The sequence below is a fragment of the Carcharhinus amblyrhynchos genome, unplaced genomic scaffold, assembly GCF_965287045.1.
Source record: "Carcharhinus amblyrhynchos unplaced genomic scaffold, sCarAmb.v2.hapA scaffold_69, whole genome shotgun sequence".
NCBI classification, from domain to species: Eukaryota; Metazoa; Chordata; class Chondrichthyes; order Carcharhiniformes; family Carcharhinidae; genus Carcharhinus; species Carcharhinus amblyrhynchos.
In genome coordinates, this window is record NW_027649809.1 from 196,871 (window position 1) to 268,959 (window position 72,089).

The 72,089-nt window shown below is 49.0% G+C and overlaps 1 protein-coding gene across 2 annotated transcripts; it reads right to left on the minus strand.

The window, feature by feature from the left end:
• Positions 1 to 2,336: 2,336 nt before the first annotated feature.
• ap1s1 (adaptor related protein complex 1 subunit sigma 1) lies at positions 2,337 to 50,979 on the minus strand. 2 transcript variants are annotated; one of them, XM_080182573.1, is made up of 5 exons: positions 50,875 to 50,979; positions 15,183 to 15,361; positions 7,334 to 7,442; positions 3,705 to 3,842; positions 2,337 to 2,437 (listed from the first exon to the last, which is right to left on the minus strand). In XM_080182573.1, exons 1-5 carry the CDS (start codon positions 50,875 to 50,877, stop codon positions 2,390 to 2,392), a joined length of 477 nt encoding a protein of 158 aa, XP_080038699.1. In that variant the 5' UTR covers positions 50,878 to 50,979; the 3' UTR covers positions 2,337 to 2,389. The 2 variants fall into 2 exon arrangements, with proteins under 2 accessions (XP_080038699.1, XP_080038700.1); XM_080182574.1 differs by lacking the exon at positions 50,875 to 50,979 and adding an exon at positions 40,442 to 40,525.
• Positions 50,980 to 72,089: the final 21,110 nt, after the last annotated feature.

Consider the following 72,089-nt stretch of genomic DNA (forward strand, 5'->3'; position numbering starts at 1 on the left):
GGAGGAAACCGTGCACCCCGAGAAAACCCACGCGGACACGGTGGGGGGGGGGTAAAAATGTGCAGACTCCACAGAGACAGTGACCCAGGCCAGCATTCGAACCCGGGACCCTGGTGCTGTGAAGCAGCAGTGCTAACCACTGTGCTACCCTTCCATGGGTGGCGGGGGCGGGGGCAGGGTGGGGGGAGGTACGATCACACTCACCTTCTCAAGAGAATGAGACTGAACGCCTTTCGAAAAGGGGTGCAAGTTCACTGTTGCGGTCACCATGACAAATCATTGCAGTGAATTGCCAGGGGAAGGGGTAAAAAGAGGGGAAGGGGGCAATGCAGAGCCCCACAGCGAAGGCTCTTCCATTCCAGACTCCGGTGTCCCATAAAACCATGAGATACAGGAGCAGAATTAGGCCGTTCGGCCCATCAATCATGGCTGATACGTTTCTCAACCCCCATTCTCCCTCGCCTTTTCCCCCCCGTAACCTTTGATCTAAAAACTGCGCGCGTACGGCTCTTTCCCAAGCAGACCGGGAGGCCCAAGATTCAACGGCTCCTGGGAGAACCCAGCCACAGAGCTGCAGTTAGTTTTAGTTTCAAATTAGGTGAATTTCGAACCGTTTTCACGGCGAGCCATTACAGGGTGCAGCGGCACTCGGGGTAGGAACCACCGGCATGAACCGAACAGAGACCGCTCCCACTCTTGCCCCCTTTCTTCGAACCCCAACTTGGTCGGACAGCAGCGGGGAAGGGAACCGGGTGAAGAGCACAGGGCCGTGACGGAATGGGGGCCGGGAGTGGCGGGGAAACGTGGAAAGGGCCAGTGGGGTGCTTTCGAGAAATAAAACAACCACGTCAAACCTTGGACCCCTCCTCACCCATCAAGGAGCTATCTACCTCTGTCTTAAAGACACGCAGCCTCCTCTGTGGCAATGAATTCCACAGATTCCCCACTCTCTGGCTGAAGAAATCCCTCCTCATCTCGGTTCTAAAGGGCTGTCCCTTTGCTCTGAGTCTGCGCCCTCAGATCCTGGTCTCTCCCACTGATGGAATCATCCTCCTGGTCGGACACTAACGAAAAAAAAAGTGCATCTCCCTCCCGATTTACTTGCCGAACACACGCCCTCGTTAAGATCCCCGGTTACAAAAGAAAGTTATGTCGCGGGGCATACGGTTCTCGTCGCCACAATTTTGGCAGTGGGAGCGGGGATGGGGGGGGTGGGGGGGGAGGGTCGCACGTTTTTTTTGGCTGAGTGGCCAATCGCAGTGGCGGGCTCCGCTCGCTAGGTGGCAGCGGCTGCAGGAGGTTGGGGCGATGGGAGGGGTGGGGGGGGGGGTGGTATCCCCTCCAACAGCCTCCCAATCTTGCCCACCACCAACTCGAAACGCTGCTTTGACCACGGCTCCCGAAACGTAAAATAGCTAAAGGATACTCCCCTCCCACCCCTATCCGTCCCGGTGTGGCTGAGGGACCAAAGAACACCGCACCCCCCCCAACCAACCCCCACACCTCCCCCACCCCCACATTCCGCCCCCCCCCCCCCCCCCCAACCCCCACATCTCCCCCACCCCCACACCCCCCGGAGGCAGGGAGGGAGTAGGCGGTTGGGGAGGAGCGCACAAATCCTGGGAGGGTGAAGGAGCAAGCCAACTGCAGCGAGACCAGGGGGAACCTTCCCGTCTTACGAAATGTAGTCTCCTCCAAATGCACGCACACACACGCACCAAACAGACACACATACGCGCACACACACACACACACACACACACACGGGAACAGATTCAGGTGTAGAAAGTATTTCTGCACAGGCCCCTTCGTTCAAACGGGGAGCCCTAGACAAAAAAGGAGTATCTCGCCCGTCTGTCTGGAATAAAGACTCCATTCCTCCCTTCCTCCCCCCACCCCACGCACCCCTCTCCACCTAGTTTTAAAGTCAGTCCCCACTCTCGCCTCCCGACATCTATCCCAGTCCCGCTCCCCACCACCCCCCAGTTAATTCATCAGCACGTTTCCCGCTAGGCATTGCCTGAGGCTTGGAACTCAAACCGCTCTCTGTTCCCTTAAACCCATTGGGTGAAAGGGGTGGGAGTGGAGGGGAAGGCGAGTGGGTGGGGTGGGGGTGGGGGTGGGGGAGTGGGGGGGGGAAAATTTGGTTCTTCACTTCAGACAGACCAGCGACTCCACGGGATCCATATAAAAACGCACGGTAGTGTCTTTATTAACGCCCACCAACCCCACACACCCACCGCCACCCCGCTCCCTCCCCCACCCCACCCCCCAACCTCCCGCCCCGCCACACCCCCTCTCCACCAACCCTTTCCCAAGTCGACCAAGACCTCCCTTTTTAAAAATCGGCCGCATGTTGGGTTTGTGGCAGGTAAGGGGGGGGGTGTGGTTAAGCCAGTCCCATCTCCTCCAGGACACTGCGGGGAGATTCGTCATCCTGCAAAAAAAAAAGGAGGAAGGAGAAAGAGAAAGAGAAAAAGAAAAAAATCAAATTAAATCCACAGGCGCTTCGGTCCGCCTTGTTGTCCAACAAGGGGCACTCCACATTGGAAACCAGATTGAGGGGAGACTAATTGAGGGACAATTTGTTACACCAATCAGCCTAAGAGCACATCTTTGGAGGAGTGTGGGAGGAAACCGGAGCACCCGGAGAAAACCCACGCAAGCACGGGGAGAATGCGCAAACTCCCACAGACACCGGCCCAAACCCATGTGTCCACACAGCAAACAGCGATAGTCACTGAGCTGTCATGTTGCCCATCAGCTGGTCCAGTTTAAGCGCACACTAACAACATGAAGCACTAGGCGACTCTTGAAACATCCAAGAGCAGCCCTCGCGCGACCCACCGCGTGTATGCCCCTCGTTGGGCAATTTAGCATCACCAGTCCACCTGACTCGCACATCTTTGGATTGTGGGAAGGAAGCCAGGGCACCCCGAGGAAACCCACCCAGACACGGTGGCGGGGGGGGGGGGGGGGGGGGAAGAACGTGCAGACTCCGCACAGGCAGTCTGGAGGGAGGCTGGAAGTGAACCAGGCTCCCTTGGTGCCGTCAGGCGGCAACGCTAACCACTGTGCCACCTTGAAGATAATAAGGATGGTGGGCAGGTTAAATGGACAAAAAAACAAAATGTGTGACAAAGCAAGCTAAGAACAAAGAACAAAATCAGCCCGGGAAACAGGCCCTTCGGCCCAACGAGCCCGCGCCGCCATCTCAACACCACCAGTCCCCCTCTCCACCCGCGAGCTTGGTCGTTCAAAGAGCTAGTACGGGCAGGGCGGGTTGAACGGCCTCCCTCCGTCTGCGACCCAGCTTTCTGGCACTCTGGAAAAAAAACTTCCCAGGGATATTGAGCCTGTTCTCCGTCTGGCCTCTCCCGGCTACGGGCGAGCCTAGACATCGGGGCGCGCAAGGCACCTTGGCTGCAAGGGGCCGAGGGCATCTTCTTTCCCGGGTTTGCCCCAGCTCCGGTGTTCGCCACACGTCGGCGGACGCCACCCGGGCAGGCCAGCTGCCGAGCAGCGCTGCCTCCGTTAGGCCAGAAAAAAAAAAGGTTGACGCAAATCCCTGCGCGCGGCCTTCACCTCCCCCCCCCGACCGCCGTCTCCGCTTGCCCGGCCTTTTGGGGCCTCCCCGCTTCAGCTGGCACTGGCACGGAGGGGGGCCCCGGTCGTTAAAAAAAGGTGCCCGACCGCACACCTACCTCCTGCATGAGGTCCGCCTGTTCGATAGCCTTCAACACGTTCTTCTTCGAGGTATCTTGGATCTCGCCCCCCATGATAAACTCATCCAGGATGAAGTAGGCCTTCTCAAAGTTGAAGATTATATCCAGTTCACATACCTGCAAGCAATTACGAGCAGTTAATATGACGAATAATACTGGCAGTGGGGGAAGGAGGAGGAGGAGGAGGTCATTCCCGCACCCCATCCAGGTTTCCCCAACCCGTATTTTGTTTTACTAACTCGTGGGACTTGGGTATCATTTGCCGGGCCAGCATTTGTTGCCCATCCCCAGTTGGCCCGGACTGCCCCAGGTAGGAGTAGAGGCGGACACAATTTTGTCTTTTAGACAGCTACATGGCTTTAGAGGGATATGGGCCAAACATGGGCAATTGAGACAAGCTTAGTGGTTAGAAAAAGAAAAGGCAGCGCAGACAAGTTGGGCCAAAGGGTGTATTCCCATGCTGTAAACCTCGATGACTATGCAGAGTTTACACGTTCTCCCCATGTGTCTGTGTGCGGGTTTCCTTCAGCTGCTCTGGTATCCTCCCACAGTCCAAAGTTGACCCGAGGACAGCCGACCCGAAGAGGATTGAGAGCCAACCACGACCGTACCCTCTGGCACAGCATCTTTACCCGGGCCCCACCCCCGCACTATCCCTGTGCGTTTACACCACAAATCCCTCTAACCTACACATCTTGGGACAGTGGGAGGAAACCAGAGCAGCCGGAGGAAACCCACGCAGACACGGGGAGAACGTGCAGACTCTGCATAGACAGTCATGGAGCTTTACAGCATGGAATCAGGCCCTTCGGCCCAACTTGTCCATGCTGCCTTTTTGTTTAAGCCCCGAAGCTAGTCCCAATTGCCCGCATTTGACTCATATCCCTCTATACCCATCTTACCCATGTAACTGTCTAAAAGCTTTTCAAAAGACAAAATTGTACCTGTCTACTACTACTACCTCTGGCAGCTTGTTCCAGACACTCACCACCCTGAGACGCAGAGACGCGTGTGGAAAAAGTTGCCCCTCTGGACCCTTTTGTATCTCTCCCCCTCTCACCTTAAACCTATGCCCTCTAGTTTTAGACTCCTCTACCTTTGGGAAAAGATATTGACTATCTAGCTGATCTGTGCCCCTCATTATTTTACAGACCTCCAGAAGATCACCCCTCAGCTTTCTACGCAGCAAGGAAAAAAGTCCAAAATCCCTAAGCTAGTCCTGATTGCCCGCATTTGGCCCATATCCCTCTACACCCGTCTGACCCATGTAACTGTTTAAAAGCTTTTCAAAAGACAAAGTTGTACCTGCCTCTACTACTGCCTCTGGCAGCTCGTTCCAGACACTCACCATCCTCTGTGTGAAAAAATTGCCCCTCTGGACACTTTTGTATCTCTCCCCTCTCACCTTAAAACGATGCCCTCTAGTTTTAGGCTCCCCTACCTTTGAGAAAAGATATTGACCATCTAGCTGACATGTGCCCCTCATTATTTTACAGACCTCTATAAGATCACCCCTAAAGCTTTCTACGCTCTAGAGAAAAAAGTCCCAGTCTATCCAACCTCTCCTTATAACTCAAACCATCAAGTCCTGGCAGCATCCTAGTAAATCACCCCGAGGCCCGGAACTGTGAGATGGCAATGCTAACCACTGTGCCGTCCCATACAAATAGTGTCTTTCAAAAAGGGGAATTAGATATGGCCCCGAATACCAAAAAACTGCAGAAAAAGGGTAGTGGGACTTAGCTTCTAATTCATTGTTGCAAGGGATGTGGGCATCGCTGACAAGGCTAGCTTCTGTTGCCCATCCCTACTTGCCCAACAACTATGATGGTTTTTAAGCCTTTTCAAAGTATGGGTACATTGCTGTGGCTCTGGAGTCACACGTAGGGCAGACTAGGTAAGGACAGCAGAATTCCTTCTCTGAAGGTCATCAGGTTTCTATGATAATCAACAATGGTTTCACGGTCTTCATTAGACTTTTCATTCAGATTTTTGTTTTATTTGAATTTCAATGACTGGCCAGCATTTATTACCCATTGACTCTCAACTTCCTTTAGCCAATCACATTGCCGTGGCTCTGGAGTCACGTGTAGGCCAGACCGGGTAAGGGTGGCAGATTTCCTTCCCTAAAGAACATCAGTGAACCAGATGGGTCTTCCCAACGATTGACAACGGTTTCATGGTCATCAGTAGATTCTTAATTCCAGATTTCTGGGGTTGCGCAGTGGTACTATGGCCAGACTATTAATCCAGAAGCTCTGCTAATGTTCTGGGGGACCTGTGTTCGAATCCCACCACGGCAGACGGTGGGATCTGAATCCAATAAGAAAAAAAGAAATCTGGAATTAAGAATCTACTGGTGACCCATTGTCGGAAAATCCCATCTGGTTCCATTAGGGAATGAAATCTGCCGTCCTTACCTTGTCTGGTCTACACGTGACGATATGGAGATGCCGGCGTTGGACTGGGGTTAACACAGTAAGAAGTCTCACAACACTAGGTTAAAGTCCAACAAGTTTATTTGATAGTAAAACCCACAAGCTTTCGGAAACACTGTTCCTTCGTTCCCACTCACCTGACGAAGGGATAGCGTTTCCGAAAGCTTGTGGGTTGACTGTCAAATAAACTCGTTGGACTTTAACCTGGTGTTGTGAGACTTCTGACTGCATGTGACTCCAGAGCCACAGCGATGTGGTTGGCTCTCAACTGCCCTCCAAGGGACAACTAGGAGTGGGCAATAAATGCTGGCCCAGCTGGCGACGCCTATGGCCCACAAATGAATTTTTAAGAAATTAGTAACAAGTCCAAGAATAGCTCCCCAAAATTAGCCAATGCTCCAAAGCGTAGAGCACCGTGGCACTCAGCCACGTGGGCCCAAGATCTGTACTTGCACTTTAAATCGATGTTCAGTTGACATAGTTCTCAGAATACTTTCACGGAATTTCCAGTGTCATTCCCATATCCTGCACCTCCCTGTACTCAAATTGGTAGCTGCGGTTAACAGGGTCAAAGCAATGCTGGTGAAGCAGAAACCAAGCCACAGAGTTCTTCTTTGTTGAGGGAGCTTATTTTAAACTTGCACCTCCCACACAATCCAGGGTCCCAGCTAACCCCAACCTAGATGTATTCCAAGACAATATCCGTCGCTGGTTTCTCAGAACCAGTAACTACACAATTCATCGAATCCCTATAATGCAGAAGGAGGCGGCCATTCGGCCCATCAAGCCTGCATGCACTACAACAATCCCACCCAGACCATATCCCCGCAACCGCATGTATTTACCCTAGCTAGTCCCCCTGACACTAAGGGGCAATTTAGCATGGCCAATCCAGCTAACTTACGCACCTTTAGACACAAAGGGGCAATTTAGCATGGGCAACCCACATAACCTGCAGCTCTTTGGACACTAAAGGGGTAATTTACTATGGCTAATCCACCTAACCTGCACATTTTTGGACACCAAGGGGTAATTTAGCATGGCCAAATCAACCTAACTTACACATCGTTGGACACTAAGGGGCAATTTGGCATGACCAATCCACCTAACCAGCACACCTTTTGGAGTGTGGGAGGAAACCCACGCAGACGCAGGGTGGTGATCACTTACGCTTCCAAAGTATTTGTCCAGCAGCTCCACGTAGCGATGGATCAGCTCCAGGGTCAGGAGTTCGTTGTCTTGGTCCTCAATTGCACAACAGAAATACAGACTGGCGTACCTGTCAGGGCAAGTCAAGGGCAACCTTTAGTATCCAACAGCGACAAAGTCATTTACAAAGAAAAGTTATTTTCAGCCCTACGCAAGTCCTCCACGGAAATTTGGCATGTCCGCTACGACTCTCACCAACTTTTACAGATGCGCCATAGAAAGCATCCATCGAGTCTGCACCAAACACAGTCCCACCCAGGCCCTACCCCCATATCCCTACATATTATACCCACTAATCCCTCTAACCTACACATCCCTAGACACTAAGGGGCAATTTCTTAGCATGGCCAATCAACCTAACCCGCACGTCTTTGGACTGTGGGAGGAAACCGGAGCACCCGGGGGAAACCCACGCAGACACGAGGAGAATGTACAAACTCCACACAGACAGTGACCCGAGCCGGGAATCGAACCCAGGAGCCTGGAGCTGTGAAGCAGCAGTGCCAACCCACTGTGCTACCGTGCCGCCCCACTAGTTTGAGAATCGGGAGTGTAGTCCCCCTGAGATAGGGGCTGGTACATAGTTCCTTGAAAGTGGCGTCACAGGTAAACAGGGCAGCAAAGAAGGGTTTTGGCATACTTGTCTTCGATGATCAGAGGACTGAGTACAGGAGTGTGGATGTTATGTTACACTGTACAAGACATTGGTAAGGCCACATTTGGAGCACTGCATACAATTCTGGTCCCCCTGCTATGGGAAGGATGTCATTAAACTGGAATGGGTAAAAAAAACGATGTTACTGGGTCTGGAAGGTTTTAATTATAAGGAGAGGCTGGATAGGCTGATTTTTTTCCCCCTGGAGCGCAGGAGGATGAGGGACTGACCTTGAAGAGGTTTATAAAATCATGAGTGACAGAGATAAAGTGAATAGCCGAGGTCTTTTCCCCTGGGTAGGGGGGGAATCCAAAACCAGAGGGTGTAGGTTTAAGGTGAGAGGATAAAGGGACCCGAGGGGCAACTTTTTCAAGCGTGGTGCATGCATGGAATGAGCTGCCAGAGGGGGTGGTAGAGGTACAATTACAAAATTGAAAAGACACTCAGACAGGGACATGGATAGGGAAGGTTTAGAGGGATATGGGCCCCGCACAGGCAAAATGGGACTGGTTCAGTTTGGGAAACCTGGTCAGCATGGACATATTGGGCCGAAGGGCCTGTTTCCCTGTTGTATATACTCAAACTCAGAATCATAGAACCCTACAGTGCAGAAGGAGGCCCTTTGGCCCATTGACAAAGTCCCTCATGGTAGGCTGGTAGAAAAGGTTAAGGTGCATGGGATACAAGGTCAGGTAGATTGAGAACTAGCTGGGTAATAGGAGACAGAGGGTAGTAGTGGAGGGGACTTTGTCCGGCTGGAGGCCAGTGACCAGTGGTGTGCCGCAGGGCTCAGTACTGGGACCTCTCCTCTTTGTAGTCTACATAAATGACTTGGAAGAGAGCGTAGGTGGTGTGATCAGCAAGTTTGCTGACAACACCAAGATGGCAGGGTTGGCGGGTACCGAAGCGGATTGTGAGGTGATACAACAGGATATAGATAGGTTGGTGCATTGGGCAGATAGGTGGCAGATGGAATTTAATCCTGACAAATGCGAGGTGATGCATTTTGGAAGGAATAATGTAGAGAGGAGCTATGTGATTAAAGGTAGACAAATTAGGAGTATAGAAACACAGAGGGACCTGGGGGTGCAGGTTCACAAATCCATGAAGGTTGCGACACAAGTGAAGAATGTTGTCAGGAAGGCTTATGGAATGCTAGCCTTTATAGGAAGGGGTATAGAGTTTAAAAGCTGCCGTCTAATGCTTCAGTTGTATAGAACGTTGGTTAGACCGCATTTGGAGTACTGCGTCCAGTTCTGGTCACCTTACTACCGGAAGGACGTGGAGGATCTGGAAAGGGTGCAGAGGAGGTTTACCAGGATGTTGCCTGGCATGGAGGGGCTGGGGTACAAGGAAAGGTTGGAGAAACTGGGACTGTTCTCCTTGGAAAGACGGAGATTGAGGGGGGGACATGATAGAGGTATATAAGATACTGAAGGGAATAGACAGAGTCAATAGTGAGAGACTGCTCCCTAGATTGATTACAAATACAAGAGGACATGATTTAAGGGTGAGGGGGGAGAGATATAATTTGGATATGAGAGGAAGGTTCTTTACGCAGAGGGTTGTAGGGGTATGGAACGCGCTACCGAGTAGGGTGGTGGAGGCGGGAACGTTGGACTCGTTTAAGGTTCAGTTAGATAGGCACATGAGTGAAACGAGGATGGAAGGTTATGGTAGGGAATATTAAATAATGGTTAGAACCTCGGGAGACACCGGGAAGGCAGGCTTGTGATTAACGTTGTTGTCTTTTATTCTGCAGGTGGAGGTTCACCTCGTTGTCAAACGAGGGGCATGCACACGGTGGGTCGTGCGTGGGCTACTCTTGGAGGTTCCGGGAGTGGCCTAGTACTTCGTGTCGGTGTGTGTGCTTGATCCTGGACCGGTAGAAGGGCGCCGCAACAGCTCGGTGACTAGCACTGCTAGCTGTGCAGATACATGGATTTGGGCCTGTGTCTGTGGGAGTTTGCGCATTCTCCCTGTGGTTGCGTGGGTTTCCTCCCGGCGCTCTGGTTTCCTCCCACACCCCAAAGATGTGCTCTTAGGCTGATTGGTTTTACCAAATTGACACTATTCTCCCCTGAATCTGGCTAAGTGGGGGGTTTTATTCGTAGACACGCAGGGTAGAATAGGTGTAGGGTGATGCAGCGGTGCGGGCTTGTTGGGCCGAAGGGCCTGTTTCCCGTGCTGGTTTGTTCTTTGTTCTTTGTTGAATCTGCACCAAACACAATCCCACCCAGGCCCTACCCCCATATCCCTACATACTGTACCCACTAATCCCTCTAACCTACGCATCCCTGGATGCTAAATGGGCAATTTCTTAGCACGGCCAATCAACCTAACCCGCACATCTTTGGACTGTGGGAGGAAACCGGAGTACCCGGAGGAAACCCACGCAGACACGAGGAGAATGTGCAAACTTCCACACAGACAGTGACCCGAGCCGGGAATCGAACCCAGGACCCTGGAGCTGTGAAGCAGCAGTGCTAACGTGCGCCATATCTCTGTGATTGTAATGAGGATAAAAACCAAACAGGTCATTCTGTAAGACATTGGAGCGGAAGTAGGCCATTCAGCCCATCGATACTGCTCTGCCAACAATGAGATTGTTACTGATCTGATCATCCTCAACTCCACTTTCCCGCCTTATCCCCGCAAACCTTGATTCCCTTACTGAATATAAATCTATCTCAGCCTTGAACATACTTAACCACCCAGCCTCTACAACCCTCTGTGGTAAAAGAATTCCACAGGTTCACCTCCCCCTCAGAGAAGAAATTCCTCCTCATCTCCATCTTCAATGGGTTACCCCCTTTACTCTGAGGTGATGGGTGGCATCGTGGCACAGAGATTAGCACTGCTGCCTCACAGCACTGGGGTCCTGGATTCGATTCCTCGCTCGAGTTACTGCCTGTGTAGAGTTTGCATGTTCTCCCCGTGTCTGCGTGGGTTTCCTCTGGACGCTCTGGTTTCGTCCAGCAGTCCGAAAGATGTCAGATTAGATGGATTGGCCATGGTAAACTGCCTCTTTGAGTTAGTGGGGACTTGGCAGGGCAAATGCATGGGGTTATGAGGCTAGGACCTGGGTGAGAATTGACGTTAGTGCAAACTGGATGGGCCCAATGGCCTCCTTCCACACTGTAAGACTCTATGATGGCCTGTTATCCCAGACTCTCCCACAAGAGGTAACAACTTCTAGTCTCTACCCTGTCAAGCCCCCACAAGAGTCCGATATATCTAAAGAAGGTTGTCTCTCATTCTTCTAAACTCCAATGAGTACAGGGCCCCAACCTGTTTTATAATAAACTTTTGCTGGTCGTGTTTTGCAATCAGAGTCAGATCTCACACCCAAGGGATGGCAACCTTGACAAAATAATATGGAGTGGCTAGTGCCTGTGGAATCTCCTCACTCTCCCCCAACCCTCAAAAGGAGGGAAGAGGCTTCAGGAGGCGAGGAAGAGAAGGAGCTGCATTGTTACAGCACCACTTGAGAAATCCCAAAGCGATTTACCGCCAATTTCTGAAGTGCTGTTGCAACATGGCAACCAATTTGCTAACAGTAAGATCCCGCAAAAGCAATGTGATGTTTACCGGATAATTTTTAAGCAATGCCGGTTGCGTGATATACATTGCTCGGAAGACCATGCAGAATTGCCACAGCATAGAAATTCTACAGAAGAGTGCAGAAGAGGCCATTCGACTCATCGTACCTGCACCAATTCTCAAAACAGCATCCCATCCAGGTCCTCCCCTCCGCTCTATCCTTCTAACCTCACATATTTACCATGGTCAATCCACCACCAACACATCCTTGAACATTAAGGGGTAATTTAGCATGGCCAATCCACCTAACCTGCACATCTTTGGATACTAAGGGGCAATTTAGCATGGCCAATCCACCTAACCTGCACATCTTTGGATACTGAGGGGCAATTTAGCATGGCCAATCCACCTAACCCACACATCTTTGGATACTAAGGGGCAATTTAGCATGGCCAATCCACCTAACCTGCAAGTCTTTCAGACTGTGGGAGGAAACCATAGCACCCGAAGGAAACCCAAGCAGGCACCGGGAGAATGTGCAAACTTCACATGGACAGTCACCCCAGCCCAGAACTGAACTGAACCCACATCCCTGGTGCTGTGAGGTAGCACCAACCGCCATGCCTCTAATTCTTTGGAATAGCTTCACCGGGTTCATTCACGCCCACACCCGGAGGTAGCAAGTGGTCCTGGGCCTCCTCCGAAAGATGGCACCTCTGACAGTGCAGCGCTCCACCACTGCAGGCGGCCTGGGAGGGTCGCCCTGGGTTCTGGGCTCGGGCCTCTGGAGCGGGACTTGAACCTTTTGAGGTTGGGCGCAGATAAATAATAATCAGAAGGTTTAAAAAAGAAAGCACATGACGGGGCAAGAGTGGGGTGTGACCGTGAAACACGTCAACTGTGCCCACCCCGCAGAGCATACACAGTGTACCCTCTCACGACCTAAAAATAGAACAGCGGACCAAATTATGCACAGAACAATTGATCGGAGAACAATTAAGAGAACTCTTCCCGGCTCTACGTCTCATTTCCCAGTTCCTTTCAAATTCCCGGCTAGGATTTTAAGTGCCGTACGCAGAGAGAGGGAGTAATAGATTGCAATCTGAGCCTTAATCGCTCGAAAGATGTGCTAGCAGTTTCCTAAGTGTTCCACAGTCAGTAAAACCACTTAAAAGGCTTCTCTCCTCGCAGCTGTCTTGCTGGTTGAGTTCCAGAACAACACCATGAGTCACAGGAGCAGAATTAGGCCATTCGGCCCATCTGATCTGCTCTGCCATCCAATCGTGGCTGATGAGTTTCTCAACCCTATTCCACCCCCCCCGCTCACTTATCCCCCTTAAGGGAAAAGTACGGTAGCACAGTGGTGGGTGGCACGGTAGCACAGTGGTCAGCACTGCTGCTTCACAGCTCCAGGAGCCCGGGTTCGATTCCCGGCTCGGGTCGCTGTCTGTGTGGAGTTTGCACATTCTCCTCGTGTCTGCGTGGGTTTCCTCCGTGTGCTCCGGTTTCCTCCCACAGTCCAAAGATGTGTGGGTTAGGTTGATTGGCCATGCTAAGAAATTGCCCCTTAGTGTCCACTAATCCCTCAGAGCACTGAGAATCTGTGGAACTTGCTACCCTAAAGTGCGATGGACGCTGGGACAGTGAGTAAATTTAAGGAGGAGTTAGACAGATTTTTAATTGGTAAATGGGTTGAAGAGTAGGAGAGAGGGCAGGAAAAAGTGGGTATGAGGGACATATCAGCCATGATTGAATGGCGGAGCGGACTCGATGGGCCAAATGGCCTAATTCAGCTCCTATATCTTATAAACATTCTACATTTCTATGATGGACTCCCAAGAGCAAAAGCCCATGAAAACTACACATCTGATGTGGGGCAGCAGGGTGGCACAGTGGTTGGCACTGCTGTCTCACAGTGCTAGGGACTTGGGTTCGATTTCAGCCTTGGGTGACCGTGTGTGTGGGGTTTGTACTTTCATAGGATCTTGCAGTGCAGAAGGAGGCTAATTGGCCCATCGAGCCTGCACTGACTACAACCCCACCCAGGCCCTATCCCCATACCTTTTATCCTAGCTGGTCCCCCGACACTAAAGGGAAATTTAACATGGCCAGTCCACCTAACCTGTACATCATTGGACTGCGGGAGGAAACCGGAACACCCGTGGAAACCCACGCAGACACGGGGAGACCGTGCAAACTCCGCACGGTCAAGCTGGGAATCGAACCCGGGTCTCTGGCACTGTGAGGTAGCAGTGCTAACCACTGTGCCACCCCATTCTCCCTGGGTCTGTGTGCGCTGCCTCCAAGTGCTCTGGTTTCCTCCCAGGGTCCAAAGATTTGATTTAATATTGTCACATGTATTAACATACACAGTGAAAAGTATTGTTCCTTGCAAGCTATGCAAAGTATACCATTCATAGAGAAGGAAACGAGAGTGCAGTATGTAGTGTTACAGTCATAGCTAGGGTGTCGAGAAAGATCAGTTTAATGCAAGGAAAGTTGTGCAAGTTAGATGGATTGGCCATGTTAAATTGTCCCCTTCGTGTCCAAAGGAGCAGCACAGGAGCACAGTGGGTTAGCACTGCTGCTTCACAGCTCCAGGGACCTGGGTTCGATTCCCAGCTTGGCTCACTGTCTGTGTGAGGAGTCTGCACATTCTCCTCGTGTCTGCGTGGCTTTCCTCCGGGTGCTCCGGTTTCCTCCCACAGTCCAAAGATGTGCGGGTTAGGTTGATTGGCCATGCTAAATTGACTACAGATGCATAGGTTAGAGGATTAGTGGGTAAAATATGAATGGATATGGAGTTAGGGCTTGGGTGGATTGTGGTCAGTGCAGACTCAATGGGCCGAATGGCCTCTTTCTGTACTGTAGGGTCTCTAATGATTTCTATGCGCACGTTAGCTGGATTGGCCATGCTAAATTGCTCTTTGGTATCCAAAGATGTGCAGGTTAGGTGGATTGGCCATGCTAAATTGTCCCGTAGTGTCCAATGCTGTGCAGGCACAGTAAGTAGTAATGAGAGATGGTCGAAAGGAATAAGGATTCCTTTATTGCGAAGTTAGATAAGCGCTGTTGGAGGGAGAATGAAGTACAGTATCGTAGAATCTCTACAATGCAGAAGGCCATTCAGCCCAACAAGCCTTACCCAGACCCTATTCCCGTAACCCCAATTATTTATCCCATTAATACCTCTAAACCTACACGTATTGGGACAGTAAGGGGCAATTTACAATGGACAATCCACCTAACTGGCACATCTTGGGACACTAAAGGGCGATTTAGCATAGCCAATCTATCTCACCTACAAATCTTTGGACACTAAGGGGCAATTTAGCATGGCCAATCCACCTAACCTGCACATCTTTGGACTGTGGGAGGAAACTAGAGCACCCGGAGGAAACTCATGCAGACCCGGGGGGGGGGTGGTGGGTAAGAACATGCAGACTCTGCACAGACAGTGGCCCAAGCCAGGAATCGAACCACGGGTCTCTGGCACTGTGAGACGGTCATGCTCAGCCGTGGTGGACCACAGATGCAGCGCGGGCCGGTTGGGGCGTCAGGGGGCGAGCACCCACACCGCAAAGCGCTTTGCGATGCTTCACCGGAACGCACCTTTTGTAAACTATCTTCAGGTCCTTCCACTCCAAGAAGCTGCACATCTTGGGCTTGCGCCCCAGCACGATTTGCATCAACTCTCGCCCCAGCTTCTTCTTCTCCTTCTCCGAGATGGCGATGTACCATTTCTGCAGCCTCAGCTTCCCCTGGCGGCTGAACAGCAGCATGAAGCGCATCTGTGGAGCCAAAGCAGAGCAGGGTGAGCCAGCAATCAACTTTACGATGCAACCCCACCCACCCACCATCATAATCATGGAATCATAGAACAGTGCGGGAAAAGAGTCCATTTGGCCCATTGAATCTGATGACTCATACCCAGGCAACCTCATGTATTTATCCCGTTAATCCCCCCCACCTCCGCATGTTTGAGAGCCGAGAGGATATTTAGAATGGCCACACCCCGGCGCCCGTTTGGGTAACACTGGGAGGGAGAATTTAGCGCGGCCAATGCACCCAAACCAGCACGTCTTTCAGACTGTCGGAGGAAACCGGAGCACCCGGAGGAAACCCATGCAGACACGAGGAGAACGTGCAGACTCCGCACAGACAGTGACTCAAGCTGGGAATCGAATTCAGATCCCTGACAAATGTGAGGCAGCGGTGGTAACCACTGCGCCGCCCACCCAGTAACTTCACTGCACTGTTAATGTAAGCCTGCATGTGACGAATGAATAAAATAAATAAATAAACTGAACATCTTTGAACACTAACGGGCAATTTAGCACGGCCAATCCATGCAATCTGCACATCTTTGGGTACTAAGGGGCAACTTAGCGTGGCCAATCCACCTAACCTGCGCATCTTTGGACTGTGGGAGGAAAGCGGAGCACTCGGAGGAAACCCACACGGACGTGAGGGGAACCCCCAGTCTCCGCACAGACAGTCAACCAAGGCTGGAATCGAACCCAGCTCCCCAACGCTCAGAGGCAGCAGTGCTAACCACCGTGCCCCCATGCCAGCCATCTACACGCCTATCTCCCACACCCCCCCCCCCCCCCCCAACCACTGCTCCTTCCTTCACCCCCTCCCCTCCTCTGAGAGAGGGGTCCTGGGGCCATTATTTATCTAGTCATCACTTTGACGGGAAAAAAATAAAATCTGGGTCATTCATCGCGCTGCCATTTGTGGGATCTTGCTGCGTATAAATCAGCTGCAGCACTTTCCCACCAGCGAATAAGCTTCAAAAGGTAACTTATTGGTTTTGGAGGGAGCCGAGATAGCTCCGGGGGTTGTGTAAGCAGAGTCGTTTTTCTGTTTGCTTGAATTATCTGGTAAAAGTTGCTGGAAATTGGGAAACTGCCAACCTCCGGGGCGAGTCCAGTGAACAAGTAGCATTGCAAATAAATAAAATAATCACACACAGCTTCACCAACCTGCTGGCAAATGTTGTTTTGAAATGAAATACTGCTGCACTATTTACAAACTGGACTAATTCTAGGTCTCAAGGCACTGAGCGGGGAAGAGAAGATTTCTTTCTCACCCTCAATCACAATGCATTTTATTAGTTTACAGGAAGACGATGGCCAAGTGATATTAATCACCAGACGTTTAAAGTTTATTTATTTATCAGTCGCAGGTAAGGCTTACATTCACACTGCAATGAAGTTGCTGTGAAAACTCCCCCTAGCCGCCACACTCCGGCACCTGTTCGGGTAACACCGAGGGAGAATTTAGCACGGCCAATGCGCCCCTAACCAGCACCTCTTTCGGACTGTGGGAGGAAACCCACGCAGACACGGGGAGAACGTGCAGAGTCCACGTAGACAGCGACCCAAGGAGGGATTCGAACGCGGGTCCCTGGCGCCCTGAGGCAGCAGCGCTAACTACCTCAGCTTTCGGGAGTTAAAGCTCTGGGAGGGGAAATGCGTCCGAGGGGAATTCTTTAAAAGGAAGAATCTCCACCCCCCCCCCCCCCCCACCTCAGCAAATCTGCATTTGCTCACGAGCTTTGGACGTGGCAACTCCTCCCACTGCCCTGGTGTGCCGTGAGGACAGCAGTGCTAACCACCGAGGCACCTCCCCCCCCCCCCCAACTCCCTCCCCCAACTCCCCCAGAAACTGAACTAACTTTCTGGGTTCGAATCACGCCAGGGCGCAATTTGCATTTCCGAAAAGAAAAACATCTGGAATTAGGAAGCTACTAATGAAGGTAAAACCATTGCCGATTGTGGGGAAAAAGCCCACCTGTCCTCTTGTTGTCCTAACCTAATCTGGCCCACGCGTGACTCCAGAGCCACAGCCTGAGGGCGGTTGGGAATCACTGACTGCCAGTTGCCTGAGGGCAGTTAAGAGTCAAATGGGCAGTGAAATGTTGGCCCTGCCAGCGACATCCACATCTCACAAATGAATACATAAATTTAAAAAAAAAATCACCTTCTAAGCTGAACCCGGGCCGTTCTCGGGGGCACGCGATAGGAAAAAAAAAAATGTAGAGGCAGCTTAAAGAACAGGAAATGCTGGAAATACTTAGCAGGTTTGGCAGCATCTGTGGAGAGAGAAACTGCTAAATGTTTCGAGTCTACGTGACTCCTCTTTGGACTCGACACTCCTACACTGCTTCTCTCTCCACAGAAGCTGCCAGATTTGCAGAGAATTTCTAATATGTCGTGTTTGTATTTCAGGCTTCCAGCATCTGCATGTTTCTTTTACTTTAGAGGGAGCTTTACTCTGTTTCTAACCCCGTGCTGTACCTGTCCTGGGAGTGTTTGATGGGGGACAGTGTAGAGGGAGCTTTACTCTGTATCTAACCCCATGCTGTACCTGTCCTGGGAGTGTTTGATGGGGGACAGTGTAGGGAGAGCTTTACTCTGTATCTAACCCCGTGCTGTACCTGTCCTGGGAGTGTTTGATGGGGACAGTGTAGGGAGAGCTTTACTCTGTATCTAACCCCGTGCTGTACCTGTCCTGGGAGTGTTTGATGGGGGACAGTGTAGGGAGAGCTTTACTCTGTATCTAACCCCGTGCTGTACCTGTCCTGGGAGTGTTTGATGGGGGATAGTGTAGAGGAAGCTTCACCCTGTCTCTAACCCCGTGCTGTACCTGTCCTGGGAGTGTTTGAATGGGGGGGACAGTGTAGAGAGAGCTTTACTCTGTATCTAACACTGTGCCGCACCTGGGAGTGTTTGATGGAGGGACAGTGTAGAGGGAGCTTTACTCTGTATCTAACCCCGTGCTGTACCTACTTTGGGAGCGTTGATGAGGTCAGTGTAGCATTTTACTGACCTCGAATAACAATGTCAATGAATTTGTGCACCATGAGAGATATAATGAAGGGCTTGCAATGTTATCCAAAGAGGTGTTTGGCTGGGCTGAGTTCAGTTCAACTGCGATAAGTTGTGCAGGTAAATATAGGTAATTTCACAGGCCACAACTGACAGCAATAAGTCGAACACCCAGTTAATCTGCATTTAATGATATTGCCCAAAGCGGTTGCAGACTTTTAGTACATTACCACAGCTACTGCACACCCAGTAAGTACTGCATTGGCTGTGAGGTGCTTCTGGGTCTCCCAGAGAGGTCGTGACAGAAGGGCAAGCAATTTGTGGTTGGAAATTAAGTTTAACGAGGGACTGCAAAGCAAGATTGTTCCCTTGCTACATGCAATCGGCAGAAAGAGGGGGGTCAATTCAAAGGTCAGTCCTCGGCTACCTTCGGCACCCAGCAAGAGTTACGACTGGGTTGACCCACATGCAAGTGGAAATGGTCAAGAGCTTCAAGTTTCTGGGTGTCCAGATCACATTCTCCGCGTGGGTTTCCTCCCACATAGTCCAAAAGACATACTGGTTAGGGTGCATTGGCCGTGCTAAATTCTCCCTCAGTGTTGCCTGAGCAGGCGCCGGAGTGAGGCGACTGGGGGATTTTCACAGTAACTTCATTGCAGTGTTAATGTAAGGCCACTTGTGACAGTGACTATAAATAAAAACTTTAACCTTTAAAAGCTTTATAAAGTTTGTCAAAAATTTCGTTGCAATGTTAAATTCCACCCTAGTTGCCACACTCCGGCACCTGTTCGGGTACACCGAGGGAGAATGTGCAGACTCCGCACAGACAGTGACCCAAGCCGGGAATTGAACCCAGGTCCCTGGCGCTGCGAGGCAACAGTGCTAACCACCGTGCCGTGAACCAGAGATGCGGTGTGGGCCCGATGGGGGTCAAGTGGAGGGCTCCCAGCCCGCGCATCTTTAGACGATGATAGGGAACCGGGAGCACCAGGGAGGAAACCCACACAGACACAGTAGGGAGAACATACAGACTCTGCACAGACAGTGACCACCCCCTACCCCCTACCCCTCCCCCCCCCCACCCCCTTCCAGGAATCGAACCGGTGTGCCTGGCGCCGTGAGGCGGCAGTGCTAAATCACTGCGGCAGCCCATACAGGTCAAGCCATCTGGCTTACGGATGTCGGTCTGGGGGAGGGAAGAAGCCTGGCATCTTTATCCAGCCTGAGGCCACACGTGACTCCAGTCCCACAGCAATGCGGTCGATGAAGAATGCCCTCATGGGATGGGCAATAAAATGCTGGCATGCAAATGTCACCCACATTACAAGAGAAGGCTGATCAAAAACACTCCCCAAGTCTCCAGACATCTGTTTGACTAAACATTGTAGATGAAATGGCACAACATGAAGGCGACCACTTCTGATGCCCCAGCCCAAGTTTGGCATTTTACCACCAGCACCCGAGCTATTTCCAAATGTGCTTTTTTTTTGCACGAGTGGTTATACTGCAAAAGTCAATCATCAGTTGTAAAGCACTTTAATAAAGGCCCTTTATCTCCCCCCCTCAACAAATCTCCACACAAACATTAACCCAAGTGCCCACCTCCCCCAGCCCTCCCGAGATACCACACTCCTCCAATTCATAAGAACATAAGAAATAGGAGCAGGAGTAGGCCACCTAGCCCTTTGAGCCTGCCCCGCCATTCAATAAGATCATGGCTGATCTGTCGTGGCTCAGTTCCACATTCCCGCCCTCTCCCCATAACCCTTAATCCCCTCTCTTATCAAAAACCCATCAACCCGCGTCTTAAAAATATTTAGCGAGGTAGCCTCCACCACTTCAACAGGCAGAGAATTCCAGAGATTCACCACCCTTCGAGTGAAGAAGTTCTTCCTCAACTCCGTTCTAAACCGCCCCCCCTTTATCCTGAGGCTGTGCCCCCTAGTCCTACTGTCCTTTCTGAGCGGGAAGAGTCTCTCCACCTCTATCCTATCCATCTCATTCATCATCTTATATGTCTCAATGAGATCTCCCCTCATTCTTCTAAACTCTAACGAGTACAAGCCTAGTTTATTCAGCCTCTCATCATAGCTCAACCCCCTCAACTCCAGTCTCTTCAGTGACTCTCTTGCTTTAAATCACTTCACCATTGGTCTTCAGTGGCTGAATACCAACCCCACCCAACCCCCCACCTCCCACCACCACACCTGAAATCTCTCCACTTCTTCCACAAGGAACACCCACCACTGTGGCTAGACTCTCACTAACATAGCACCTTGAGTGGAGTAAGGTGTCCCAGAGCGGATGGCACACTGTGGTTTGCACTACTGCCTCACAGCACCAGGGACCTAGGTTCGTTCCTAGCTTCAGGTCACTGTCTGTGCAGAGTCATCGCGTTCTTCCCTGTGTCTGCGTGGGTTTCCTTTCCTCAGTCCAAAAATGTGCAGGTTAGATGATTTGTTATTGTCACATGTATTGGGATACAGTGAGAAGTATTGTTTCTTGCCACTATACAGACAAAGCATGCCATTCATAGAGTACATAGGAGAGAAGGATTTGATTTGATTTATTATTGTCACGTGTATTGGGATACAGTGAAAAATATTGTTTTTTGCACGCTATACAGACAAAGCATACCATTCATAGAGAAGGAAAGGAGAGGGTGCAGAATGTAGGTGTTACAGTCATAGCTAGGGTGTAGAGAAAGGTCAACTTAATGCGAGGTAGGTCCATTCAGAACTCTAATGGCAGCAGGGAAGAAGCTGTTCTTGTGTTGGTTCATACATGACCTCAGACTTTTCTATCTTTTTCCCAATGGAGGAAGGTGGAAGAGAGAATGTTCGTGGGGGGGTGGTCCTTGATTATGCTGGCTGCTTTTCCCGAAGCAGCGGGAAGTGTAAACAGAGTCAATGGTTGGATGGATTGGCTGTGCTAAATTGTCCTTCAATATCCAAAGATGTGCAGGTTAGGTGGATTGGTCATGCTAAACTGTCCCCGAGTGTCCAAAGATGTGCAGGTTAAGGGGATTTGCAATGTAGATGAATAGGGTTACGGGAATAAAACAGGGGGGGTGGGCCTGAGAGGGTAGCACAGTGGGTTAGCACTGCTGCCTCACAGCGCCATGGACCTGGGTTCGATTCCTGGCTTTGGTCACTGTCTGTACAGACTCTGCACACCCTCCCCATATCTACATGGTTTTTCTCTGTGCTCTGGTTTCTTCCCACAGTCTGAAAGACGTGCTGGTTAGGGTGCATTGGCCATGCTAAATTCTCCCTCAATGTTACCCGAACAGACTCTAGAGTGTGGCGACTAGGGGATGTTCACAATAACTTCAGCCTATTTGTCACACAAACAAAACAAACTTTAAACTGAAAGCCAGTGGTGATGATGAAAGCCACAGGCTCGATGGGCCGATTGGCCTTCTTCTGTAGGGATCCTACGGTTATCTCCTACAGCTGCCTGTTCCATTTAGCTTTGGCAAAGGGTCACTGGGACTCCAAACATCAGTTCTTTTCTCTCCTTACAGATGCTGCCAGACCTACTGAGATTTTCCAGCACTTTCTCTTTTGGTTCCTGTTGTACTGTCCTGAGAAGTGCCTATGAGTACTCTACTACATTCAAGACGGTCTGTAAATGCACGCTACCGTTGACTGTTCCTTTACGTTGCCTCACCCACGTTTCACAGTATCATAGAATCCTACAGTGCAGAAGGAGGTCACTTGGCCCATTGAGTCTGCACCTGACCCAGGCCCCTGTCCCCCTAAACCCCATGCATTTAGAACCATAGAAAATTACAGCTCAGCTCAGAAACAAACCTTTTGGCCCTTCTTGTCTGTGCCGAACCATTTTTTGCCTAGTCCCGCTGACCTGCGCTTGGACCATATCCCTCCACACCCCTCTCATCCATGAACCCGTCCAAGTTTTTCTTAAAACTTTATCCGGCAACTCATTCCACACTCCCACCACTCTGTGTGAAGAATACCCCCTAATATTCCCTTTAATCTTTTCTCCTTTCACTCTAAACCCATGCCCTCTGGTTCTTTTTTTTCTCCTCTAGCCTCAGTGGAAAAAGCCTGCTTGCATTCACTCTATCTATACCCATCAAAATCTTGTACACTTCTATCAAATCTCCCTTCATTCTTCTATGCTCTAGGGAATAAAGTCCTAACCTATTCAATCTCTCTCTGTAACTCAGCTTCTTAAGTCCTAGCAACATCTTTGTGAACTTTCTCTGCACTCTTTCAACCTTATTTACATCCTTCCTGTAACTAGGTGACCAAAACTGTACACAATACTCTAAATTCGGCCTCACCAATGCCTTATACAACCTTACCACAACACTCCAACTTTTATACTCGATACTCCGATTTATAAAAGGCCAACGTACCCATTTAGCCTAGCTAGTCCCCCTCTCACTAAGGGTTAATTTAGAATGGCCAATCCACCTGACCCGCACATCTTTGGGACTGCGGGAGGAAACCGGAGCACCCGGAGGAAACCCACGTGGGCGGGGGAGAGAACTTGCAGACTCCGCACAGGGACTGACCCAAGTTGGAAATCGAACCCAGGTCCCTGGTGCAGTGAGGCAGCAGTACTAACCAAGGTGCAGCAGCAGGTTTCACACGCACACAGCAAGATTAACAAAATACTAAAAAGGGCACCGAGGACTATTTACACCCTTATGACGCTTATGTTTTACGAGCGGTTAGAGATTGCGATTAATTAGTAACATCTAGTCATCTATTAGTGGCTGGGTTCACAGAACTAAGCATTGCCAGGAACCTCATGTCACAAGATTTCAATATAATTGGGGTTTCTCTGCAGCAATGGAAGTCAGAATCTGGTGGACAGCAAACAACCATGTTTGTCCCTCTCCAGCCTTCCCCAAGTTGACATAGGGCAGGCGGGGACATTTGGGGTTTCGTAAACTCCACCCTTCCACTGAGGCCTAAATAGGAAACTCCAGGCCGTGGCACATTCTTGGTCAAGGACACTGGTTGGTACATAACAGAACTGCGGGTTTTTCCTGAAACACGTAATTAAAAACAGAATTGTTTTCACTCGGGCAGCCCGCAACCACTGTTCATACATTGGAATGCGTCAAAACCACTGGAACAAATCCTACTTCTGACTACTGGAGCTCAGAGGGCGCATGTTTATTCATTGGTGGGATACAGGTGTCGCTGGCTGGCCAGTATTTATTGCCCATCCCTAGTTGCCCTTAAGAGGGCAGTTGAGAGTTGACCACATTGCTGTGTCTCCGGTAAGGCAGATTTCCTTCTCTAATTGGTGCAGGAAGGTAGCACTGTTGGAAATGTGTTAAACTGAGGTGGCCTCTCAGGAGGACTTAGAAAAGATCCCATGGCACGACTTTGAAGAGCTCTCCCTGACAAATATTTACCCCTCAAATCTACGTCACCGAAATTAGGTTCTCTGTTCATTGAGCATACAAGAACTAGGAGTGGGAAACGGCCTACTCGAGCCTGCTCCGCCATTCACTAAGATCATGGCTGATCTTTTTGTGGGCTTTCCCGACCATGATTCGTGGTCATCAGCACATTCTTAATTCCAGATTTTTTTTTAAATAATCGAATTCAAATTCCACCATCTGCCGTGGCGGGGATTTGAACGCAGGTCTCCCGGAACACGAGCTGAGTTTCTGGATTAATGGTCCAGCGATAATACCACTAGGCCATCGCGTCCCCTTAAATTGATTGCAACAGATCGGATCTTGAAGGGTCTTGACAGGGTAGATTGGAATCACAGAATCCCAACAGTACAAGAGGAGGCCATTCGGCCCATTGAGTCCTCACTGACCACAATCTCAACCAGGTCCTAATTCCAATCAAGTTTGTCAAGACTCAATGCCAACAAAATGAAGCAGATTGTCATTGACTTCGGGAAGCATAGTGGAGAACATGCCCCTGTCTACGTTAACGGGGATGAAGTAGAAATGGTCAACAGCTTCAAATTTTTTAGGTGTCCAGATCACCAACCACCTGTCCTGGTCCCCCTACGCCAACACTATAGTTAAGAATCCTAGAATCCCTACAGTGCGGACGCCGTTCAGCTCATCAAGTCTGCACTGACCACAATCCCAACCAGGCCTGATTCCTGTAACCCCACATATTTACCCTTCTAATCCCTCTGACACTAAAGGGGCAATTTAGCATGGCCAATCATCTTAACGCATAAGAACATAAGAACTAGAAGCAGGAGTAGGCCATCTAGCCCTTTGAGCCTGCCCCACCATTCAATAAGATCATGGCTGATCTGAAGTGGCTCAGTTCCACTTTCCCACTTTCTCCCCATAACCCTTAATTCCCCAGCCGACCAAAAACCCATCCACCCGTGTCTTAAATATATTTAGCGAGGTAGCCTCCACCACTTCAACGGGCAGAGAATTCCAGAGATTCACCACCCTTTGAGTGAAGAAGTTCCTCCTCAACTCCAATCTAAACTGCCCCCCCCCTTATCTTGAGGCTGTGCCCCCTACCTAGTCCTACTGTCCTTTCTGAGCAGGAAGAATCTCTCTACCTCTACCTTATCCATCCCCTTCATTATCTTATACGTCTCTATAAGATCCCCCCCATCATCCTTCTAAACTCCAACGAGTACAGACCCAGTCTATTGAGTCTCTCTTCATAGTTCAACCCCCTCATCTCCGGTATCAGCCTAGTGAACCTCCTCTGCACTCCCTCCAAGGCCAAAATATCCTTGCACAAGTGCGGCAACCAAAACTGCACACAGTACTCCAGCTGCGGCCTCACCAGTACCCTGCACAGTTGCAGCAAGATCTCCCTGCTTTTATATTCAATCCCCCCTCGCTATAAAGGCCAGCATACCATTCACCTTCCTGATCACCTGCTACACCAACCACCATCTAAATTCTTCATTTCTTACCACAGGCAGGGTAGTAAGCAAAACGTGTGCTGAGCTTCCAGAGCGTTGGTGATTTCGCTACAGCCTCAGATTTACACTTAGATTATAGATCTAAGAAGCTCCGCTTACCTACAGCGCAGGAGGAGACCATTTGACCCATTGAGTCCGCACCAACCACAATTCCACCCCAGCAACCCCACGCATTTACCCTGCTAATTCCCCCTGACATTAGGATCAATTTTAGCGTGGCCAATCCTCCTAACCTGCATATCTCTGGACTGTGGGAGGCAACCGGAGCACGCGGAGGAAACCCACGCAAACACAGGGGGGTGGGGGAGAATGTGCAGACTCCAAAACACAGACACAGTGATCCAAGGCTGGAATTGAACCCGGGGTCCCGGGCGCTGTGAGGCAGCAATGCTAATCAGTGTGCCACCCACATGAATAAAAGGAACTCCAATCAGCACAATACAGTCAGTGGTGGCTCGGTAGATGGTACTCACGTTCTCCTCCCCACTGTGCTGACGGTCGTAGGTCCAGTTCCCATCCCAGAGACTAAAGCTAGGCTTGACACTCCAGAAGGAAGGTTGCACCATTGGAAATGTGTTAAACTGAGGACTTAAAAAGACCCCATGGCAGTTCTTTGAATAGCTCTCCCTGGTACCCTTACAAGTATTTATCCCTCAATCTACATCACCAACATAGATTCTCTGCAAATTGAGAACATAATTAAGATCATAATTCCACGATCTTATTGAATGGCAGGACAGGCTCGAAGGGCTAGATGGCCTACTCCTGCTCCTATTTCTTATGTTCTTATAAGAACTGGGAGCAGGAGTAGGCCATCTGGCCCTTCGAGCCTGCCCCGCCATTCAATAAGATCATGGCTGATCTTTTCGTGGACTCAGCTCCACTTACCCGCCCGCTCACCAGAACCCTTCATTCCTTTACTGTTCAAAAATCTATCTATCCTTGCCTTAAAAACATTCAACGAGGTAGCCTCAACTGGGCAGGGGATTCCACAAATTCACAACCCTTTTTTTTTTAGGTGAAGAAGTTCCTCCTTAACCCAGTGCGGAATCCGCTCCCCCTTACTTTGGAGGCCCTGCCCCCCCCACCCCAGTTCCAGTTCCAACCGCCAGTGGAGACAACCATTACGTTGCTGTTTTGTGGGATCTTCCTCTGCGCAAACTGCCCGCCGTCTCCTCCGACGTTACGACAGCACACTGATGCTTCAAAACCGGATGAGTGAATGTTGGACCTTTCGTGATGTCACAAGCTTCGTTTGTTGAGCGTTTTGGGGTGTCACAGGTGTGCGAAAGTCACTAAAGTCAGCGAGAGATTTTCTTTCTAATCGACGGGTCAGGGACCGCAGCTTCTGAGCTCCAGGGTAGCCCCCCCCCTCCACCCCCTCCCACGTCCCTACACCTCCACCACCTCCCTACACCCCCCCACCCTAACGACCCCCCCCCCCCCCCCCCCCCGCAACCCCACCCCACAAGGTGCGATGGGAACTCCCTCTGCACCTTCAAATAAAAGCAAAAAAAATTGCAAATGCTGGAATAGAGTCCTAGAGTCATAGAGGTTTACAGCATGGAAACAGGCCCTTGGCCCAACTAGTCCACGCCGCGCTTTTGGTTTTGAAAAGCTCTTAAGTTAGTCCCAATTACCCGCATTTGGCCCATGTCCCTCTATATCCATTGTACTGATGTAACTATCCAAATGCTTTTTAAAAGATAAAATTGTACCCACCTCTACTGCTACCTCTGGCAGCTCGTTCCAGACACTCACCACCCTCTGTGTGAGAAAACTGCCCCCTCTGGACACTTTTGTATCTCTCCCCTCTCACCTTAAACCTATGCCCTCTAGTTTTAGGCTCCCCTACCTTTGGGGAAAGATATTGACTGTCTAGCTGATCTGTGCCCCTCATTAGTTTATAGATCTCTATAAGATCACCTCTCAGCCTTCTTCGCTCCAGAGAAAAGAAAAAGTCCCAGTTTACCCAGCCTCCCCTTATAACTCAAGCCATCAAGTCCCGGTAGCATCCCAGTAAATCTTTTCTGCATTCTTTCTAGTTTAATAATATCCTTTCTATAATAGGGTGACCAGAATTGCACACAGTATTCCAAGTGTGGCCTTCCCAATGTCTTGTACAACTTCAACAAGACGTCCCAACTCCTGTATTCAATGTTCTGACCGATGAAACCAAGCATGCCGAATGCCTTCTTCACCACTCTGTCCACCTGTGACTCCACTTTCAAGAAGCTATGAACATGTACTCCTAGCTCTCTTTCTCCTGTAACTCTCCCCAGTGCCCTACCATTAACTGAGTGAGTCCTGCTCTGGTTCAATCTATCAAACTGCATCACCTCTCATTTGTCCTAAATTAAACTCCATCTGCCATTCGTCACTGGCCCAATTGATCAAGATCCTGTTGCAATCCAAGGTAACCTTCTTCACTGTCCACTACCAATCTGAAAAAGAGCTGACAAAGGGTCACCGAGACTCGAAACATTGGCTCTAGTCTCTCTCCACAGATGCTGTAAGACCTGCAGAGATTTTCCAGCATTTTCCATTTTATCCCTCTGCACCCTTCCCCAGACATTCCCAAGGTAAGGAGCGCAAGGCATTTGCCCAAGAATTAAAATTCCCAATGGCCAACAGCCTTGCACTGGGGATCATCCAAAAATGCAATTTCATTTCCAAACCTTGGACGTCACAGCCGCGTTACAGCAACAGTTATCCAGAAAAGGGATATACAAAAACCACACTCCACGCACAACAATTTCAAAATTGTTAGGTTGTACAATACTTGTTTATTGCTGAAAAGAAAAGAGGCTTCCATCTCAACTTTTCATCCACTATGACTCTCACCAACTTTTACAGATGCATCATAGAAAGCATTTTTTCTGGATGTATCAGCTTGGTACGGCTCCTGTTCTGACCAAGACTGCAAGGAACTAACAAAGGGTCATGAACGTAGCCCAATCCATCATGCAAGCCAGTCTCCTATCCACTCGTTGTCTACACTTCCCACTGCCTTGGAAAAGCACCCAGCATAATCAAGGACCCTATGCACCCCAGACATTCTCTCTTCCACCTTCTTCCATTGAGAAAAAGATACAAAAGTCTGAAGTCATGTACCAATCGATTCAAGAACAGCTTTTTCCCGGCTGCCATCAGACTTTTGAATGAACCTACCTCGCATTAAGCTGATCTTTCTCCATACCCTAGCTATGACTGTAACATTACATTCTGCACCCTTTCCTTTCTTCTCTATGAATGGTATGCTTTGTCTGTATAGCTCGCAAGAAACAATACATTTCAATATCCCAATACATGAGAAAACAATAAATCAAACCAAATCCTTCTCCCCTATGTACTCTATGAACAGTAAGCTTTGTCTGTATAGCTCGCAAGAAACAATACTTTTCATGGTATCCCAGTACATGTGACAATAATAAATCAAATCAAATCTCTTCAGGACAAATGCAGGAATGCCAAATTTCAAACAATCGCAATGTATGTGACAAGAGAAAAGGCTGCCGATTGATTGGCAAATCAACTCAAGATTGGCCGAGGAGAAAGTGACGGGTTCGCCCAAAAGACACAAGGCTCGGATAAATTCTTCTCTTTTGCAGAGAACTGGTCTCTGGATATGACTAGCAGCAAGTGTAAAATCAGCCACGTCACGAGTTTGACTGATTGTTTTAAATTGGTTGTTAGTGCAAGCGCACTCAGAGTTGTTTGGCAAGTGCTGCCCAATCACAGAATCGCATTAAATAGTGTACATTTTGTTTTGGGTTTGGCAGCCAGGGATTCGTTGAGCGTGATCTGTACTCTTGCCGATGGCCAACAGCCGGAGGAACAGGTGGTACCATTCGACCAGTCAATGGGATATAGCGCCTACCCAACAAGCCCAAAACTGAGGGAGATACAGATGCAAGGTGGGATGGGAATGGAGCAGAACAGGTTCCTTTCCTTGACAGTGAAATCACATGTCTAAACGTTAATGTTCTGACCCCATTGCAAATGCCTGAAGGAATGAGTACTCTCCCCAAGTAGGACAGAGAAACTATTTCTGGTGTCTGTCTCACTGGCTTAGCGCACTTTGATTTATTGCTGCCGTCAGTCTCCGCTTCCCAGAGGAGTCTTTATCTACAGCGGACGTCCATCGAGCTGGGCTTCAATGTATTCCCCTCCCGGCCAGGAAGATAAACATTGGGGCAGCACGGTGGCACACAGCGGTTAGCACTGCTGCCTCATAGTGCCAGGGACCCGGGTTCAATTCCCGGCTCGGGTCACTGTCTGTGTGGAGTTTGCATGTTCTCCCCGTGTCTGCTCCAGTTTCCTCCCACATTCCGAAAGATGTTCTGGTTAGGTGCCAGACTGTGGCAACTTGGGGAATTTCACAGTAATTTCACTGCAGTGTTGTTATGTAAACCTCACTTGCGACTCAAACTTTACTTTAAACATATAAAGTTACATAAAGCTTTATAAAATTGAGTAAATCAGGGCAAAGGAACCATACTTTCTGGTTGTATCACAGCTTGGTTTGGGCTCCTGCTCTGCCCAAGACTGCAAGGAACTACAAAGGGCCATGAATGTAGCCCAATCCATCAAACAAACCAGCCTCCCATCCATTGACTCTGTCTACACTTCCCGCTGCCTCGGGAAAAGCAGCCAGCATAATCATGTACTCCACATACCCCGGACATATTCTCTTCCGACTTTTTCCATCGGAGAAAAGATACAAAAGTCTGAGGTCACGTACCAACTGACTCAAGAACAGCTTCTTCCCTGCTGCTTTCAGACTTTTGAATGGACCTACCCCGCATTAAGTTGATCTTTCTCTGCACCTTAGCCATGACTGTAACACTACATTCGGCACTCTCTCCTTTCCGTCTCTATGAATAGTATGCTTTGTCTGAGTAGTGCGCAAGAAACAATACTTTTCACTGTATCCCAATACGTGTGACAAAAACAAATCAAATCAAATCCTTCTCCCCCACATACTCTATGAATGGTATGCTTTGTCTGTCTAGCGCGCAAGAAACAATACTTTTCACTGTATCCCAATACATGTGACAATAATAAATCAAATTGAATCAAAATCCTGGAACATTCACGTAGAAAGCAATCATTGTTTTACTGTAAGCAGTCTCCCATTTAAGGCAGAGATATGTGTTTGTCCCTGACTAACATTGTGTGTCAAATAATCCTCCCCCACTTACTAAGAAAACCAAAACAAAAAGGACACTGCTGTCAGTCCGTTCAGGACTCTCTTGGTAAATAGCTCTCCTCCAAATCCTGATGGGAGATCAAGCAAGCTTCCAAAGACCCTGGTCCACACCTTAGGGCTTCTCTTTTTGGATTTGATTTATTATCCGTCTAACCTGCACATCTTTGGACGCTAAGGGCCAATTTAGCATGGCCAATCCACCTAACCTGCACATCTTTGGACGCTAAGGGCCAATTTATCATGGCCAATCCATCTAACTCACGCATCTTTGGACTGTAGGAGGAAACTGGAGCATCCGGAGGAAACCCACACAGACAAAGGGAGAATGTGCAAGTTCTGCACAGACGGTGACCCAAGCTGGGAATCGAACTCAGCTCCCTGGCGCTGTGAGGCAGCAGTGCTAACCACTGTGCCACCCGATGAGTTTGTACACTCTCTTTTCTCTGTATCTGCGTGGGTTTCCTCCAGGTGCTCCAATTTGCTCCTGAAGTCCCAAGATGTGCAGGTCAGGGGGATTGGCCATTTAAATTGTCCTTTAGTGTTCAAAGGTGTGCAGGTTAGGTGAATTAGCCATGATAAATTGTCCCTTAGTGTCCGAAGATGTGTAGGTTAAGTGGATTGGCCACGCTGATCGTATCCCAAAGTTTGCAAGTTAGATGAATTAATAGTGTAAATAGTTATGGGGAGAGGGCTGGGGGTGGGTGGGCCTGGGTAAAGATGCTCTGTCAGACCCAAGGGGCCACCCTCTGCACTGGTCGAGATTCTGGTCGCCCTAGTGTCGGAAGAATGTTATTAAACTGGAAAGTGTGCGAGGAAGATTTGCAAGGATGTCACTGGGACTGTTGAATTATAAAGAGAGGCTGGATAGGCTGGGACTCTTTTCGCTGGAGCGTAGGAGGAAGAGAAACCTTATAGAGGTTTACAAAATCATGAGGGGCACACATAAAAGGTGAATAGCTAAGATCTTTTCCCCAAGGTAGGGGGAGTCTTTTCCCCAAGGTAGGGGGAGTCTTTTCCCCAAGGTAGGTGTTTAGCACACAGAAACACCACAGAGCGTAAAGAGGCCATTCAGCCCATTGAATCTAGATCAAAAGCAATCCCACCCTATCCTTGTAACTCTATGTATTTACCCTGCGAGAAGAATTTAGTTTCAGATTCCAGCATCCACAGTGATTTGCTTTTCTTCACCCTGCTAATCCCCCTGATACCAAAGGGACAATTTTAGCACATCCAAACAACCCAAGCCGCACATCTTTGGACGTTCAAGGTGAGATGAGAAAGATTTTAAAAGGGGCCCCGAGGGGCGACTTTTCTTTTCTCCCCCCCCCCACCACCCTCCTGCCACAGTGGGTGGTGCGTGAATAGAAGGAGCTGCCAGGGGAGGTGGTAGAGGCGGGCACAATGACAACAGTTAAAAGACATTTGGACAGATAGGGAAAGGATGGGAGGGATATGGGCCAAACGCAGGCAAGCGGGACTAGCTCAGCTTAGCAAAGCGTGGAGGACTTGGGCCGAAGGGCCTATTTCCCTGCTGTACATTCTGTGACTCTGTCAGGCAGCAAATTTCAACTTTATAAAAATATTTATTCTTGGTTACGAGTATCATAGAATCCCGACAGTGCAGAAGGAGGCCATTTGGCCCATCAGGTTTGTACCGTCAACAATCCCGCCCAGCCTCTATTACTGTACCCCCACATATTTACCCTGCTAGTCTATCTAACCTCGACATCTTTGGACATTAAGGGACAATTTAGCCTGGCCAATCCACCTAACCTGCACATGTCTGGACACTAAGTGGCAACTTAGCATGGCTAATCTCTCTAGCCTCTACATCTTTGGACACTAATGGACAATTTAGTATGGCTAATCCTTCTAACCTCTACACCTTTGGACACTAAGGGGCAATTTAGCACGGCCAATCCACCTGACCTACACAACCTTGGACTGTGGGAGGAAACTGGAGCACACGGAGGAAACCCACGCAGACACGGGGGAAGAACATGCAGACTCCACACAGACGGTGACCCGAGCTGGGAATCGAACCCGGGTCCCTGGCGCTGCGAGGCAGCAGTGCTAACCCGCTGTGCCACCCACTGGTTAGGTCAGCATTCATTGCTCACCCAGCGCGAGGGTGGTGACGAGCTGCCTACTCGAACCCACCGCAGTCCACCAGGTGTCGGTACACCTCGCGGGTGCTGTTCGGGAGACAGTTCTGGGAACGCAATCCCGTGACAGCGAAGGAATGGCTGATGAAGGGATAAATATTTTTCTTCGAAACTCGCAGACGGGTGGAGAAAAGTCCACAGAAGTGAACTGTTTCAAAGTGATCGAGGGTCAACAACAAGGGAGCATTGGTTACACTGATTAACCGCAAGAGGTTCAAAATTACAAACAACCCACAGGATCTTGCTGTGCATGGCTTCTCAGGTGGAAACCGCACTTCAAAAATATATTTTGTCTGAAAGCGAGGGGGTTTAAATCAGACGAAATTTACGACAGACAGCTGGGGAAAACAGGTTTGAACCGGAGTTTTGGGAAGCTGTGGAATGCCTGACTCTTGAGAAACCATGTCAACACTCAAAGAACTGATTAGATAAAGCCAGAAGCCAACACAAACAGTTCAGCTGAGCCAAACGACCAAATTCTATGGACACGGTAGCACAGTGGTTAGCGCTGCTGCCTCACAGTGCCAGGGACCCGGGTTCGATTCCCGGCTTGGGTCAATGTCTGTGCGGAGTCTGCGTGTTCTCCCCCTGTGTCTATGCGGGTTTCCTCCGGGAGCTCCAGTTTCCTCCCGAAAAATATGCAGGTTAGGTGGATTGGGCATACTAAATTGCCCCTTAGTGTCAAAAGGTGATCAGATTGGGTGGACTGGCCATCTAAATTGCCCCTTGGTGTCCAAGGATGATCAGGTTAGGTGGATTGGCCCTGGTAAATTGCCCCTTAGTGTCTCAGGATGTGTAGGTTTGGTGGATTGGCCATGCTAAATTGTCCCTTAGCATCCAAAGATGTGCAAGTTAGGAAAATTGACCATGCTAAATCCCCCATAGTGTCCAAAGGTGATCAGGTTAGGTGGATTGGCCATGCTAAATTACCCCTTAGTGTCCAAAGATCATAGAATCCCTACAGTGCAGAAGACCATTTGGCCCATCGAGTCTGCACTGACCACAATCCAACCCAGTTCCCATTCCTGTAATCCCACGTATTTACCCTAATAATCACCTAACATCGGGGTGAATTTATCATGGCCAAACAACCTAGCCCGCACATCTTTGGAATCAGATGTGCAGGTCAAATCCCCCTTAGTGAGCCAGGATGTGTGGGTTTGGGGGAATCAGCTGGGTAAATATGTGGGGATAGGGCCTGGCTCAGTCAGACACTCTGTTCGAGAGTCAGCACTGACTCAATGGCCTCCTTCTGCATTGTAGGGTTTCTACAACAAAAAAGAAAAGGAGGACAGAATGAATCAACTCAGAGCTGACCCAGATTCTACCCCTGACCCAGCATTTGCTCACAATCTGGGAAGGAATACTCAACGTCCAGACCCTTTGCCGGTGAAACTAAATGACAAGTCGTCTTCCGCTAACCAGGAGGTTGGGCCTTGGGCCAAGGACGAAACTAACTGTGTTCCCGACAAGTTTTGTAGGGCAGATATTTGAACCCCGCCCCCCCCCACCGCCTCAGGGAACAGCTGAATTTGATTCCGCTGCCATGGATGAAACAGGATGCACTGAAAGACAAGATGCTGTCACTTCCTATTACACATGGCAATTGGTAATCACCAGGGAAATGAGCAACGGTTGTTGCACAATTGGAAACACACTCCCGCTTGCTTACAACACACCATTCTGCACGGCTGAGCTAAAGCCCCCTTCTCTTCCTGGGACCATATCCCTCTATTCCCATCCTAGTCATGCATCCTAGTCCAGATGCCCCTTATAAGTCACTATCGTGTCTGCTTCCACTACCTCCCCTCAGCAGCGAGTTCCAGGCACCCACCGCCCTCTGTGCAAAAAGGAAAAAAAAACCACACACTGAGCCAACCTTTCCCAAGAACGGAATCATCCAGATCTGCAGCACAGAAGGCGGCCGTTGGGCCCATCACGTCTGTACCAGCCTTCTGAAGGAGCGAGGGCAGCACGGCGGTTAGCGCTGCTGCCTCACAGGGCAAGGGACCCGGGTTCGATTCCCGGCTTGGGTCACCGTCTGTACGGAGTCTGCACGTCATCCCCCCCCCCCCCCCCACAATCTGCGTCTGAGTGCCACAGCCCAAAAGATACAGTAAGAAGTCTCACAACACCAGGTTAAAGTCCAACAGGTTTATTTGGGTATCACGAGCTTTCGGAGTGCCGCTCCTTCCTCAGGTGAGCGAAGGAACAGTTGTCCAAAAGCTTCTGATCCCAAACAAACCCGTTGGTACCTTAACCTGGTGTTGAGACTTCTTACTGTGCCCAACCCAGTCTCCACATCACGGCTACAGCCCAAAAGACGTGCTGGTTAGGGTGCACTGGCCATGCTAAATTCTCCCTCTGTTACCCGAACAGGCACCAGGGAGTGTGGCAACTAGGGGATTTTCACAGCAACTGCATTGCAGTGTTAATGAAAGCTGAATTGTGACACTCAAATAAACTTCAAATAAATAAACTTGAAAAAATGAATTCAATCTAATTATTTTGCATGCAAATTCCACACCTCACATTTGTTACACCATTTGCTGTGGAATTTTCCTGCTATTTCCCTTAGAATGAGAGGGAGCAATTATTTTCCCCCAGAACTAAAGGCAGCATAGATTTCTGGTGATTTGCAATAAAAAGACGTAAATGGGATGTGAGCATAATTACACAGTGAGTGGTTGGGGTCTGGAACATAGAACATAGAATCCTACAGTGCAGAAAGAGGCCCTTCAGCCCATCGTGTCTGCACTGGCCACAGTCCCACCCAGGCTCTACCCCCATATCTCTACACATTTTACCCGCTAATCCCTCTAACCTACGCATCCCAGGACACTAAAGGGGCAATTTCTTAGCATGGCCAATCAACTTAACCCGCACATGGACTGTGGGAGTAAAATCGGAGGAAACCCACGCAGACACGAGGAGAATGTGCAAACTCCACACAGACAGTGACCCGAGCCAGGAATCGAACCCAGGACCCTGGAGCTGTGAAGCAGCAGTGCTAACCCACTGCGCCGCCCAACCGTACCGTGGAACGCACTGGCTGGAAGTATAGTGGAGGCAGGTTTAATGGGGGCATTCGAGAGGGCACAAGATGATGACTTGGATAGAAACAATGTGCAGAGATTTAGGGGAAAAGGGCTGGAGATGTCATAATGCTCACTTGGAAAGCTGGTACAGACAGGATGGGCTGAAGGGCTGCCTTCTGGGTCGTAACAATTCTGCGATTCTTACTCTCATCCTCTCCTCTTCAACTTGCGATTCTTCTCTTTGAGTGATGATCCAATCTCTTTCTGAAGGTCACTCTTCAATTTGCTTCCAGCGCCATTCAGGCACCGCACTCAGTGTTATCAATCCCACACTGTCAAACGTTAGGGTCCCTGAACCACAATCTCAAATTACATTACGGAGCCCAAGGCTTTTCTGTTTGTGGCACAGTGGGTTAGCACTGCTGCCTCACGGTGCCAGGGACCCGGGTTCGATTCCCGGCTCGGGTCACTGTCTGTGCAGAGTCTGCATGTTCTCCCTGTGTCCGCGTGGGTTTCCTCTGGGTGCTCCGGTATCTTCCCACAGTCCATGCTGGTGAGGGTGCATTGGCCGTGCTAAACTCTCCCTCACTGTTACCCAAACAGATGCCAGAGTGTGGCAACTAGGGGATTTTCACAGCAACTTCATTGCAGTGTTAATAGATAAACTTAAATAAAAAGCAAAGAAAAGGAACAGGCCCTTCAGCTCTCCAAACCTGCACCGACCATGCTGCCCGACTGAACTAAAACCCCCTACCCTTCTGGGGACCATATCCCTCTATCCCCATCCGATTCGCGTATTTGCCAAGATGCCCCTTAAAAATCACTATCATATCTGCTTCCACTGCCTCCCCCTTAAGGGCAGCTACCTCAGTGCCAGGGACCCAGGTTCAGTTTCCAGCTTAGGTCACCGTCTGTGCAGAGTGTACACTCTCTCCCCCGTGTGTCTGCGTGGGTTTCCTCCGGGTGCTCCTGTTTCCTCCCACAGTCCTAAAGATGTGCTGGTTAGGTGCATTGAGGGAGAATTTTTGCATGACCAGAGTTATCCAAACAGATACCAGGAGTGTGGCAACTAAGGGATTTTCACAGTAGCTTCATTGCAGTGTTAATGTAAGCCTACTTGTGACACTGATAAATAAACTTTAAAACTTAAATGTAAGAAATGCTTAAATGCCTCACTGCAGAAATAATTCTACTGATAAATTGTGGATTTTTTTTTAGTAAAAACAAACTTTATCTAATAACAGAGATTAAATATAACACTAACAAAGTAGTTTAAATATTTCCCACGTAACAATGTTTAAACACGAAAATAAACAATTCTAATTTCTAACTTATCACTGTTTCGGTTCCAAATGAGCAACATTCCTTTTACAGACTCCAAAAGTTAGCAACAATAACAATACTTGCTTGAAGGGTATAAACAGCCTTGAAGGATTCAGAGAGATTTTGTGGAAAGGGTAGCTTGGAGACCTCGGTCTTTAAAAAAAAACCCCAGACAGAAATGAAACCTGTTTTTACTCTACTACCTACTTAGCTCAAAGAACAAATAAAATTATAGCACAGGAACAGGATCTTCAGCCCTCTAAGCCTGCATCCGCTATTCTGCTTGACTGAACTAAAACCCCCTACTCTTCCAGGAACCATAACCCTCTATTCTCATCCTATTCATGTATTTGTCCACTCATCCCTTAAAAGTCACTACCTTCCCGGCAGTGAGTTCCAGGCACCCATCACCTTCTGTGCAAAAAAAAACGACTTGTCTCGCACCTCTCCTTTAAATCTTTTCCTTTGCGCCTTAAACCTATGCTCCCTAGTAATTGACTCTTCCACTCTGGGAAAAAGTTCCTCCCATTAACCACATTATCACATGGCCCTGTCAATCTAAATCCACCTTACATTCCTTCAGTCAAAAACATCAGGGGACCTTTTCTTTTTGTAACAAAAGTCCATTAGCTCTCTCAAAATTAAACACTACATGGCCAAAATGAGTAATTATCCCGCTTTTCCAGCGCCTGAGCTGCATTCCTCCAAACATACTGACTGCCTATAGAAAAAACTGAGCTTTAAAACAGTCCCCTTAAACATAAAGATCTATAGCATAAAAATCTATAGCAACCACTATCATTACATAAAAGAAAAATTCTCATCCACCGAGCCAGCCCTGGTTATTTTGATGACTATCTTCAATCTGTGTTCTTTTGGTTACCACCCCCCACCACTGGAAACACTTTCTCCTGATCTGCTGTGTCAAAACACCTCCATAAAAGAGTCCCTACAGTGCAGAAGAAAGCCATTCAGCTTAGCATCTTACCCAAGCCCACACACTTTCCCCACCCCCCCCAACCCCCGCATGATCCCCATAACCCTTAATCCACCCAACCTACACAACTTGGGACAATTGAGCATGGCCAATCCATCTAATCATTGGAATGTGGGAGGAAACCGGAGCACCTGGAGGAAACCCACGCAGACACAGGGAGAATGTGCAAACTCCAGACAGATAGTCACCCGAGGCCGGATTTGAACCCGGGTCCCTGGTGCCGTGAGGCAGCAGTGCTGACCGCTGTGCCACTGCGTCACCCTCAACCAAACTACTAAGTTTTCCCTGCACATTCTCTGCTTAAAGGGCAACAACCGCAGCTTCTCCACCTGAAGTTCCCAAGTCGCGGCAAACAAACAGTTCCAAATTGAATGAGGCTCGACGGGTTGCAATACCACGGCTTAGCTTTGGGAAGGTTACCACACTTGCCTTACAGAAGGAAAACCAAAATTTCAGAGAGGAATAGACTTTAGCTAGCAAAGTGTCATGAACCAGCATTGGCCCACCCCAAAATGGCTGCAGGTAGCTACACCTCAAAAATAATTTGGATGACCCGGGTTTGGGAAAGAACGCAAGAATCAGGATCGGGAGTGGGCCTTTCAGCCCCTTGAGCCTACTGCACCGTTTAACAAGATCCGATTGCAGCCTTAATTCCATCGTCATGCCTAGCCAACTCCCACCCCACAACCCTCAACTCCTTTGTCGATTGAAAATCTAACTTAGCTTCGAATGACACAGCCTCCACTTCCCATGGGGGAAAGAGCACTACCCACCCTCAGAGAAAGCATTGGTCCATCTCTATCTTAAGTAGGAGGTGCCCTATTTAGAAACTGTGACCCCCTAGTTCTTGGTTCCCCAATGACATCATCTAAGCATCTGGCCAGGCAAGGCCTTCATATGTCTCAACAAGATCACCTCTCAATCTTCTAGACTCAGTGGTGGTCAGACTGACCTATTTTTTTCTAAACACCATTCTTGAAGTTACATAACCAGTGGTCAGGACCAACCCAAATCCATTCCTTGGTTTTTTTGGAGAAAGCAAATTCAAACTGAATCCAAATCATGGCCCTCCAAGCTGACAAGATAAGGCATTGCAGCCCATCTGGGGTTAACCCAACGCAGGAAACATAAGAACATAAGAACATAAGAAATAGGAGCAGGAGTAGGCCATCTAGCCCTTCGAGCCTGCCCCGCCATTCAATAAGATCATGGCTGATCTGTCGTGGCTCAGTTCCACTTTCCCGCCCTCTCCCCATAACCCTTAATCCCCTCTCTTATCAAGAACCCATCAACCCGCTTCTTAAAAATATTTAGCGAGGCAGCCTCCACCACTTCAACGGGCAGAGAATTCCAGAGATTCACCACCCTTTGAGTGAAGAAGTTCCTCCTCAACTCCGTTCTAAACCGCCTCCCCTTTATCTTGAGGCTGTGCCCCCTAGTCCTACTGTCTTTTTTGAGCGGGAAGAGTCTCTCCACCTCTATCCTATCCATCCCATTCATTATCTTAAACCCCAACCATTTGTCAGAAGACGTGAAATCCCAACAGTGCGGGAGGAGGCCATTCAGCCCATCCAGCCTGCACCAAGAACAATCCCACCCAGCCCTATCCCTGTAACACTATGTATTTACACAACTAATTCCCCTGACACTAAGGGGCAATTTAGCATGGACAATCCACCTAACCCACACATCTTTGAGCACTGTGGGGCAATTTAGCATGGCCAATCCACCTAACCTAGACCAATTAGTGTCACAAGGAGGCTTACGCTAACACTGCAATGAAGTTACTGTGACAATCTCCCTAGTCACCACCCTCCAGCAACTGTTTGGGTAACACGGAGGGAGAATTTAACACGGCCAATGCACCCTAACCAGCACGTCTTTCAGACAGTGGGAGGACACCAGAGCACTTGGAGGAAACCCATACAGACATGGGGAGAACATGCGAACTCCACACTGACAGTCATCTGAGGCCTGGATGGAACCGGAGTCCCTGGCACTGTGAGGCAGCAGTGCTAACCACTGTGCCACTTTACCCCAGGAATTAGTCCAGTGAACATTCTCTGAAATGCCTCAAGCCCGTCCCTCCTCAAGGTGACCATAACTGTGCACAGGACTCCGGATGCGGTCTCACCGATGCCCTGCACGGCAAGACCTCCCCACTTCTGTACTCCACTCCCGCTTGCAATAAAGCCTGTCATTCTGTCACTTGCTGGAAGACCGCGCTGACTTCCCTGCGATGCGTGTGCAAGGACACCCAGATCCCTCTGTGCCCTTTTCCAAGCAAGGGCAAACACACCCTTCCCCCACCCCCCCCGATGTAAAACCAAAGGCTACGAAAAATTGCTTCGGAACAGCAGGAGTTACTGAAAAGATGTGCTCACTGACCTCGATACACTGCAAAGTGGAAAAAATAATGAAAAGAAACGTGCAGCCTGGAGCCAGTGAGGCTGACAGGAGATAACTCAATCCAGCTGCTCAACCCGGGTTCAAACTTCACATGGCTTGGTGCCAAGAGACAATGTTAGTTATTAACTAAGTGATCATTGGAGCCAGGCTAATAGAAAGGATTTGATCCGTTCACACCCGCAGGCCAGGCGTAAAACCTTTTTCCAAACCTGAGCACACTTAACAAAATGTTATTTCAGAACTGTAGGATTATTAAGTGCACAGCAGGCCCTTCAGGCCTACGCACGTCCACGTACACAGACCTCAACATACGTTGTAATCTTCCAAGTGCAACGCACTCCCAATTCTTGTACTCTCACCAGCTTTTACAGATGCACCACAGAAAGCATTCTTTCTGGTTGTGTCACAGCTTGGTCTGGGCTTCTGCCCTGCCCAAGACTGCAAGGAACTACAAAAGGTCGTGAATGTAGCCCAATCCGTCTCACAAACCAGCCTCCCATCCATTGACTCTGTCTACACTTCCCGCTGCCTCGGGAAAAGCAGCCGGCATAATCAAGGACCCCCACGCACCCAGAACATTCTCTCCTCCACCTTCTTCCATCGGGAAAAAGATACAAAAGTCTGAGGTCACGTACCGACCGACTCAAGAACAGCTTCTTCCCAACTGCTGTCAGACTTTTGAATGGGCCTACCTTGCATTAAAAATTGATCTTTCTCTATGACCTAGATATGACTGTGATACTATATTCTATTCTCTCTCCTTTCCTTCTCTATGATCGGTATGCTCTGTCTGTATAGCACTCAAGAAACAATACTTTTCACTGTATCCCAATACATGTGACAATAATAAATCAAATCCTTCTCCCCTACGTACTGTCGTGGTTCCCCAAGACGACAACTTATTTAACCCGATTGAAACAGAGAGTCTGAGTTGTAATCCTCCAAGCAATAGACTTTATTTCCAGTACAAGAGAAATAAAGCCGGGAGGTCCGGAACACTCCACAGAGCCCTCGGCTTACAGTCTTTTTATGCACACTTCAGCTCCATATCTCAAGATTCTTATCTCGCTTTTACAATGCGACCTCGTTTAGCCACCATTGTTTCTGTACTAACCCCTTATTTACCTTGCTTGAGATTGGTCACCCATTGTTACATCTCTTTTCCTCTCGAAACCATGGTGGTTACATCCTTTGCCCTTATCTTTACGACTCTGCTTGTACAACAATAGTGGTTTAGCTGACTTAGGCCGAATGTGAAGAAAAACATGCTCACTTTATTCTTTCTTGCTTGTTACAATCATATATTAAGCTGGACAGCTGTATAGTACCCATTGTCTCCCCAAGTAACTGCTGTTTACTTTCATTCGGGTCGCATGCACTGATTTCATCAGCTATACTTGATTATGTGAAGTAACCTACTAGTCCCATCCTATCACCCATCCTAAATCTATTTCAGGAAGACACTCTAATACTATCCGTGATTCCATATTTCATATCCAGTTTAGGCACAAGTATTCAGTACAAATTCTCTAAGTACTAACATGCTTACATATTGAGTACAAATTTCCTTACAGTACTCTATGAATGGTATGCTTTGCCTGCATAGCGCACAAGAAACAGTACTTTTCACTGTGTTCCAATACATGTGACAATAATAAATCTAATAAAAATCAAAAACACTCTTCCTTCTGTCCTGGCCTTCAGGACACTTTCCCCATCGCAGGCTGGAGATTGGCTCGAGGAGACCGTGGGAGAAATCTGGCCTGTCGCGCCTCTCCCGCTATTCAGTACGACCATTGTTGACCCAATTGTATCCTTAACTCCACTTTCCTGCCTGCCCCCTAACTCCCACCCTGTCCTCCCATCCCAATAACTTTTAACTCCCTTATTCATAGGACGGTTGAATAACACAGCACAGCACAGAAGAGGCCCTTCTGCACCGACACATGAGAAACACTTGCGCTCCCACCCAATCCCATCTACCAGCACTCAGCCCATTGCCTTGAATGTTACGAAGTGCCAAGTGCTCATCAAGGTAATTTTTTTTTTAAGAAAGGATATGAGGCAACCTGCCTCCACCACCACATTTTTCCTCAAATTCCCCCTTTAAACCTCCCACCCCTCACTTTTAACTTGTATCCCCTCGTAACTGAGCCTTCAACTAAGGGGAACAGCTGCTGTCTACCCATTCTGTCCGTACCCCTCATAATCTTGCACACCTCGATCAGGTCACCTTTCAATCTTCTCTACTCCAAACGAAAACAGCCCAAGCCTACCCAACCTCCCTTCATAATTTAAATTCAGCATCCTGGTGAATCCCTCCTCTGCACCCCCTCTCCAGTGCAATCACATCCTTCCTGTAATGCGACGACCAGAACTGCACACAGTGCATAGGGATTTATTCACTAAGAATAAATATTAGGAGCAGAAGTGGGCAAATTCAGCTCTTCAAGCCTGCTCCGCCACTCAATCAGATCATGGCTGATCTCTCCCTTGTCTCAAATCCACCTCCCCACCTCTTCCCCATCTCCCTCTAACCCGTTTTTATATCAGAAATCTATCCATCTCCTTCTTGAAACCATTTAATGATTCAGACTCCACCGCGCTATGGGGCAGCAAGTTCCACAAATTCACCCCACCCTCTGCAAGAAGTAGTTCCTTCTCACCTCAGTTTTAAATCTGCCACCTCTCAACCCATACCCTGTGACCTCTTGTTCTAGATTGCCACGCACAGGGGGAAATACTTGGTCTCCATTTACTCTATCAATCCCTTTTAGTATTTTATATCCCTCAATCAGATCCCCTCTCATTCTTCTGAACTCCAGCGAGTACAAGCCCCAAACTGTTTAATTTCTCCTTGTACATCAATCCTTATATCCCTGGAATCAATCTGGTGAACCTCCTCCAAACTGCCTCCAATGCCACCGCATCCTTCCTCAAATAAGGGGACCAAAGCTGGACACATTAGTCTCACTGTGGCCTCACCAAAGTTCTATACAACTCCAACATGACTTGCCTGCTTTTGGAACCTCTGCCATGATTGATAAAAGCAAGTGTCCCATATGCCATTTTCATCACCCTGCGAACGTGCTCTTCCAGATCTCTTTCAGAGATCTGTGGACAAACACGCCAAGGTCCCTTTGTTCCACAGAACAACTATTGTCCTGCCATTCATTGAAATAACTCCTTCACAATGCGCCATCTTGCACTCTTGTTCTTTAATCACAAGAAGATTCGAGTGTAGGGGCAAGGATGCCTTACTACCGCTGCACAGAGCCTTGGTAAGACCACACCTGGAGTAATGTGGGCAGTTTTAGTCTTCCCATCGGAGCAAAGATATACTTTACATGGAGGAAATGCAGTACAAGTACACCAGACTGATTCCTGGGATGGAAGAATTGTCGTCGGAGAAGAGATTTTTCTTTTAATGAATTTGTGGGACATGGGCATCGCTGGCTGGCCAGCATTTATTGCCCACTCCTAGTTGCCCTTGGATGGCAGTTGAGAGTCAACCCCATTGCTCTGGAGTCACATGTAGGCCAGAGCAGATAAGGACAGCAGATTCCCTTCCTTAAAAAGGAGGCATTAGTGAACCAGTGGCAGCACGGTGGTTAGCACTGCTGCTGCACAGCTCCAGGGTCCTGGGTTCGATTCCCAGCTCGGGTCACTGTCTGTGTGGAGTTTGCACATTCTCCTCGTGTCTGCGTGTGTTTCCTCCAGTTTCCTCCTATAGTCCAAAGCTGTGCGGGTGAGGTGGATTGGCCATGCTAAGAAATTGCCCCTTAGTGTCCAAGGATGCGTAAGTTAGAGGGATTAGTGGGTATAATACGTAGGGATATGGGGGTAGGGCCTGGGTGGGATTGTGTTCAGTGCAGACTCAATGGGCCGAAGGGCCTCTTTCTGCACCGTAGGGTTCTATGATTCAGATGGGTTTTTCTGACAATGGGTCATCTGTAGATTCTTAATTCCAGATTTTTTTCATTGAATTCAAATTCCAGCATCTGCCGTGGCGGGATTCGAACCCGGGTCCCCCAGAACATTAGCTGCATTTCTGGATTAATTATCTAGCGATCATACCACTCGGCCATTACCATTCCTTACTGAGTTTGCACGTTCTCCCCATGTCCACTGGCAGATTAGGTCAACCAGTGCTGTATTCACTGGTGTTTAGAGGAATGAGCGAGGTTCTCATTGAAACGCATAGAATTCTGACAGGCTGGATTTGGAGATATTGCTTCCTTTAGTTGGGGGTGGGGTCTGAAACAAGAGGTCACAATCGCAGGATATGAGGTAGGCCATTTAGATTCGACTGGAGCTATTATTGTTCCGTGTATTGGAATACAGTGAAAAGTATTGTTTCTTGTGCGACGTACAGACAAAGCATACTGTTCATGGAGAAGGAAAGGAGAGAGCACAGAATGTAGTGTTACAGTCATAGCTAGGGTGTGGAGAAAGATTAACTCAATGTGAGGTAGGTCCATTCAAAAGTCTGACAGCATCAGGGAAGAGTCTTGAGTCGGTTGGTATGTGACCTCAGAACTTTGTATCTGTTTCCCTGACAGAAGAGAGAATGTCCGGGGTGCGTGGGATCCTTAATTATGCTGACTGCTTTTACCGAGACAGCGGGATGTATAAATGGAGTCAATGGATGGGACTGTGGTGACGAAAAGCTTCTTTACTCAAGAGGGTGGGGGACCTGTGAAACTCTATCACAGAAGACGGTGGAAACCAAGTCGCTGAAGAAAATACAGATTTCTAGGCACTAAAAGGTATTGGGGGGGGGGGGGGGGGCGTATGGGGAAGGGACAGAAGTGTGGTACCAAAATAGAGTTAAATTGTATTTTTGGTGTCACAAGTACGCTGACATTAACATTGCAATGAAGTTATTGTGAAAATCAGTCGCCACAGTCCGGCGCCTGTTCGGGTAACACAGAGGGAGAATTTAGCACGGCCAATGCACCCTAACCAGCACGTCTTTCAAACTCTAAGACTAAGCGGGGCACCCGGAGGAAACCCACGCAGACACGGGAAGAACGTGCAGGCTCCGCACAGACAGTGACCCGAGCCAGGAATCGAACCAGGGTCCCTGGACCTGTGAGGCAGCAGTGCTAAGCACTGTGCCGCCCAGGGAGCCCGTGATCATATGGAATGAGGGGAGCAGGCCTGAGGGGCCGAACGGCCTACTCCTGCTCCTCTTTTCCACGTTTCTAATTTGGCCAACTGCAGTGCAGTCACTGCTGAGATATTTTCGAAAGTCATTAAGCCCACACAAACAACAATGAACTCACTATCAGATCATCTGGCGTTGAGTGAATATTAGCTCAGGCTCAGAGAACAGCGCATTCTTTTCCAAATTAGCACCATGGATATTTCACACATACAGACGCGGCCGAGGTTTTCCATCTCATTTGAATATTTGCATACATCAGTACAACGGTTACGTTACAGATCAAGTAATCCTGAATTTTGGATTCATCGTGTCAGAGACAAATCCTACATTCTGCACCCTCTCCTTTCCTTCTCCACTATTCCATCTATGAATGGAATGTTTTGTCTCTGTAGATGGTGTGGAGTTGCCAACGTTGGACTGGGGTGGGGCACAGTAAGCAGTCTCAACACCAGGTTAAAGCCCAACAGGTTTATATGATATCACGAGCTTTCAGAGAGCTGATGAACATAAGAACATAAGAAATAGGAGCAGGAGTAGGCCATCTGGCCCTTCGAGCCTGCCCTGCCATTCAATAAGATCATGGCTGATCTGTCGTGGCTCAGTTCCACATTCCCGCCCTCTCCCCATAACCCTTAATCCCCTCTCTTATCAAAAACCCATCAACCCGCTTCTTAAAAATATTTAGCGAGGTAGCCTCCACCACTTCAACGGGCAGAGAATTCCAGAGATTCACCACCCTTTGAGTGAAGAAGTTCCTCCTCAACTCCGTTCTAAACCGCCCCCCCCCTTTATCTTGAGGCTGTGCCCCCTAGTCCTACTGTCCTTTGAGCGGGAAGAGTCTCTCCACCTCTATCCTATCCATCCCATTCATCATCTTATACGTCTCAATGAGATCTCCCCTCATTCTTCTAAACTCTAACGAGTACAACCCCAGTTTATTCAGCCTCTCCTCATAGCTCAACCCCCTCAACTCTGGCATCAGCCTAGTAAACCTCCTCTGCACTCCCTCCAAGGCCAAAATATCCTTGCGTAAGTACGGCGCCCAAAACTGCACACAGTACTCCAGCTGCGGCCTCACCAATGCCCTATATAGCCGCAGCAAGACCTCCCTACTTTTATATTCAATCCCCCTCGCTATGAAGGCCAGCATCCCATTCGCCTTCCTGACCACCTGCTGCACCTGCAAGCTGGGTTTTTGCGACTCATGCACAAGGACCCCGAGGTCCCTCTGCACCGTCGCCTGCTGCAGTTTTTCCTCCACGTAAGTAATAATCCTTCCTACCATTATTCCTACCAAAGTGTACCACCTCGCACTTGCCAACATTAAGTTCCATTTGCCATTTCCTGGCCCATTCGCCCAGCCTATCTAGATCCTTCTGAAGACTCTCCACACCCTCCGCACAATTTGCCTTTCCACCAATCTTGGTGTCATCAGCAAATTTCGACACCATACACTCGGTTCCCTCCTCCAGATCATCTATATAAATGGTAAATAGCTGAGGCCCCAGCACCGACCCCTGAGGCACTCCACTAGTCACCAACCGCCAATCCGAATAGCACCCATTGACCCCCACTCTCTGCCTCCTATTTGACAACCAGTCCTCTATCCACGCTAACACCCTACCCCCAACTCCATGTCCCCTGACCTTCTGCAATAACCTCTTGTGAAGGAGCAGTGCTCCGAAAGCTCTTGATACCAAATAAACCTGTTGTACTTCAACCTGGTGTTGTGAGACTTCGTAACTTGTCTGTATAGCATGCAAGAACAATATTTTTCAGTGTATCCCCATGCATGTGACAATAAGAAATCAAATAAAATCCCTCTCCCTATGTACCCTGTGAATAGTATGTTCTATCTGTATAGCGTGCAAGAAACAGTATTTTTCACTGTATCCCAATACATGTGACAATAATAAATCAAATCAAATCCTTCACCCCATGTGCTCTATGAACAGCATGCTTTGTCTGTATAGTGCGCAAGAAACAATACTTTTCACTGTATCCTACAGTGTCCTATCCTGTAAGCCTACTTGTAACACTAATAAACTTTAAACTAATTGCCCTTGGATCGAGGGGTTGGCTAGGGCCATTTCAAAGGGTAGTTAGGAGTCAATCAGACGGGTGAAAAAGATTTCCAACCTGCACTCAATCAGGAAAATTTGCAAGAGTACCAACGTAAGGTGTGAATAATAAATATACACTGAGGGGAAAAGTGTGTTGATTCATTGGCAAGCAGACTCTGATTGGTAGCCACACTGCCATGTAGAGTTAACCAGTGATTGACAGTCAACTGCCAAGCCTATCCCAAACTCAGGACAACTGTCAGTCAACATAAACTGGTGCATTCTCCGTGGCAATGCTTCAACCAGAGCCTACTTTCCAGCCAATCAGCACGCTCTTCTCTTAACAGTATGAAGTGGTCCTTTTTCCTTACATTGAAAATTTTCAATTGCAAAAATGCCAAAGGAAATTTGGCATGTCACCCACGACTCTCACCAACTTCTACAGACGCACAATAGAAAGTATTCTTTCTGGTTGTATCACAGCTTGGTATGGCTCCTGCTCTGCCCAACCCAAGACCATAAGGAACTACAAAAGGTCATGAATGTAGCCCAATCCATAAAGCAAACCAGTCTCTTGTCCAATGACTCTGTCTGCACTTCCCGCTGCCTTGACAAAGCAGCCAGCATAATTGAAGGACTCCACGCACCCCATAGACATTCTCTTTTCCACCTTCTTCTGAGGTCAAGTACTAATCAACTCAAGAACAGCTTCTTCCCTCCTGCTGTCATATTGTTGAGTGGATCTAGCCATTCAAAAATCTATGGATCTATTAAGTTGATTCTCTACACCCTAGCTTTAGCTGTAATATTACATTCCGCACTCTCTCGTTTCCTTCTCTATGAACGGTATGTTTTGTCTGTATAGCCCGCAAGAAACAATACTTTTCTCTGTATGTTAATACATGTGACAATAGTAACTCAAATCAAATTGACCTGATGAGTGCAAAACAAAAAGCTTTTATAAAATGTCTGATTTTTCAGAAATACTCAAGTTCTGTGCTACTGAGCAATGAACTGCTAAGAGTCTGGAGTCTCGTGTACGCCAGGCCAGGTTAAGACAGCAGATTTCCTTCTCTCAAGAAAGTCAATTAGATGACAATTACTGATGGTAGTTTCATGGTGGCCATTACTGAGACTACCATTCAATTCCATTGCTGCAAATCTGGAATCACACATACACCAGACCAGGTAAGGATGGCAGATTTCCTTCCAATAACAGGTTATTTTTGAACCAGATATGTTTTTAAAGACAACCATTACATCGTTGTCATTAGACTACAAATTCCAGATTTTTTTATTGAATTCAAATTTCATCATCCACCGAGGGGGAATTTTGAACCTGGGTCCTCTCAGCAATGCTCAGGGGTACCAGACAAGTGAAAATACCCACTGCACCTCCTCGTTGACATAGAAGATGAGCAGTGATCATAATGAGCGTGTCACAGGTTCAAAGGGTTGAATACCCCATTCCTGCTCTTATTTTCCACATCTCAATAAATTCCCACTTTTGCATTCAATCCTCCTTTTGATAAACCGTAACATTCGACGAGCTTTCCAAAATGCTTGCTGCATCCGTGGACGAACAAAACTTTTCTGACTTATGCACCAAGACGCCCAGATCCCTCTGCATCTTGGAATGAATGACCTCAAAAGGTCCCGCCCACTGGTTAAAACCTAATTGGGCTACGATTGTCCACAGACGCTTACCATTGGTTGGCAGGGCCTGTCAATCAGACATAGTGTGGCGACACAGAGGAGATGGTGGCCCACGCTGGCCACTGGCCAACGTACCGGTCAATCAACGCTAGGGAAAGGTCCCGCCCATCATCTCTCTATTGATTGGCCGGCGTTAGTCGAGGGGCAATGGCTATTGGCTCTCCTGCCTGTCAAGCAGAGCTCGAAGGACAGAGAAGAGTCCCGCCCGAAGGCCCGCCCACTGGCCCTGCCTTGATTGGGCGGTTATAACTGAGGCTTTTGGCCATTGGCCAAAGGAACTGTCAATCCCACAGGTGGTGGACAATCCCGCCCACAGGCAACATTTGATTGGTCACTGATTCGAGTGGCACTGACCATTGGCGGATCTACCTGTCAATCACAGCGGGGGGCGGGAAGGAGCGCGTTGGACAAATTGAGTGAGGGGCTCCCGCCCACCATCCCTCCTGTGATTGGTCGTTGCTGGTCAAGCAGCGCGCGCTATTGGCGGATCCCCTTGTCAATCACAGTGCGCTGCGTTAAACAACTTGAACGGTTCACGCCCACCAGCCATCCTTTGATTGGTCCCTGCTGGACATGGAGCGCTATTCCTCATGTCAATCACAGTGGGGGCGTTGGGCAACCTGAGCTAGGGGGTCCCGCCCACCCGGCCTCTTTTGATTGGTCGTTGCTAGCCGAAGGGCACTGGCTATTGGTGACTGTCCTTGTCAATCACAGTGAGGGCGGGCAGGGGCTTCAATCGGAAGGGCACCGCCCACCTTCCTCCTTTGATTGGTCGCTGCCAGCCGAGGGGCGCCGGCTATTGGCCGATCCGCTAGTCAATCACAACGGGCGCAGGCATGAGCGCGTTGGACAACCTCACTGATGCGGTGCGCCGCCCACCCACCCTCCTTTGATTGGTCACTGATAGCGTAGGGGCGCTGACTATTCGCTGAACAGCCTGTCAATCAGAGGGGAAATGATAAGTGGGGCGGACAACTTGAGGGAGGGGTGAAGGTCCCGCCCACCTGCTAACCTCCGATTGGCCGCCGATTGCCGAGACGCGAATGCCATTGGGTACCCCATCTGTCCACCATGGCTGATGTAAAGTCCCGCCCACCCCTCAGCACCCGATTGGTCAGGAACGCCCAACGGGCGTGGGACATTGGCTGAGCCGTCTGTCAATCAGGGCGAGGGGACCAAAACCCTCCCTCCCTCATGTTGAATTAACAATTAAAATCCACCACTCAACTCACAACCACCTCAAAACGTTGTTCTATAAAAAAAAAGGATGAGAGAAAAAAGGAAGAGGGGTCTCCGAGGGAAAAGTAACCATTTTTCTTAAGACAGGTAAAGCAGCTCACCTGGTGACGTCGCGCGCCCTCACCTGAGGTTCAGGTGAGCCGGAAACAAGCTGAGGTTATTCCCATTTCCATTTTGATTATTATTTCACCCTCCCTTCTATTCCCCATTCTGGTTGTACTCACCATTGTCGGCGATCTGCTGTCTCTCCGTCTCTCTCTCTCCCCCGCCCGTTTTTATTTTGCACCCCCCTCCCCCCGCCCCCACTACTCCCTTTGAGGAAACTTGCCCTCCTCCTCTTGCTGCCGGCGCCGGAGCTGTCACTCGGCCATCAGCCTCCTCCCTCCGTCCCGCCCCCCCGAAAGGGCGTGCTGGTGCATGCGCCTCTCTCATCAATCTTCGGCTCTTTCCGTCCCGCTTCTCCCTTCCTCCTCGGCACCTTCCGATCTCTGCCTGTCGATGCGCATGCGTGATTCTCCTTATTTCGCGTCTTCCTGACCATCTTCGGCACCTTCCGATCGGCGCTTGGGAATGCGCATGCGTTTTTTCCCCTTGTTCCGGCCATCTTCGACAGTTTCCGATCGCTGCCTGGCGATGCGCATGCGGGATTCCCCTTGCGCCGATCGTTCCGACTATCTTCGGCACCTTCCGATCGTTGCCTGTGGATGCGCATGCGTGATTCGCCCTACTTCGGATCGTGCCGGCCATCTTCGACACTTTCCGATCACTGCTTGGAAACGCGCATGCGTGCTTCCCTTTTTTCGCATCTCGGCACTTTCCGATTGTGGGTTTTGGCCCAGCGCATGCGCATGTGTTTCCCTTTTTCGGGTTCGTCCAGCACATCTCGCTCGCAGTGCGAAATGCGCATGCGTTTGCCGCCTCTTGTTTCGAGTCTTTCCGATCCCCGGCCCCAAAGCGGTGGAGAGCGAACGCGCACGCGCCGGCCGACGGGTCTCCACATTCGGGTATTTCCGGACACAGAGGAGTGAAGGTGCCTCAGACGCTCCGCGAGTCGTTCGGGTCTTTCCGGATTCTCTCGTCTCTGTTCGGCAACGGAGATGAGTCTCTCTGTCTCGCCTGGAGGATATCCTGGGGCTGCATCTCTCAACATCAACACTAGTTCTCCAAATCGTATCCTGCGCCTTGTTTTACATTTCAGTTCCTCTCCTGAACATTTATTCACTTCAAAGCTATATTGAAGACTCATCATAGAATCCTTACAGTGCTGAAGAAGGCCATTCAGCCCACCAAGTCTTGCCCATTTCCTAAACCTACATATTAACCCCGTGAAGTTACACATCTTTGGACACCAAGGGGCAATCTAACATGGCCAATCCACCTAACCTGCACATTTTAAGACACCATGGGGCCACTTAGCGTGACAAATTCACCGAACCTGCACAACTTTGGGACAATTTGGCATGGCCAATCCCCTTGTTGACTAGGGTGGCATGGTGACACAGTGGGTTAGCACTGCTGCCTCATAGCGCCAGGGAGCCAGGTTCACTTCCCGGCTTAAATCACTCTGTGCGTGCGGTCTGCATGTTCTCCCCGTGTCTACATGGGTTTCCTCCAGATGCTTCAGTTTCCTCCCACCGTCCAAAAGATGTGAAGGTTAGGTAGATTGGCCACACTAAATTTCCCTTTAGTGCCCCACGATGTGTAGGTTGGAGAGATTAGCAGGGTAAAAATGGGGAAAGCACCTGGTGGGATTGTTGCAGACTCAATGGGCTGAATGGCCTCTTTCACTGTCGGGATTCTATGAAAGAACAAGGAGAGTGGGACAAATCGTGCAGCTGCTTGAACAAGCTGGCGTGGGGGTCCGATTGGCCTCTTTCTATGCTCCATTGATTCTATAACCCGGTGATAGAGGCTGAAACCTATTCGCCAGCGAGGTGGCACAGTCCCAACATGCTGGGTTGGGCTGACAAACCATTGAGACGAGGTTCATAATTTAAACAAGAAATCTGCAAAAAAAACAGGAGAGTTCTGCCAGCACTTTCTGAGCGATTTTCAATGTGCCAGATGTGTACTTTTCATTGGAACAAATAGTGATGGCCCTTGCCTTGGAGCAAGCTGTCTCAAGATACATTGATTCACAGCATTCACTTGCCATGTAGTCACTTGGAAGGCTGTGTTGCTACTTGGATGCATCTGCCTTTTCACTGGCTGTTTCTCATGCATCTCACATATTCCCTTGACAACGAGAGAAAAAAATAGTTCTGAATGCCTGAACCCTATCGCGAAGCTGTTCTTGTCAACATGATGTGCCAGCGGAGAACGTGGGAGACAGATTTTGCAAGCCCCTGTGATAGGAATGCCGCTGGGTCCTGCCACTGTCGACCCAAGATGTCATTCTGCCTTTGCTCCTCTCTCTCTCTCTCTCTCTCTCTCTCCCACCCATCCGCCCAGGGTCACCACTTTAACATGACAAAGGATTGTGAGCCTTGTAGCCCAGTCCATCAGGCAAACAAGCCTCCCGTCCATTAACTCCGTCTACGCTTCCCATTCCCAACTCTGGAGACCAACCTTAAAGAAGGACGTGAAGGCAGTGGAGAGGGTGCAGAAAAGACCCACGCTGTATTTAAGAAAACGCATCAAAGCTTCCACTTTCTCAGGAGGCAAAGGAAATTCAGCATGTGCGCTCCGACTCTCAGCAATTTTTACAGTTACACCGTAGGAAGCACCCTTTCCAGTCGTATCACAGCTTGGTATGGCCTCCTGCTCTGCACAAGACCTCGAGAAACTACAAAGCTTGGTGAATGTAGCCCAGTCCATCACTCAAACCAGCCTCCCATCCACTGACTCTGACTCTGTCTACACTTCCTGCTGCCTCAGGGGAAAAGGACCCAGCATAATCAAGGACCCCCCTCCTCCCCCCCCCCCCCCCCCCCCCAACCCAGACATTCTCTCTTCCACCTCCTTCTGTCGGGAAAAAGATTCAAAAGTCTGAGGTCACGTACCAACCAACTCAAGAACAGCTTCTTCCCTGCTGCTGTCAGACTTTTGAATGGACCTACCTCGCATTAAGTTGATCTTTCTCTGCATCCTAGCTATGATTGTGACACAACATTCTGCACTCTCTCTCTCTCTTTTCCTTCTCCCCTATGTACTCTATGAACGGTATGCTTTGTCTCTATGGCACGCAAGAAACAATACTTTTCACTGTATCCCAATACACGTGACAATAATAAATCAAATCCTTCTCCCCATGTACTCTATGAATGGTATGCTTTGTATAGCGCGCAAGAAACAATAATTTTTACTGTATCTCGATACATGACAACAATAGATCAAATCAAATGTGGTCTCACCAACACTCTTAGCTACAGTAAAGCATCCTTAATTTTCTGTTCCATTTCCCTTGTAATGAATGCCTCTTGCCTTCCTAATCATTCACACTATACCCACTACCTGCGTACTGTTTCTGATCCATGTACCAGGACAACTGGATAAAGAGGCGGCATAGTGATGCAGTGGTTAGCATTGCTGCTTCACAGCGCCAGGGACCTGGGTTCGATTCCCAGTTTGGGTCATTGTGTGTGTGGAGTCTGCACATTCTCCCCGCGTCTGCGTGGGTTTTCCTCCGGGTGCTCTGGTTTCCTCCCACACTCTGAAAGACATGCTGGTTAGGGTGCATTGGCCGTGCTAAATTCTCCCTCAGCGTTAGCCGAAAAGGAAACAGATTGTGGCGACTAGGGTGATTTTCATAGTAACCTCATTGCAGTGTGAATGTAAACCTACTTGTGACGCAAATGAATAAGATAGAACACTTGAGGTTCAATTTAGGATCCAGATGGTGAAGGCAGTGATGCATTAAATCACAGCAGTATGCTGGCTACGTGTATTTCCTCCAGGTGCTCTGGATTCCTCCCACAGTCTGAAAGACGTTCTGGTTTGGGTGCAGTGACCTGAACAGGCACTGGAGTGTGGCAACCAGGGGAATTTCACAGTAACCTCATTGCAGGGTTAATGTGAGCCTCACTTGTGACACTAATAAATAAACTTTAACCCAGATCCCTCTGTACCTCAAGAGTTCTATCTCAATCATTCGTGTCACAAGTAGGCTGACGTTAACACTGCAATGAAGTTACTGCGAAAATCCCCTGGACGCCACATTCCGGCGCCTGCTCGGGTAACACCGAGGGAGAATTTAGCACGGCCAACGCACGTTCTTCCCCCCCCCAGGTGTCTGCGTGGTTTTCCTCCGGGAGCTCCGGTTTCCTCCCACAGTCTAGAGATGTGCTGGTTAGGTTGTTTGGCCGTGCTCAATTGTCCCCTTAGTGTCAAGGGGATCAGCAGAGTAAAAATATGGGGCTACAATGATAGGGTCTGAGTGGGATTGATGTCAGCGCAGACTCGATGGGCCGAATAGCCTCCTTCTGCACAGTGAGGATTGTATAAAATCAAAGACTCATTTAATAATTTATTTCAGCAGTCTTGGTGGCAACGGGTTGGATTTCCCGTCTGCAAATGGTAACGAATGCTCGACCACCGATTCTCCTTTTTTTTTTAATTCCAATTCGATTGAATCAAATCCAATTCAGAGTCCCAACAAGTCGAGACATTCCCGATCCAAGCTGACAAGGCTTGGGCTTGATCTACCTGATCTAAGCTGATGGGAGTAGGCATTGCATCTCCTCCAAGGCTTGATCTCGCTTACATCTTAGCCAAAAAGCCAAGATAGAAAAACTACAGCACAATACAGGCCCTTCAGCCCACAAAATTGTGTCGAACATGTCCCTACTTTAGAGATTACTAGGCTTACCTATAACCCTCTATCTTCGACGTACTTATCTAAAAGTCTCTTAAAAGACCCTATTGAATCCACCTCCACCACTGTTGACGGCAGCCCATTCCAGGCACCTACCACTCTCTTGAGTGAAAACCTACCCCTGACATCTCCTCTGTACCTACTCCCCAGCACCTTAAACCTGTGTCCTCTCGTGACAACCATTTCAGCCCTGGGAAAAAGCCTCCGACTGTCCACTTGATCACTATCTCTCAACATCTTATACACCTCTTATCAGGTCACCCCTCATCCTTCCGAGGAGAAAAGGCCAAGCTCCCTCAACCTATCCTCATAAGGCATGCTCCCCAATCCAGGCAACATCCTTGTAAATCTCCTCTGCACCCTTTCTATGGCTTCCACATCCTTCCTCTTATGAGACCACCAGAACTGAGCACAGTACTCCAAGTGGGGTCTGACCAGGGTCCTATATAGCTGCAACGTTATCTCTCGACTCCTAAACTCAATCCCTCGATTGCTGAAGGCCGGTACACCATACGCCTTCCTAACCACAGCTTTGAGCATCCTATGAACTCGGACCCCAAGATCCTTCTGATCTTCCACGCTGCCAAGAATCTTACTATTCATATTATGTACTGCCATCGCATTTGACCAGCCAAAATGAACCACTTCACACTTATTTGGGTTGAACTCCATCTGCTACTTCTCTGCCCAGACAGTGCTTTCAAAAAAAATTGCTTCAAATGAAGCTAAAATAACTTCATACAAGTACAGCATGCCAATACTACACTTTTTTTAATTTCAAAAATATACTTTATTCATAAAAGAAGACTCTCAAACTCTGCATGGGTTTCCTCCGGGTGCTCTGGTTTCCTCCCACTGTCCGAAAGACGTGCTGGTTAGGCCGTGTTAAATTCTCTTTGTGTTACCCGAACAGGCGCCAGAGTGTGGCGGCTAGGGGGATTTTCACAGTAACTTCATTGCGGTGTTAATGTAAACCTTACTTGTGGCAATAATAAGTAAACTTTAAACTTAAATTCTCCCTCAGTGTTACCCGAACAGGCGCCAGAGTGTGGCGACTAGGGGGATTTTCACAGTAACTTCATTGCGGTGTTAATGTAAGCCTTACTTGTGGCAATAATAAATAAACTTTAAACTTTAATTCTCCCTCAGTGTTACCCGAACAGGCGCCAGAGTGTGGCGACTAGGGGGATTTTCACAGTAACTTCATTGCAGTGTTAATGTAAGCCTTACTTGAGGCAATAATAAATAAACTTTAATTCTCCCTCAGTGTTTACCCGAACGGGCGCCAGAGTGTGGAAACAAGGGGATTTTCACAGTAACTTCATTGCAGTGTTAATGTAAGACAACTTGTGACACTGATGCTTAAACATAAGGGGTAGAACAGGACAAAACAGTCAAATCGAGGTCTAAGTCAGCAATCCAGGAGTCCTGTTTTTAAGACACGCTCACCAATTTTACTGGTAACTGTCAATTCCAGGTTTTGCTGATTTCCCTGTTGGGAATTCAGGGATCACGGATGGCTGTGGAGCTGGAGGAGAACAAGAGTTAGGGGTACACAGAGAGATGAAGCCATTTCCCCATTTCCGCCCCTCTCCCCCATCTCTGTTAAAATGGTGCACACCTGGCAGCCATACCTGGAAGCAAAGAGAAATAAATCCCAGGTTCTGCGGCTCTGAAATTCATTCTGCGTATTTTCACAAGTCTTTTACAGAAAATGGACACTAACTTCAGTGCAGCACAGTGGTTAGCAGTGCTGCCTCACAGCGCCAGGGACCCAGGCGTGGGTTTCCTCCGGCTGCTCCGGTTTCCTCCCACAGAGCAAAAGATGTGCAGGTTGGGTGGATTGGCCATGCTAAATTGTCCCTTAGTGTCCAAAGATGTGCGGGTTAGGTTGATTGGCCATGCTAAATTGTCCCTTAGTGTCCAAAGATGTGCGGGTTAGGGTGGATTGGCCATGCTAAATTGCCCCTTAGTGTCCAAAGATGTGCAGGTTAGGTGGATTGGCCATGCTAAATTGCCCCTTAGTGTCCAAAGATGTGCAGGTCAGTTGGATTGGCCGTGCTAAATTGCCCCTTAGTGTCCACAGATGTGCAGGTTAGGTGGATTGGCCATGCTAAATTGTACCTTAGTGTCCACAGATGTGCAGGTTAGGTGAATTGGCCATGCTAAATTGTCCCTTAGTGTCCAAAAATGTGTAAGTTAGGGGGATTGGCCATGGTAAATTGCCCCTTAGTGTCAGGGGTATTAGCAGGGTAGATATGAGGAGTTACAGGAATGAGATTGTGGTGTGCAGACTCAATGGGCGGAGTGGCCTCTTTCTGCACAGAAGGATTCTATGAATGGGACAAATGGCCGCCTTCTGTACAGTACGATTTTATGAAAGGGCCAAATGGCCTAATTCTGCACCGTAGGACTCTACAAATCTATGACTGGGCCGAATGGACTCCTTCTGCACTGTAGGATTCTATGAATGGGCCGAATGGCCTCCATCTGCACTGTACGATTCTATGAATGGGTCGAGTGGCCTTTGTCTGCACTGTAGGATTCTATGAATGGGCCGAATGGCCTGCTTCTGCACCACAGGCATTCTCTTATTCTACTTAAGAGGCTGATCGATGCTCTCAACAAGCCGCCCGCCTACACTTTAAGGGTGGGGGGAATATCACGCCTTTGTCAACGTCCCCAGATCGAAGCGAATTGTAAGGACTTTGTAAGGACGCTGGAGGCGTGGTGCGAGCGCAGGTTGTTGCTGCGGCTCGCCGCGCTCTTTTCGAAAAGAGGAGGAACAGAAACGGGAGACGGGAATGCTATTTTGGCGAAACTTCACTTGCGTGTGAGCGACTGGAACTGCAGCCAGCTCCCAACATTCCCACAGTCGGGCCGGGCCTCACAGTCACACAGCAGGGGTGGGGTCGTGTGTGGGTTTTGGTTTGGAGGATGTGTTTAATTTCTCATCGCGCCGAGCCAGGTTTAGTTTCAGGGCGGGGAGCAGTGTTTCAGCTTGAGGTTTAGTACTTGATGATAATGAAGCGCGGAAAACAGTCATGTTTATTTTTGGGCAGTGAGACGATTTAATTGCCCAGGAAAACATGAATTCCCTGTGCAAAGGTAGCCGTGCGGTTTCTGTGGTGGTCAGAATCTACAATCCGCAGAAGCCCTGCGGGGCAGAATGAGTCCGTTCGGCCCATCGAGCCTGCACCGACCGCAGCTCTTTTTAAAAAAAAGGCGTCACGAGTAAGGCTTACATTAACACTGCAATGAAGTTACTGCGAACTGCCCCGAGCTGCCACAGTCCGGCTCCTGTTCGGGTCAATGGACCTAACTGAACAGCGCGCCTTTCGGACTGTGGGAGGAAACCAGGGCACCCGGAGGAAACCCACGCAGACACGGGGGGAACGTGCAGACTCTGCACAGACAGTGACCCAAGCCGGGAATCGAACCCGGGGTCCGTGGCGCTGTGAGGCAGCAGTGCTCACCATTGTGCCACTGTGCCATCCAGTCGGACCCAGGCCCTATTTCCGTAACTCCACATATGCTTAATTGGACCTTAGTGTCCAAAGATGTGCAGGTTAGGTCGAATGGCCATGGTAAATTGCCCCTTGTCCAAAGATGTGCAGGTTAGGGTGGATTGGCCATACTAAATTGCCCCTTAGTGTCCAAAGATGTGCAGGTTAGGGTGGATTGGCCGTGCTAAATTGCCCCTTAGTGTCCAAAGATGTGCAGGTTAGGGTGGATTGGCCATACTAAATTGCCCCTTAGTGTCCAAAGATGTGCAGGTTAGGTGGATTGGCCATGCTAAATTGCCATTTGGCCCATCAAGTCTACACTAACCACAGTCCAACCCAAGCCCTATTCCCATGACCCCACATTGTGCTAAATTGTTGCTTAGTATCCCAAAATGTGTCGATTAGGGGATTAGCAGGGTAAATAAATGGGGTTACGGGGATGTGAGCTGGGTGGGATTGTGGTCAGTGCAGGCTCAATGGGCCCAAATGGCCTCCTTCTGCACTGTAGGGATGCTATGAATTTAGCACAGCCATGCCACATAACCCGCACATCTATTTGGACTGTGGGAGGAGGACGGAGCACCCGGAGGTAACCCACGCAGGCACTGGGGGGAGAATGTGCCAACTCCACACAGACAGTGACCCGAGCCGGGAATCGAACCGGGAAATATGGCGTTGTGAGGCAGCAGTGCTAACCACTGTGCCATCATTGGATACCAAGGGGCAATTTAGCATGGCCAATCCACCTAACCTATACATCTTTGGGCACTAAGGGGCAATTTGGCATGGCCAATCCACCTAACCTGCACATCTTTGGACAATAACGGGAAATTTGGCATGGCCAATCCACCTAACCTGCACATCTTTGGACAATAAGGGGAAATTTGGCATGGCCAATCCACCTAACCTGCACATCTTTGGACAATAAGGGGAAATTTGGCATGGCCAATCAACCTAACCAGCATGTCTTTCGGACTGTGGGAGGAAACCGGATCACTCTAGGTCTGTGGTCTGTGTGAGAGTCTGCACGTTCTCCCCTTGTCTGCATGGGCTTTCTCCGGTTTCCTCCCACAGTCCAAAAGCTGGGCTGGTTAGGGAGGAAACCGGGGCAGGCGGAGGGAAACCCGAGCAGACACGGAGAGAATGTGCAAACTTCACACAGACCACAGTCGGAAAGACGTGCTTGGTTAGGTGCATTGGCCATGCTAAATTCAGTGTTACCCGAACAGGCACCGGAATGTGGTGACTAGGGAATTTTCACAGTGACTTCATTGCATTGTTAACCTAAGCTGACTTGTGACACTAATAAAGAAACCCTCAAATAAACTTTCAAACTTTTAAACTCCGCAGTGAGGGTGGGTGCCAGGGTTGTAGGAAGGTTCAGGTCGGGACTGTGTACGAATTTGTATTGATAAAAAATCTCACAACACCAGGTTAAAGTCCAACAGGTTAATTTGTAGCAAATGCCACTAGCTTTCGGAACTGACTGTGCCTTCGTCAGGTGGGTGGGAGTTCTGTTCACGAACAGGACGTATAAAGACGCAAACTTAACTTACCTGAATAATGTTTGGAATGTGAGTCTTTACAGCTAATCAAGTCTTAAAGGTACAGACAATGTGAGTGGAGAGGGCATTAAACACCGGTTAAAGATATGTGTATTGTTTTTATACACATCTTTTCAACCTGTGCTTAACCCTCTCTCCACTCACATTGTCTGTATCTTTAAGACTTGATTACCTGTAAAGACTCGCATTCCAACCATTATTTTGTAAATTGAGTTTGTGTCTTTATACGTCCTGTTTGTGAACAGAACTCCCACCCACCTGACGAAGGCACAGTCTGTTCCGAAAGCTAGTGGCGTTTTCGACAAATATTTGTGTGGGACTTTAACCTGGTATTGTGAGACTTTTTACTGTGTTTTACCCCAGTCCATTGGCGGCATCTCCACATTACGAGTTTGTATTCACAGCAGTTTCCAACTCCTGCAGATCTGTTCCCCCAGCCAACTGTAGGTCCACACCTTTCCTCCAGATAGCGTCATCGCTGGTCTAGACAGCAATAACTGTGGCAGGAAACCATTTTTCTCCTGTGGAGTAATTCCGAGACAAAACACCTCATCATATATATATATATATATATATATATGAGTACAGGAGTAGTAAGCTCTTTCTTTTAATTGTAGGTTGCTGGTTAGCAACAACATAAATGGTTCTGGGGATTGTGTTGGGGGGGGTGGAAAGGCATGGAGGTGTCTGATTGGTTATGATCTGGATTGTCACTGCTGCCTCACAGCTCCAGGCACCCGGGTTCAATTCCCGAGTCAGGTCACTGTCTGTGTGGAGTCTGCACATTCTCCCCGTGTCTGCATGGTTTTCCCCCCACTGTCCAAAGATGAGCAGCTTAGGTGGATTGGCCATGCTAAATTGTCCCTTAGTGTCCAAAGATGTGTAGGTAAGGCAGATTGGCCATGCTAAATTGCCCCTTGATGTCCAAAGATGTGTGGGTTAGATGGATTGGCCATGCTAAATTGTCCCTTAGTGTCCAAAGATGTGCAGGTTAGGAGGATTGGCCATGCTAAATTGCCCCTTGGTGTCCAAAGATGTGCAGGTTAGGTGGATTGGCCATGCTAAATTGTCCCTTAGTGTCCAAAGATGTCCAGGTTAGGAGGATTGGCCATGCTAAATTGCCCCTTGGTGTCCAAAGATGTGTAGGTAAGGCGGATTGGCCATGCTAAATTGCCCCTTGGTGTCCAAAGATGTGTAGGTAAGGCGGATTGGCCATGCTAAATTGCCCCTTGGTGTCCAAAGATGTGCAGATTAGGTGGATTGGCAGTAGAAAATTGTCCCTTAGTGTCGGGGTGATTAACTAGGGTAAATGTGTGGAGTTACGGGGATAGGGCCTGGGTGAGTTTGCTGTCAGTGCAGGTTCGATGAGCTGAACAATCTCATTCTGCACTGCAGGGATTCTCTGGTGGCAGTATGGCACAGCGGTTAGCACTACTGCCTCACAGCTTCAAGGACCCAAGTTTGATTCCCGGATTTGGGTCACTGCCTCTGTGAAGTCTGCACGTTCTCCTCATGTCTGCGTGAGTTTCCTCCGAATGCTCCGGTTTCCTCCCACACTCCAAAAATGTGTCGGTTAGGTGGATTGGCCATGCTAAATTGCCCCTTAGTGTCCAGAGATGTGCAGGTTAAGGGGATTGGCCATGCTAAATTGCCCCTTAGTGTCCAGAGATGTGCAGGTTAAGGGGATTGGCCATGCTAAATTGCCCCTTAGTGTCCAGAGATGTGCAGGTTAGGGGGATTGGCCATGCTAAATTGCCCCTCAGGGAGATTAGCAGGCTAAATATGTTTGATTCTTTTTGACTTAATTTGAATTATTATTGTATGAACTCTCACAACACCAGGTTGAAGTCCAACAAGTTTATCATGAGCTTTCGGAACACTGCTCCTTCATCAGCAAAGCTCTGAAAACTCGTGATACCAAATAAACCTGTTGGACTTTAACCTGGTGTTGTGAGATTTCTTACTGTGTTCGCCCCAGTCCAATGCCGGCATCTCCGCATCGTGATTTATTATTGTCACATGTATTTGGGATACAGCGAAAAATATTATTTCTTGCGCGCTGTATAGACAAAGCATACCGTTCATAGAGTACCTAGGGGAGAAGGATTTGATTTGATTTATTATTGTCACATGTATTGGGATACGGTGAAAAGTATTGTTTCTTGCACGTTATACAGCAAAGCATACCGTTCATAGAGTACCTAGGGGAGAAGGATTTGATTTGATTTATTATTGTCACGTATTGGAATAGAGTGAAAAGTATTGCTTCTCACATGCTATACAGACACAGCATACCGTTCGTAGAGAAGGATGTCCAAAAATGTGTGAGTTGGGTTGATTGCCCATGCTGAATTGCCCCTTAATGCCAGGGGGGCCAGCAGGGAAGAAGCTGTTCTTGAATTGGTTGGTACATAAATAAAAGCAAATTACTGGGGATGCTGGCATCTGAAACCAAAAGAGAAAATGCTGGAAAATCTCAGCAGGTCTGGCAGAATCTGTGAGGAGAGAAACATTGCTCCTTAGTGTCCAAAGATGTGTAGGTTAGGTGGATTGGCCATGCTAAATTGCCCCTTAGTGTCCAAAGATGTGCAGGTCAGGTGGATTGGCCATGCTAAATTGCCCCTTAGTGTCCAAAGGTGTGCAGGTCAGGTGGATCGGCCATGCTAAATTGCCCCTTAGTGTCCAAAGATGTGCAGGTTGGGTGGATTGGCCATGCTAAATTGCCCCTTAGTGTCCAAAGATGTGCAGGTTAGGTGGATTGGCCATGCTAAATTGCCTGTTAGTGACTAGAGATGTGTAGGTTAGGTGCATTGGCCATGCTAAATTGACCCTTAGTGTCCAAAGATGTGTAGGTTAGGTGGATTGGCCATGCTAAATTGTCCCACAGTGTCCAAAGGTGTGCAGGTCAGGTGTATTGGCCATGCTAAATTGACCCTTAGTGTCCAAAGATGTGTAGGTTAGGTGGATTGGCCGTGCTAGATTGACCCTTAGTGTCTAAAGATGTGTAGGTTAGGTGGATTAGCCATGTTATATTGCTCTCCTTAGATGCTTCTAACCTGCTGAGATTTTCCTGGTTTGTACACAGTTGTTGATGCAGGCTTACTGGGGAAAATGGCCTCTTTCTTTACTGCAGGGATTCTATAATTCTTCTACAAGCCATTCATCAGCTCAGCGGAACCAATTATACTCTTACCTCCGAGCCAAAGGATTCTTTCTTCATGGAAAAGCAGCGAATTCTCGTGCTGTCCTGGCCAACATTCCTCCCTCCATATGTAATGCTCAAACAAAACAGAGTTACTGTTTATTCATCTTGGTGATGTCCGTGGGAAGTTGTTACTAGCTTCCCAAGTTCTTGATGTTTGGGCAGGGCTAAATATTTCCGCCTGCTGTCAAATTTTCCGTCCCGTCAACGGCGATTCCTGCCGCGGGCGAGAGTGGAAAATCCAGCCCCCCTGTTTTGAAAAGCCCCTTTGAAATGTGGCACCGGGTCAGAGGTGTCCTTGCATCACTTTCCTTCAGGGATGAGGGGAAAGGATTTTGACCCAGCAACAGTGAAGGAACAGCTGGCATATTTCCAAGCCGGGCTGGTGCGCGACTCGGAGTTTGCAGCTATTCTGGAGTCACCTGGAGGCTAGAGTGTGTAAGGACGGCAGATTTCAGAGAATCCTACAGTGCAGAAGAGGCCCTTCGGCCCATCGAGTCTGCACCAAGGCATGAAAGGCCCTGACCTGCCCACCTAACCCCACTTGGTCCATAGCCTTGAATGTTATAGCGTGCCAAGCACTCAAACTACAGAAGGTGGTGAATGTAGCCCAATCCATCACGCAAACCAGCCTCCCGCCCATCGACACTTTCTACATTTCCCACTGCCCTGGCAAAGCAGCCAGCATAGTCAAGGACCCCACGCATCCTAGGCATTCTCTCTTCCACCTTCTTCCATTGGGAAAAAGATACAAAAGTCTGAGGTCACGTACCGACCGACTCAAGAGCAGCTTCTTCCCTGCTGCCGTCAGACTTTTGAATGGACCTACCTCGCATGAAGTTGATCTTTCTCTACACCCTAGCTATGGCTGTAACACTACACCCTGCACCCTCTCCTTTCCTTCTCTATGAGCGGTATGTTTTGTCTGTATAGCAGGCAAGAAACAATACTTTTCACTTTTTGTTAATACATGTGACAATAATAAATCAAATCAAATCAAATCATCCCAGGTACTTTTTAAATGATGTGAGGCAACCCACCTCCACACCCTCCTAGGCAGCGCATTCAAGACCCTCTGGGGAAAAAAGGTTTTTCCTCAAATCCCCCCAGCACCTCCCAGCCCTCACTTTTAACCTATGTCCGTAACTGACCCTTCAACTAAAGGGAACAACTGTTCCCTATGCACTCTGTCCACACCCCTCATAATCTTGCACACCTCAATCAGGTCGGCCCTCAGTCTTCTCTGCTCCAACGAAAACAGCCCAAGCCTACCCAACCCTCTCTCCATAACTTAAATGTTCCATCCCAGGGCAGCATCCCGATGAATCTCCTCTGCACCCCCTCCAATGCGATCATGTCCTTCCAGTCCAAAGGTGTGCGGGTTAGGTTGATTGGCCATGCTAAGAAATTGCCCCCTTAGTGTCCTGGGATGTGTAGGTTAGAAGGATTAGTGGGTATAATATGTAGGGATAGGGGGGTAGGGCCTGGGTGGGATTGTGTTCGGTGCAGACTCGATGGGCTGAAGAGCCTCCTGCACTGTAGGGTTCTATGATTCAATAAAGTGGCGACCAGAACTGCACACATTACTCAAGCTGTGGCCTCACCAAACCTACCCCTCCCCACCGCATAGTCATGTACGTCATTTATATAAATAGGGGTCCAGCACGGATCCCTGTGGTACGCCACTGGTCACTGGCCTCCAGGCAATAAAGCAGCTGTCCAACCCCACCACCCTCCAACTCCTACTGCTAAGCCAATTGTGTAGCCACCTTGTCAGATCACCCTGTGTTAGCGCGAGTGGGCGAAACGACCACTACGGATCCAGGGTGTAGTCAACAACGGCACAGCTTTATTTTCTTTTACGTCGACGGAGGTGCAGTCAGGACGTACAATCGAACTGTCCCGAAAGCGCTCTAAAGGTCCGCCGCAACGCGCTATAGTTATATCTGAACTTTGGTGTGGTGTGCGATTCAAATGCTAATACTTTATTTACAGTTTTCGACTTTAGCCATCCTGTCTAGATGTTTTTGAGTGTTGGGACGATTGTTTTAAGTGTGTGTTAATCGTTTTTGTCTGACTTGGTTATTAATGGTCCAGAATCTCTGGGGTTTGAACAATGGCTGTGTGATTATTCTCAGGAGATTTGAGGGGCCAGGGTTGCCTCCTTAGCTATGCCAATCTTTAGGTGTCTCCATAGGTTGTTTGACTGGTTTAGAAGTGCTGATTTGGTGTGGTGGGGATGTGTTTTTTAATTTAGTTCCTGTAGGTGCCATCCTGTCCAGCTCCCCTTGTGTGTTAGCCCTCATTTGCATTCTAAAAGCATGCTCTTGCCTGCTAATCTGTGTCTGTTCCTTTTGTGATTTTTTAGTGGAGAGGCTCTGAGTGTAATTTTAGTCTGCTTCCATTATTGTGTGTCCAATTTCATAAAATTTGTTGTCCGATAACACCCTGTACCCCGTGTGCGTTAGTCTTCTTGATGAGTCTCCCATGTGGGACTTTGTCAAAGGCTTTGCTGAAATCCAAGTGAACTATATCACTACACGTGGTCACACGCTCAAAAAATTCAATCAAATTCGTTAGGCACGACCTCCCTCTGACAAAACCATGCTGACCATCCCTGATCAAAACCTAGCCGCTCCAAATGGGGAGATAGATTCTCTCCTTCAGAATCTTCTCCAGTAGTGTCCCAACTACAGACGTGAGAGTCACTGGTCTGTAGTTCCCCGAATTGTCTCCACAACTTATCTTAAATAGTGGGATCACATTAGCTGTTCTCCAGTCCTCTGGCACCTCCCCACTGATGTGGAGATGCCGGCATTGGACTGGGGTAAACACAGTAAGAAGCCTGACAACACCAGGTTTAAGTCCAACCGATTTGTTTGATCGTAGACTCACAAGCTTTCGGGGTTTGCCCCTTCGTCAGGTGAATGGAGAGTTCTGGCCTCAGGCAGAGCACATAACAGCACAGACAGTTTACAGATTACTGATTAGAATGCGAGTCTTTACAACAAACCTGCTATTCAAGTCTTAAAGATGCCGACAATGTGAGTGGAAAGAGCATTAGGCACAGGTTAAAGAGATGTGTATTTGTCTCCAGACAGTACAGAGGTTTTGCAAACCCAAGCAAGTCATGGGGGTTACAGACAGTGCGACATGAACCCAAGATCCCGGTTGAGGCCGTCCTCATGTGTGCGGAACTTGGCTATCAGTCTCTGCTAAGCGACTCTGCGCTGTCGTGTGTCGTGAAGGCCGCCTTGGAGAACGCTGACCCGAAGGTCAGAGGCCGAATGCCCATGGCCGCTGAAGTGTTCGCCAACAGGAATGGAACAGTCTTGCCTGGTGATTGTCGAGCGGTGTTCATTCATCCGTTGTGGTGTCTGCATGGTCTCCCCAATGTACCATGCTTCAGGACATACTTTCCTGCGACGTATCAGGTAGACAACGTTGGCCAAGTTGCAAGAGTATGTGCCGTGTACATACGGGGAGGGTGTACATCTTTGAACACTAAGGGACAATTCAGCATGGCTGATCCACCTAACCTGCACGTCTTTGGACACTAAGGGGCAATTTATTCTGGCCAATCCACCTAACCTGTACACCTTTGGACACTAAGGGTCAATTTAGCACGGCCAATCCACCTAACCGGCACATCATTGGACGCTAAGGGTCAATTTAGCATGGCCAATCCACCTAACCTGCACATCATTGGACACTAAGGGTCAATTTAGCACGGCCAATCCACCTAACCGGCACATCATTGGACGCTAAGGGTCAATTTAGCACAGCCAATCCACCTAACCGGCACATCATTGGACGCTAAGGGTCAATTTAGCACGGCCAATCCACCTAACCGGCACATCATTAGACGCTAAGGGTCAATTTAGCATAGCCAATCTACCTTACATGCGCATCTTTAGACACTAAGGGTCAATTTAGCACAGCCAACCCATCTCCCCCGCACATCTTTGGACGCTAAGGAGCAATTTAGCACAGCCAATCCACCTAACCTCCAATGGGGGGTACCATGAGCACAGACACGGGTCAAGGGAGGTGTAGGAAAAATGCATTGTTAAGGTAGCGGCGCAGGCTCGTTGGGCCGAAGGGCCTGTTTCCATGTTGTGTTGTTCTTTGTTCTTTGTTCTTTGGACCGTGGGAGGAAACCAGAGCACCAGGAGGAAATCCAGGCTGGCACAGGGGAGAACACAGGCAGTGACCCAAGCCGGGAACTGACTCAGGTCCTTGGCACTGTGAGGCAGCAGTGCTAACCACTGTGCCACCGTGCCGGCACCCTCCCACCTTGCATATTGTGCTGAGAACATCTGGGCCGGTGTCTGCGATCGGAGTCAAAGTAAAACCTTCCCGCCCCAGGACAGCTGCGTCACTGTTAACATCCTGAATGAAACCCTTTTCTGTTCTGCATCCCCACCTGCCTCTCCCACTGTTGGTTTCCCTGGCTGCCTCCTGCCCCCGTGGATGTTTGCAGCTGTCACAGTTGCCCTTTTGTTCCTACCCCTCTGAATCAGCATCCTCCTCCTAACCTCAGCCCGGACGGCAGGGTTTCTCTTTCGATCCTGAGAGCGAGGCAGGAACCGTGAGTGAGCTTTCTGTGAGAGGCTGATTGTTAGCAGATGTCTTCAGATCGCGTGTTTTCCCCCTCGGGAGATGTTTTATTTTTAAGCCTGAGGCACAAATCGCAGCTTTCTGGAAGGCAGAGGAGAATAGAAAGTTCTGCACATTTTGTGTGCAGTCATCTTCTTAGAATCAAAGAGGTACGCAGCATGGAAAAAGGCCTTTTGGCCCAGCTTGTCCATGCCACCCTTTTCTTTTAACCACTTAGCTAGTCCCAGTTGACCCACATGCCTCTATACCCATCTTAACAATGCAACTGTCTAAACACTTGTTAAGAGACAAAGTTGTACCCGCCTCTACTACTGCCTCTGGCAGCTCGTTCCAGACACTCACCACCCTCTGTGTGAAAAAATTGCGCCCCCCCCCTCCTCACCTGTCACTTAAACCTATGCCCTCTAGTTTTAGACTCCCCTACCTTTGGGAAAAGATGTTGACTATCTAGTTGATCCAAACTCCTCATTATTGTACACAACTCTTTAAGATCAGCCCTAATTTTTCCCCTGGAGTGTAGGAGGCTTAAAGTCCCAGTCTATCCAGCCTCTCCTTCGAACTCAAACCATCAAGTCCTGGGGATGTCCTAGTCAATCTTTTCTGCAATCTATTAATCCAGAAAGGATATATAGAATATCCTTTCTATAATAGGGCAACCAGAACTGTCCACAGTATTCCAAGTGTGGCCTTACCAATGTCTTGTACAATTCAACAAGACGTCCCAACTCCTGTATGCAATGTTCTGACCGATGAAACCAAGCATGCCGAATGCCTTCTTCACCACTCTGTCCACCTGTGACTCCACTTTCAAGGAGTTATGAACCTGTACCCCCAATAGCTCTCTCTTCTTCCGTTAGCTGATCAGTGGGATGTGGTCCATAGTGGGGTACCTTTTGGTGTCAGTATCGGATTTGGGAATAACATCCTATTTTCCATGGGCTTTTCTCCCAGTGGGCTAGCTCTTTCCAAGAGCGAGCACAGGCATGCATAATGGGCTGAACGGTCTCATTCCCTGTCACAGGATTCGAAGAGAGGGAACTTTCCTGACTGGTCCCATCTCATCCCGTCCCACCTGCCATGGAAATTGCATTGGGCAGGGGGACGGGGTGGGGAGAGGGGGGTTGGGGGAGGCATCCGTGCAAAGGTCCATGGAATTTCCTGGTCTTGGGTTAAGTGAGGCTGGGAAATCCTGGGTATGATTGTTGGTGTCCAAATGTCAAGGCAGTTCCTGGTGTTGTGTTATATAGATGAGGTCCCTTGTATCTTGTTACACACAGACACGGGGAGAACATGCAAACTCCACACAGACACGGGGAGAACATGCAAACTCCACACAGGCACAGGGAGAACATGCAAACTCCACACAGGCACAGGGAGAACATGCAAACTCCACACAGGCACGGGGAGAACATGCAAACTCCACACAGGCACGGGGAGAACATGCAAACTCCACACAGACACGGGGAGAACATGCAAACTCCACACAGACACGGGGAGAACATGCAAACTCCACACAGACTTAACTGACTATAAGTTGACCAATTGGGACAGTGGTCAGGACCGCTGCCTCACAGCGCCAGGGATGGGGGTTTGATTCCCAGCTCGGGTCACTGTCTGTCTGTGTGGAGTTTGCACGTTCTACCCTCCCCACACTCCCCGCCTCCCTCCCCACCTCCCCACCTCCCCCCGTCCCCTCCTCCTTCCCTCTCCTCCTCTCCTCCTCTCCCCTTCCCCCTCCTCTTCCCCTCCTCTCTCCTCTCCCCCCTCTCCCCTTCCCCCTCCTCTTCCCCCCCCTCTCCTCTCCCCCCCTCCTCTTCCCCCTCCTCTTCCCCCCTTCCACCTCCCCCTCCCCCCCCGCCACCTCCTCCTCCCCCCCCGCCACCTCCACCTCCCCTCCCCCGCCACCTCGCCACCTCCTCCCCTCTCCCCCTTCCCCCCCTCCCCTCTCCCCCTTCCTCTCCCCCCCTCCTCCTCCTCCTCCTCTCCTCCCCCCCCCACCCCCCTCCCCCACCCCCCTCCTCTCCTCCCCCCTTGTGTGTGTGGATTTCCTCCGGGTGCTCCAGTTTCCTCCCACGCTCCAAAGATGTGTGGGTTAGGTGGATTGGCCATGCTAAATTGCCCCTTGGTGACCAAAGATGTGCAGGTTAGGTGGATGGGCCATGGCTAAATTGCTCCACAGTGAGCAGGGTGAATAGCAGGGCAAATACATGGGGCCATGGGGAAAGGGCCCACGTGGGATTGTTACCGGAGCAGACACAATAGGCCGAATAGTTCCTTCTGCGCTGTAGTTATTCTATGATGCAAAGATAGCACCATGCCAGGGGATCTGGCCGCCAGCTCCAAACTGCTACCACAGTCTTAAAGTCTAAGAAGTGGTGATGTTCAGGCCAGCCCAGTAAAACCAGCCAGGGTATTACACAGTGCGCTGATTCAATAGTATTGGTTGGCCTGGCACCCATATGTCTGGCACTGTCAGCTGGGTCAGTGCCAGTCCCAAATTGGTAAGAATGGGTTATTTCCATGGAATCCCTACAATGCAGAAAGAGACCATTCAGCCCATCACGTCTGTGCCGGCTCTCTGAAAGAACAAGTTACCAGCCCAAACCTGGTATCATTGACAAGTCATTTCGACATTTTTTACCCTGCAAGTATTAACCCTCTTGAAGAATATAGTTAAATCAGCTTCCATTGTCCTTCTATGTCAACATGTAACCACAGAATTGCTACAATGCAGAAGGAGGCCATTTGGCCCATCAAGTCTACACCAACACTCTTACAGAGCATTTTACCCAGGCCAAAGTCCAGTCCTGTCCCTGTCATGCCATGCACTTACCCCGCTAATTCCCCAAACATACAGATCCAGAGACACAAGTGGACAATTTAGCCTGGCCAGTCCCCCTAACCTGCACACCTTTGCATACTAAGGGGCAATCTAGCATGACTAATCCATATAACCTGCAATCTTCTGATGCTAAGGGACAATTTAGCATGGCCAATCCACCTAACCTGCATATCTCTGGACACCAAGGGACAACTTTTGGCTACTAATGGCAACTTAGCATGGTCAATCCACCTAACCTGCATATCTTTGGACACTAATTGGCAATTTAACATGGCCTATCCACCTAACCTGCACATGTTTGGATACTAAGGAGCAATTTAGCATGGCCAGTGCAGCTAACCTGCACATCTTTTGGGCTGAGGGAGGAAACCAGACAAACCCCATTTAGACAGGGGGGAGAACACGCAGGCTCCTCTATGCAGCCACCTAACCTACAGATCTTTGGATACTCAGGGGCAATTTAGCATGGCTAATCCACCTAACCTGCCCATCTGTGTAAACTCCACACAGACTGTCACCCAGAGCTCAAATGGAACCCGGTCCCTTGGTTGATTGGGCTGCACCTCAGGATTTGTCAGTTTGCTGGTCTCTAGGACTGAGACAAAGCTAACTAATTCCACACCCTGATTCCGAGACAATGGTCCGAGAGGACTGAAGAGAACGACCAAGTGTTCCATTGTAGCTGGATTTTACTGAGGGAAGGAAGCAAATGAGTTTCATAAAGGGTCGTGAATGTAGCCCAATCCATCTCACAAACCAGCCTCCCATCCATTGACTCTGTCTACAGTTCCCACTGCCTCGGGAAAAGCAGCCAGCATAATCAAGAACCCCATTCTCTCTTCCACCTTCTTCCGTTGGGAAAAGGATACAAAAATCTGAGGTCACGTACCG

Coding starts and splice junctions, on each gene's coding strand:
- ap1s1 (XM_080182573.1), bottom strand. Junction 7,443..15,182: donor CTGAAGATAGTTTACAAAAG/GTGCGTTCCGGT, acceptor TTGCCCTGACAG/GTACGCCAGTCTGTATTTCT. Junction 2,438..3,704: donor AGGCGGACCTCATGCAGGAG/GTAGGTGTGCGG, acceptor TTTTTTTTGCAG/GATGACGAATCTCCCCGCAG.